This window comes from Eptesicus fuscus, chromosome 14, assembly GCF_027574615.1.
Source record: "Eptesicus fuscus isolate TK198812 chromosome 14, DD_ASM_mEF_20220401, whole genome shotgun sequence".
Lineage (NCBI taxonomy): Eukaryota > Metazoa > Chordata > Mammalia > Chiroptera > Vespertilionidae > Eptesicus > Eptesicus fuscus.
The window spans coordinates 8484836-8545783 of record NC_072486.1 but is presented as its reverse complement, the minus strand read 5'-3'; the positions used below and the strand labels follow the sequence as shown (position 1 = coordinate 8545783).

The following is a 60948-nucleotide window of genomic DNA, read 5'->3' as shown; positions in this document are numbered from 1 at the left end:
TTGTATCCTATTATCTTCTTTAACTCACTTATTCTAGGTCATTACTTTGTAATCTGTCTTTTATTTTCTGTTTCTTTTCCCTTTTCTTTATTTTTAGCTCCTGTCAACTTCTTCCTTCTTTATTTTCTTCCCCCTTCTCTTTTTCTCTCTTCTCCTCCCCTCTTCTCTCTCTCCCTTCCTTGGTTCCTCTTCCCTTCTCTCTCATTACATTGGCTAGATCTCCAGACTGATCTGAATGGAAGTGCTAAAAGTTGAGAACGTAAAGGGAACACATTCAGTCTTTCACTGTTACATTTATTTGACTGCAGGGTTTTTTTGTAGGTGTCCTCTATAAAATCGAGGGATTGTCTTCTATTCCCGTTTCCTTAGAGGACTTATGAATAAATGTTGAATTTTGTCAGATGCTTCTTTATTTACTGAAATGATCATATGGTTTTTCCTCTTTTATCTGCTAATATGATGAATTTCATATTGATTTTTTTTTTTAATGTTGAGCCAATTTTTTAAATACTTCTGGATTCAATTTGTTAATATTTAGTTAGGGTATCCCCCACTCCCCAGTTTATATCCACGAGGGCTGTTGGTTTGTAGTTTTCTTTTCTTGCAGTATCGTTGGTTTTTGGTGTCATGGTAATGGATGGCTCATTAAAAGGGTTGGGAAGTGTTCGTCTTTTCTGAAAGAGTTTGTACAGAATGCTATAGGTTTTCCTCGATGCCCTGCTTTAGCCATATCCCACAAATCATGATATTGGTTGAAAAGAAGAATGAAAGCAACATTGGTTGAAACAAGGATGGGGGTAGACTATATTAGGAGTGTAAATAACATTTATCACATTGGACATGAGCCAGCCATCTGTCCTTGGAGGCAAGCAGATTCTCCGAATGAAGGTAAAGGGTTCTTCCAAGTCGGGCTAGAGAGTCTCCAAAGAGGACAGCCTGGCCATTGCCACAGGGAAAGTCCCAGTATTTGTTCCCCTCCTAGTGAGCTTGTAATGTCTGTACTGTAATAATTTCAGCAGAAGTATTTCGTTGACTTGAGGTTAGATTCAGATTTTTAAAAGACTGCAGGTTGGGGTTTCATCAGTGTGAAGAAAATGCAAATATCAGAAGGGACCTGCCTTTTGAGGCATATAAAGTAACAGCTGTTAATTTTTTGTCAGGAGGTAAGATAGGATGAAATGATGCAGCAGTCAAATCTAGAGCAGTAGTGGTGGACTGGGAGAAACAGAAGAGAGCTTTGCCTTTGCTTATATCAGAGAAGATAGGAGAGTGAAATACCCCCGTGAGAATAGGTAAAAGCAGTCTGTAAGACCATTAGGTGACTGGTAGGGGGCGCCAAAGGGTAATGACGTGAGATTTGCAGTAAAGCAGAAAGGAGAATCCGAGTTATCAAAAGTTTAATCTTGCTGGTTTGTGCTGGGTAGAAGCTGTCTCCTTTGTCCTCCTCTCTCCCACCTTCACCTGGAGGGCATCTGCTCTGAGAGGACTTTCAAGACCTGAGAGCCAAAGAGCTCCTGGGAAGGTCTCGTTCATCAAGACTCAGGCAGTTTTTCTCTGATTTCCCATCATTTTTTAAAATGTCTATTATGATTTGTCAGGTTTTGTTCTTCTGGTCTACGTTTGGAAAGCTAAAGAGTTCTCATAATAGTTTTAAGTTAGTTGAAATTTGAAATACCTGCCCAGCTGGTGTGACTCAGTGATTGAGCGTCGGTTGACCCATGAACCAGGAGGTCACCATTCATTGGATTCCCAGTCAGGGCACATGTCCAGGTTGCGGGCTCAATCCCCAGTAGGGGACGTGCAGGAAGCAGTCGATCAATGATTCTCATCATTGATGTTCCTATCTCCCTCTCCCTTCCTCTCTGAAATAAATGAAAATATATTTTTTAAAATTTGAAGTACCAAGAAAATTTAGTTATTTTTATTCTTCTGTTTATAAGGTGAAGAGGCAAATCGCAGGTTACCCAAGAACGTTTAGCTGTAAAAGACACGGCAGTTCTATTCTCAAATTGGGAAAGGCAAAATAAAGAGTTACAGAAACAACATTTAAACAAATTTTTATGTTGATAATGTAAAAACAATGTTTAAAAGAAATTTTTTTTCCAAAAGAAGGAATTTTGTGTTAAAATAATTCTGGAGTATGCCAACAGTATATTTAACTGTTTAGATAAGCAGTAGATACACTTCTGTTGTATGTAAGCCATTATGTAATTAGGAGTCCATTTATTACAGCAGTTAGCCTTCCTTAATTTTTTTTGATACATTTCAATTATCCTTTGCTGGGTAACAAACCAACCCAAATTGAATGGCTTAGAACCACAGTATTAATTAACTCATAATTCTGTGTCAGAAATGTAGGCTCTTGCCTGTACTTGTTCCTGCAGCTACAACAGCAGGTGGGCCCGCTGGGGACCGATGGGTCTGGCGTTGCCTCACTCAGGCTGGAGAGAAGTGCTGGCTGCTGGCTGCTGGCTGCTGGCTGCTGGCTGCTGCTGAATCCTGTGTCCCCAGCATGTTTGCTTGGGATTAGTCACATGATAGTGGGGGGTTCTCGGCAGAAAGAGAGGGCACGTCCTCCTGCATTGCCAAGGCTTCTGCTTGCGTTCGTTTGGCATTGTACCATTATCCAGTGCAAGGCACACAGAGGGAAATGTGATTTATTGGGGAGCATTCGCCGCAGCCATCTGCCGAACCTGTTCTCATGCACAAATTAGGCTGGTCATCCACATATATAACATCTGCGTCACATTGGATGCATCCAGCTATGAGGCTGTTTTTACAACCCCTGAGTTAAGTTCTAATATCAGCATTGGTTACAATGAAAATCATTGGTTTTGTTTTTAAATTGTATCTCAGGTCTGTATATTGAAATATTTACCAATACATCCTAAATTTAGAGTAGTAGAATTGGCATTTAAAGAATGCAATCTTGCCCAGCTGGTATGGCTCAGTGGTTGAGCGTCGACCTATGAACCAGGAGGAGGTCACTGTTCGATTCCTGGTCAGGGCACATGCCCAGGTTGTGGGCTTGATCCCCAGTAGAGGGTGGGCAGGAGGCAGCCGATCAATGGTTATCTCTCATCATTGATGTTTCTATTTCTCCCTCTTCTTTCCTCTCTGAAATCAATAAAAATATATTTTAAAAAAATAAAGAATGGAATCTTATTTCTTGAAACCACTGTAGCCATGATGTTTTAGCTTAAGGCCCAAATGAAGATGCCTCTTTACCTGAAGTTTAACGGACCCAGTTTCTCAAAGCCCCATGGACTGACTGACTGTGGCCAAATCCATACTTCGGATAAAGCAGCCTTTGAAAGGCTAACCTTAGGTTTACCCGTACTTAAAGTGCCGTCAGTAGTGATGCAGTTACAGCTATAGGTCGCCCTGCATCACACTTACGCACAGGATGCTCTCTCCTCGCCAGCAGTGCCCTCGGCTTTCCCTGTGGCGGCGAAAGGCCCAAGGTCAAGCGTCAGGTGCCCGGCCTCACAGACTGTCACTTCTGCTCATCAGTTATGTGACCCTGGGTCTTCATTCTTCACCTCCACTTCTTCATCTGCACAATGGAGATAATTACAACCTTCCTCCTAGGGTAGTTGTGAGGATTAAATGAGATAAAATATCTAAAGCCTTTCATTCAGAGACGAGCCCAGTTTATAGGAAAAGTCATCCTGGCTTTCATTTTTTGTAAATTTCAGTTTTACTGAGGTATAATTGACTATTTTATTCTTCAATTGCTCTTCAGACCTATATAAATGCGAATGGAATGTTTACCAGTATCTCCTAATCAGGTTTTGTAGGCGATTACCTATTTTCTTAGGCGATACATGCTAAAATACTACTGAGATAAAGTTACGTGATAAATTGAAAATGTATAGTGAGAAAGGTAAATATGGCAAAATGCTAATACTCGTTAATATATATATATAGGATATGAACATTGTATTTTAAGTTTCCTGTGAATTTGAAATATTTCATCATAAAAATTTCAGGGAGGATGGAAATCTTTTCTTCATTTCTCTCAGTCCCCTGTTTCTTTTCATTTTCCCCAAACTGGCGCCCAAATCTCTCCCCCTGCAGGGCCTCGAGTGAGGTGATACCTCATTGTGGTTTTGACTTGCATTTCCCTGATTAGTGATGCTGAGCATCTTTTCATGTACCTATGGGCCTCTTTTCACACACCTGTCTGTCTCTGAGAAATGTTTATTCAGGTCCTCTATTTTTAATCAGATTGTTAGGGATTTGTTCTTTAGTTGTATGAGTCCTTTTTATAAGTTTTAGGTATTAATCTCTTACTGGATTTATCTGTTGCAAATATCTCCCGTTCAGTGGGCTGGTTAAGATAGTGCAGGGGTCAGACGCTTTCAGAAGACCCAACCACGTCCCAACCACGTCCTGGAATTGCTCTGGGATCGTGAGGGAGATGACAGGAGACAGAAGTTTCTCTGTTTATGTGTCTACCTGGAGAAGGTTTTGGTCAGCCAGCTCCTCTCCTGACATGTGAACTATCCATCAGGGGCCGCCTGTCAGGCAGCCGCATTCATTCTGAACCAGTTGATGGTCCTAATAGCTCGCCGAGCTCAGTAGTGGTTTGTGGTGAGGTGGGCAGAGGCCCGGGGTCTGTTTCAGAAGGGGCTTCTGGACATTCCCGGGCCTCCTGCAGGGGGTGTGAGGGCTGGGGAACGGGGAAGTGAGAAAGGGAAGTGGGGCAAGAGCAAAGGCGAATGTGGTCACCTCGAGTTCTGCCCGGAGCCCTGGTGCCAGTAGCCGGGGACACATCAGGGAAGTTGGTCTCTGAAGCCGCTGCCCCAGAGCTTCGGACAGCAGCAGTGCGGCACCCACTTCCCCTTTCGCCACCCGCATGAGCCATGTCCTCGCACATGGGGTCCATTGTTCTCAGGGCAGATGGAAGCGTGAAGAGGCCGCGTGAGGATGTTAACTGTGTGGCATTAACTAAGATGTGCTGAATTAGAAGCTGAGCAGTGGATGTGTAGAAAGGCGGACGGCCCTTAGGGTGACAGGAGCTGACAAGCGTGTGCCTAGACCGAGCACTCTCAACAGGGCGATGTCACCCCTAAGGGGGTGGAAGTTGGTTCTTGGGGGACAGAAAAGAACTTGGTGCTCAGTGGTTTGCGGCCTTCCGAAGAGCCCAAGTACATCAAGTCCATAAATACAGTTTGTGGTGTCGGAATTTCACGGTGGGAGCGGGAGGAGGGAAACGGTCTCGGAAAATCTCCTTCAAGGGGCGGTGGTGAGCACAGGTCCTGGGCCAGGCGATTCCAATGGCAGGGCCTCGTTCACCACCACTAAGGCCTCCCGGGGAAGGGGAGCGAAGTAGGCGCCGTCTCAGCAGGAGGAAGCCCTGGCACGCTGCCTAGTGGGCACCCCTGGGAAATCTGGGAGCGGTGGTGGCGGCCGGGCACCCGTCAGCCGCTCTGGGCGAGGAGCTGCCGGCTCCACTGGACTTCTGTGTCCAGGAGGCGGGCTGGTGGCCGGGGCCGGCTCCCGGACTCGGGGCGACAGCAGGGTGGATCGGGGTTTCGGGAGTTAGCCCATCCCCCTCCACCTTCCTGATTTGGTCTGTTTTGTTCTGTCCTCGCCTGCCCGCTCTCAGGACGCCCCTCTTTCCCTTCTGCTTCAGGCAGAGCCACGGTGATGAGGGTGATGAGGGAAAGAAAGACACTAGAACCCGGGAGCCACCTGCCGACACCAAAGAAAGCAATGCCCTTCAGCCACAGGGTTTCCGTGTGGAGAGCCAGCTGGTGAAGTCAGATCGGGATGGAAGGGGGCTCGGGCTTTCCTGATGCTGCTTCTGAACGGCCTGGGCGTGTGCCCGTGTCGGGGCTGCTTGGCTCTCAGCCGGCAGGTGTTCAGCCTTGGGCATGGCCTCTGGTCTCCGGGCTGCTGAGGAGTCTGGAGCTTGTGCTGTTTGAAAATAGCGGTGTTGTTTTGGGGGGATCTCAGGATGGGAAGGATGGCCCGGCCGGCCCCCTGCTCTCGCCTGTTCCCTGATCCTCATGGAGGCAGTGCTGGAGGGAAGAGGTGCGGGGAGGTGAACAGAGCTCCCATTACTGGAGCCCTCGCCCAGTCGGGTGTTAGTGCTTTACATACACTAATCTGCTTCGCCCAACAGCCCTGCGAGGGGAGCGCTGCTGTTATGGGCAGGAAACGCGGGCACAGAAAAGCTGAGTCACTTGTCCAAGGTCACACAGTTTCTGGGAGCACTGGGGTTTGAACCCAGATCCTCGGCACCCGAGAACGGTCAGTGGGCCGGCCCTCCTGCTTACCAGTGTCTCTGAACTCAGGTGAATGGGCTGAAGATGCAGTTGCTTTTTACACCATGTACTTTGGATGGAGTCTTACTGAAATAAAACCCCCAGTCACCAGGCCCCCGACTCCTCCGGGCCATGTGCATCATGGGGTCATTGCTGGGCGTGTGCTGCCCTCTTGTGATGAGAATCACCCAACTCTGACCTCCAGCTCTCCCTGTGCACCTACTTCCTTTGGTCAGTCTGGTGCTGGGGGCTGGAGGGCCTGTGGCCGGTGAGGAAGCCGCTGGCTCTGTAGTCAGACACTCGCCAGGAGCTCCTTCCTGTCCTTGCGACTCTAGGACAGCGAGGCCTGTAAATGGGACCCTGGATCCTGTCGCTTTTAGCACCACGGACCTAGGCTTAAAGACAGGCTTCCCAACGAACCCCAGGGCAGGGAGGTCATTGTTCCACCCGCCCCAACGGCTTGGGACCAGGTTCACTAGTAATGGGTGTGGCAGGAAGGTCATTTACAGAGTGAACAGAGGGAAAGTAAAACCACCAGAAGGCCCATGTCCTGGTTCTTGCTCCACCCGTAACGACGTGTGTGACCGTGGGCGTGCTTTTGCGTTCCAGCACGTGTCCTCACTGGCCACACTAAGGGAGCTCAAAATCTTAGACTTTGTCAACTTTCTACGTTGGCCAAAATCTCTTTCTTGAAGGGTTTTGCCTTTCTTTTGTTCCATTTAAAAAAAAAATGTTTTTAGAGAGAGAGAAATAGCGATGTGAGAGTCAAACATCAGTTGGCTGCCTTCTGCACGACTGCCCATCGGGGATCGAGCCAGAAGCCAGGGCATGTGCCCTGACCAGGAATTGAACCGATGGCCTGTTGGTGCATGGGACAATGCACAACCAACTGAGCCACACCGGCCAGAGCTTGTTCCATCTTTACATGCGTCCTGATTAGTATGACACGATGCCTATCCACACTCACGGTCTGTTTCCTTATTCATGAGATCAGTCCTACTTCACGGGGTTGCTGGGAGGAAGTTGCCATCAGACCCAGTGTGAACGGGTTCAGTTAGATTGGGTTTGTTTAGGCAAAGCAAGGGCACATCCATACATATGTATACTTTTATTTATTTAATGTATTTTTATTGATTTCAGAGAGGAAGGGAGAGGGAGAGAGAAACATCAATGATGAGAGAGAATCATTGATTGGCTGCCTCCTGCACCCCCCTACTGGGGATTGAGACTGCAATCCGGGCACGTGCCCTTGATTGGAATCGAACCCAGAACCCTTCAGTCCACAGGCCGATGTTCTATCCACTGATAGAGCCCATACATATGTATACTTTTTTATCAAGGAAACCTGATTTTGAAAATACAGCTGTCCTGTCAGTACACTAAGTGGTTCTAGCACAATAACAGCCTTCAAAGAGATGCAGCTTGTGGACTGTTCATCTTCCCTGCAGCCCAGCTGTAGTTACTGCCTGTGCCCGTCTGAGCAATGACCTGTGTGGGGAAGTGGGGGGTGAGGGTGGGGGGGAGCCTGAATACCATCCAGGGCAGCAGTCGCCAACCTTTCGGACCTCACGGACCACCAGTGGTCCATGGACCACTGGGTTGGTGACTGCTGATCTAAGGCAAGCATGTCCACAACGAATACGTTTGCGGCCCAGCCAATATAATGGTGTGAGCAGTATTTACAGTTATGAAAGGAAATAGGTCTCCTGTCCAGATCCAGAATTACTGACACTCACCTTGGGTCAGTTTTGAAAGTAATCACTGTGAACAAGATTTCCCCCGAAGTAGGAAAGATGGTGGCAGAGAAGAGATGCCAAGTGTCGGGAAGCACACATTAATCTTGTCATTGCTCTTGTTTTTTTTATACTGCACTTCCCGAAATAAACCTACGTTTCTATGAAAATTGAAGCTTTTGTTTTTTTGTGGCCCACATAAACTTAAACCTTGTTTATTTGGCCCGTGTTAGCCTTTGAGTTTGACATGCTTGCTTGATCTAGGGTGAGAGTCCAGGGCAGGAGTGTTGGTCCTATTCAAAGGAGACACTGCTGGCTTCCTACTCTTCTCTAACTCCACCTGCTACACCCCTAAACTGCATGGGCTCACATAGGTTGGAAAAGAAATAAGCCAGGCACAACAGATAAACACTGCATGATTCCCTGTATACAGGGTAATTAGAGGAGTCAAATCATAGAAAGAGAAAGTAGAGGGCTCATTGCCAGGGACATGGGTGTGGGGGCTTGGGAGAGAGGATGTGGCGTTAATGACAGAGTTTCGGTTTTGCAAGAACAAGAGAGTCCTAGAGCTGGGTGGTGGTGATGGTTGCACCACAGTGTGAATATATGTAATACCAATGAACTGCACTAAAAATGGGTAAGATGGCAAATTCTATGTTATATATTTTACCACTGTAAAAAAAAGGGGGGGGGGAAATGCCTCAAAGAAGGCAAAACCTGGGAAGATGACGTGCAAAAAGTAAAATGCCTGTGTTAGGATAATGTTATCACAAAAGTTTAAACTTTTATTTCCATATTGTGATAGTGCTTTTATAATTAAAAAGTAAAGCACTGAGACAGAAAAAAAAAATCAAGAAAGAAATTAGAGATATTTTGATATTTGTTATTCCCCAAGAAAGCACCCAAGTCGTCATGGGAAAAACCAGAAACTTGTTTAACATCCTGGCACTTACTTTATAATTTACTATTGTTTATTTTTTTTTAAGTTACAGATCATTAGGGGCCCATGACCTTTTCAGTGCTGAGTGCCACTGAAAGTCCTAAGCTGGTCTTGGGTGCAGCTGATGCAGTTTTAAGGCTGAGAGAATGGTGCTGGGATGGCCCCTGGGCCCCGAAGCTCTGCCTTGAGCCCATCTTCTAGGTAACTTGATCCAGGGCCTCCTCACGAGTTAATTCCACTTTTATTAAAATTCCTATCCATGGGCCCGGGATAATGGTCATGGCTTTGCCTTCCAGCTTCACAGCAAGGTTGGTTGGTTGGTTGGTTGGTGGTTGTTTGAGTAATTACTGAAGTAGATGAGTGCCACCCCTGGATAGCAATGAGCCAACTGCTCCTTCCCAGTTCAGGAGCTGAAAATGCGCCTGGCAAAGGCTCCTGGGCCGGCTTTGTGTGGTGGGGCTGGCTCCCTGCTGTGCCAGGAAGACATGGGCCCGCCTCCCGTTCAGTGAGTGACACTTACATGGTAGGGCTCTTTGGTAACAATGATGGAAACTAACGCCTGTGCTTTTCACTGACAAAGCGAGGCTATTGCAGGAAGCTCAATGTTGAATATTTTTGGACTTGTCTTTGAGACCTTCCAGCCCATGTTTGACCTTGTTGAGAAGTTCCCTAAACCTAAGAGATGAGGACAACCTGTGGGTTCTACTGTGAGCAGAAAAGAGAAACATGGGTTTGATAACAACCAGCGCATACTGAGCAGCGGCCCTGTGCCGGCTCTATGCTGACTGCTTTCCTTGCATCAGCTGTTCCATCTTCCACCCGCCCTGCGAGTCAGGGCTCTCACATTCCCATTTTCAAGGCGGAAATTGAGATTCCAGCAGCCTTACTTAGAACCAGCCCAAAGCCGCCCAGTAAGTTCACAGTCGGCAGGAACGTGCCAGAAATGCACGTCTGAAATAATGGGAGCTGTGGCTTCTTCCCCAAAACCAACCGGGACGTCCTGGGAAAAAGAAAGAATTATATCCGAGTTTGTGGAATTCTTCTTTTCCTTTTCCATTTTCCATTGTGTCTTTCTTGCCTAGGAAAATCCCCACGTCTCTGCCCAGCAAGTTAAGGTCCTGATTCTCCTTTTGTGAGAGAAAAACCTTTCATTCATCACCTGGAAGACCAAGGTATTTCCAAACAGAATTTAAGCCAACAGCACGTAGATTTTGAGTCTCTAAAAGCCGTCACTTGTGGTAGTTTCCAAACAAATTTTAGACTCAAAAGTTGAGAGTGAGTGGTGTAATCCAGTACCGGTGTGTCGGCTGAGAGTGTGGCTGTCCGGCTCTGTGCACCCCGCCTTTGTGCTTTCGGGCACATCTGTGCCCAGATCCTCTGGTAGAGAAAGAGCTGCTGCCTCGGCGGGTGACTGTAGGTGAACGTACAGAAAGCAGCGCCTTATGGGAATGGCCACCACGCGGCTGGATGACGGCACAGAACTTTCCCCGTAGCCCAGGGGACGTGCAGAACCGCACCCTCCCAACAGGGCTGCTGTACCCAGCAGGCTGCACCTCCGAGAACACAAAGGTACTGCTGGGGGCCTCGCCCTTCCCCTCTCGTGTTCGACCACTCAGCTCGGTGCCTCTGGGTCGTCCCCTCAGCCCAACGGCCGAGGAACATAGGGAACATCGGACCTGGCCTGCCAGGACCTCTCTTGGCACAGCGGGGAGCCGTGAAATTCGGCCCAAGCCGGCATACCCTAGCCCCAGCCCCCCTGCCTGTCATTTCCTCTGAGCAGCCACCTGTTTGGACTTGGTGGTGGATGGAGAGGCCTATGAAGGACCAGAGTGAAGATGGCTCTGATCTGCACCAGGCTCTCCCCACGCGTCACCCAGGGCCCCGCCCGGTGCACTGGAGGCGCCAGCGTGGGGATCAGGAAACGGCGTGCTCACCAGATTCAGTCCCTAGGGCATCCCGGACTCAGGCAATCAGAAATAGAGTGTTCAGGATTTATTAACAAACAGATTGGCAAAAGGGCAGGTCGTCTGGTCCTATCGCCACCCTCCCCCATTAGCACCCACCATGCGCCCGTCACCGTGGTCGGGGTCTGACATGCTAGCGGGTCCTCAGAGGCGCCTGACTCTTGGCTCCAACTCCGTCACCCTCACAACTACTCAGGGGCAGGAGACCTCCTGAGGCGGGCAGGGGAGAGGAGGCTCTGTGGGTGCCAGGACCACAAGGGTAAGCCACGCCCATTCCTCGGGGGGGGGGGGGGGCAAAGCAGCTCTGCCCACGGCGTTAGTCTCTGGAGGAGGTCAGCCTCGCCGTGGGAAAGCCCTGAGTGGGAACGCAGCGTCACGAAGGCATCGCCCTCCCTCTCAGCTAGAGCGCAGCCATGGTCTTGGTTGGCAGGGAGGCCCAGGAGAAAAAAGCCTGTGCTGAGTCTTCTCCTTGGCACCCACTGCCACCCCACACGGGGCACCGCTCAGTACCTACAGCTGTGAAGTGGGAGGGACCGCAGCACCTGGGGAGGTACCGAGGAGGAAGGCTGCAGGCAAAGCACTTGTTCATGGAGCATCTTCTCTGCACCACGTCCTCGACGGCTCGGTGAGGACAGCAGCGACAGCTCACTCCCCCAGCCGTCAGGGCCGGCGTTGTATGAGCTCCGTCATTCCTCTGGACGCAGGTTACCACGATCGTGGGCACTCAGGACCGTCTCTGCACGTATGTTTCCAGGAACAACATGGCTCACAAAGCCCACGCTTCCCCGTGAGACTGCACCAGCCGTGCAGGGAGCTGGCCCATCGGAGCATCTGTGAAGGCCCTGGGCCCCCGGCCGGCCCCAAGCAGGACGACACCCAAGACAGGTGACCGCAGAGTGGACGCCGCTGCCAGCGCCCTCCCAGGCCAGAGCCTCGGACAGGAAGGCGTCCTCTCAGGCAAGGACCAGCCGCTTCTCACCCTCAAAGCCGCTGGCCTCCTCGGGCTGCATCACGTTCCCATTCAGGCTGTTGGAGAAAAGGAAGAGGAGCAAAATGCAAATCTGATCACACCCTCCTGTGCTGCACACCCTTCGACGACTTCCCATTGCTTTTCGGATAAACACCCAGCTATGTCACCGGACACACACATCTCCTGTGGTCCAGTTTCCCGTCCTCCGCCCCTGTGGACCCTCTCCCACACTGTCTGAGCCCCGAGACACACAGCTCCTTGACATCACGCTCCTTCCGGCCTCCGAGCTTTTGCATATGCTTTTCCGCCTGCCTGGGACACCTTCCCTCCCACCTCTGCGGACTGACTCCTTAGTCATCTTATTTATTTATTTAATATATTTTATTGATTTTTTACAGAGAGGAAGGGAGAGGGTTAGAGAGTTAGAAACATCGATGAGAGAGAAACATCGATCAGCTGCCTTCTGCACACCTACTACTGGGGATGTGCCCACAACCAAGGTACATGCCCTTGACCGGAATCGAACCTGGGACCCTTGAGTCCGCAGGCCGACGCTCTATCCACTGAGCCAAACCGGTTTCGGCACCCAGTCATCTTTTATGGCTTACTTTCAGTGCCACTGCCTTAAGGAGACCGTCCCTGGAACCTCACCTGTGTTAGGTCCCCTTCCTAGCTTTCCCCTTTATAGCACTCACCACAATTTAATTAATAATTACTTGAATGATTTTTAAAAATAATTTTTAATGTTTTTATTGATTTCAGAGAGAGGAAGGAAGAAATAGAAACATCAATGATGAGAGAGAGTGTCATTGATTGGATGCCTCCTGCACGCTCCACACTGGAGATCAAGCCTTCAACCTGGGCATGTGCCCTGACTGGGAATCCAACCTTGACCTCCTGGTTCATGGGTCGCTGCTCAACCACTGAGCCACACGGGCTGGGTTTGAATGGTTTTTTTCACTGTGTCACCCTCACTCGATGACAAACCTACGAGGGCAGGTCCATTTCATTCGCCGCTGGATGGTCAGTGCCAACACAGCGCCCGGCACGCAAGCACTCGCTTATTCAACAAACGAACGAGGAGCAGCACTAGTTCCTGGGGACACGGCGGTGACCAGGACGCAGGCCCCACCTCACAGTCTGGAGGAGACGCCACGCAGGAAGCTGTGCCGTGCAGCGTGGGGACTGCTAGCAACAGCAGCTGCAGGAATGGACTGGTTCTAGGGACGGGGTCACGGTGTGAGGGTGGCTGGGAATAGATGGAATTGCCCTCCAGGGTACCTGGCTCACGGCCAGCGGTGCCGAGCACACACTGCCATCACCACAAGGGGTGGGCGGGGCTTACCAAATCTCCACGATGCCGGTGTTCTTCTGTAAGGCGTCCGCCAGCCGGGCGACCCCCTTGGCTGTGATCTGGTTCTGGATAAGCCTGGAAGAAGGACACAGGTCGTCTGTGTCAGGTACACAGTGCGGATCAACCCCGCCCCCTTCGCCGGGGTAACTGACAGGATGGTGGGGGGAGACGGGGTCGGGGAGAACTGAATCCTCATGACTTATAACCTGGCTAAGATCATCTACATCCAATCCAGCCTTTGAAATGCTTGTTTTCTCTGTTTTTTTATAGTGAGCATCATATATCCGTGTGTTCCCACAGAGACAGTTTAATGGGTGAACACACATATGTGTGTGTGCTTGGCCCAGGTCCCTGCAGAGGAGCCCAATCGGAAATGTCTGGAGACCACAACAGATACTCAGACGCACGCCAGGGAGTAGGCAGGCAGGTCTCCTTCCGGGGGGTGAGGGAAAGGCAAGGCAGTTTTTAAAGTTTAAGTAGCAACCAGCTGGCCATTCTCTCCTTTGGGGGGAACAAAGCCTTCAAGAGGGGGCCATGCCCTCCCCGCCGTGAGAGCGAGAGAGGAGAAACAGTCCCGATGCCACTCGGGGCCCCAGGGGGGAAGCAGTGATAATTACATTGGGCAGCAGCGATCCGAATGAAGCAACGGGTGCAGACCGCTGGGGAGCCCCGGCAGTCCCCGAGATGCTCCCCTGGGCAGCTCCCTCCGCACCCCACTGGGAAATGGGTGCAGCACGAGGCAGCGATGTGTCTGCCTTCATCACGGGCTCACCCCTCACTCCTGGCCATCTGCAGAGTGAGGCTACTACTGAACTTGACCCTGAGATGTCCTGGGCTTTGGCCCAAGGAGGCAGCCCTGCCTAAGTGTGAAGGGGCCAACCCCTTAAAGAGGCGGCAGATCACAGTGGTTAAAGGTTCCTCACACGCACTCCCCATTTCCCAGCTACGGGTCCTTGAAGAAATACACAGGCTATTTGCCTCAGTTGCCTAATCTGTAAAATGGGAATAACTAAGAGAATCTTCCTACCCGCAGCGTGTGAGGTTTGAATGGGACGACGTGTTTGAAGCCGTTCTCGCAATCCGTGCCACGGTGCCCAGGGGAGGGGAGCCCTTGTCGCCATCACTGCGAGCGCGCGCACACAGGACAGTGGCAGCAGCCTGCAGCTGGGACCCAGGGCTCCAGCCACCTCTTCCCAAGGCTGGGCCCCGGGCCCCGTGCAGAGGTGATGACCTTCTAACAAGCACGACTACATGTCACGACATTTCTGCCAAAAGCAAAACTAGCACCTGGCCGTGGGCGCAGAGTTCTGCATTCAGTCCAACTGCGTTCAGTTCAGCTCTGCCGCGTTCTAGTGACTTCCTTCACGGCAGCCCCCACTGACTGGCCTTGCGGGGGGCGGGTGAGCTGCTTCCAGCCCAGACTTGGCAAGAGGCCGGCTGTGCTCCGGCTGTGCTCAGGCACACCCCCCCCAGGCTGCCTCCACCAGGGCCCAGAGAGCTGAGCTGGCGCAAAGCAGCCCAGACTCCCTCCCCAGGCCTGGCCAGCTCGCTTCCCCCTGGGGGCTGGCCTGGCCTCGGGAAGGGCAGAAGAGAAAATCTACCGGCCAGGAAAAAGAAAGGAAACCAGCCAACCAAACAAAATTATGTAAACGAAGCACAGTCTGGCTGTTTCTACCGAAACTGACACGGCGATCTAAAGCTCATAAGGGAATGCAAGGGGCCCAGAACGGCCAAGACAACCCTGAGGACGAAGAACACGGCCAGAGGCCTCCCGTTCCCGAGTTCCAAACTCTCCAGGAAGTGACCCTGACCCATCAGCACAGTGCTGCTGGCACAGGGCGAACATGTGCATCCGGGGACTAGAAGAGAACGCCCAGGAATAACCCAAGAAACGCTACGTTTGTGGTCAACTGGTTTTCGGCCAAAGTGCCAGGGCCATTGGAAAGGGGACGATGGTTTTTTCAGCGAGTGGCGCTGGGACAACCACGGGCAAGAGAACGAAGCTGCACCCCGTCATCTCGTTCCACACGCAAAAATCAGCCCCACGTGGACCAAAGACCAAAACGAGAGAGCAAAGCCACAGCACTTCAAGGAAAAGCTGGGGGTCACCCTCTGGGACCTGCATCAGAAAACGGCTTCTCGGAAAGCGACCTAACGCACAAGCAGCCAAAGGGGGAAACAGACAGACGGGACTTCCCCAAATTCAAAGCTGCTGTGCTTCAGAGGGCACCGTCCAGGAAGTGAAAAGCCGGAGCCGCACTGGGTCTCTTCCCCTCTGCGGCCATCGCACAAGCGCCCGCGGTCAAAACCAAGTTCAATCTCTGTGGCCTCTGACCGGCGCCAGAACCGTCCAGGGCGTGTCCATGCTCCTTCCCGCATTCGCATCATCCTCTTCCAAGGAGCTGAGGCAGAGGTGCGGAGTTCGACCCACGCCGGCCCGAAAGGGTGATGAAGTTCAGGTGTGTGAGGACACTACGAAGGGCCACAAAGTGGCAGGAGGTCCAGGTTTCCAGGAAGAAATACGTGGTCTCCGTTGGAGGAGTGCGGCGGGAGGGAGCTAACGGTACGCCGGTTCACATGGGCATCCCCAGCACGGCCACTATCACTCCACTAAAGCTGGACAGAGACCACAGAGATCCTCAAACAAAAAGCCAAATCACACCACATAGGAAGGGATAAGGGCAAATACAAGGAAGAAACTATTTTGTTTTAAATATATTTTTACTGATTTCAGAGAGGAAGGGAGAGGGAGAGAGAGAGAGAGAAACATCAATGATGAGAGAGAATCATTGATCGGCTGCCTCCTTGCACACCCCACACTGGGGATTGAGCTCACAACCCGGGCATGTACCCTTGACCAGAATCGAACCCAGTGCCTTTCCGTCCATAGGCCAACGCTCTATCCATTGAGCCGAACCAGCTAGGGCACAAGGAAGAAACTATTGAGATGATACAGGAATAACCTTATGTACAACTTTCATTAAAAACACAAAAGTGAGAAACCCCACAGAGAGGAAATATTTGCAAATCATATCTATAATAATAAAAGCATAATATGCTAATTGGACCAGATGGCTGAACAGCAGAACCACCGTCCAGACGACCTTCCCGGATGGAGCCCGGGCTGCAAGGGCCGAGCCCCTTGCATGAATTTCGTGCATCAGGCCTCTAGTACCTAACAAAGGTCTGGTACCCAGACTATATCAAGAACTCTTACAACTCAGCGATAAAAAAGGCAAATAATCCAATTAAAAAACGGGTAGAGGATTTAGAGACATTTCTCCAAAGAAGATACACCAACAGCCAACAGCATCATGAAAAGACACCCACCATTGTCTGTCATCAAGGAAACGGCAGATCAAAACCACAACGAGACACCACACCCACTAGGAGGGCGAGATTCAGAAAGATGGACGAGGACAAGGGTTGGCGAGAATTTGGAGAAAGGGGAACCCTCCTGCATGGCTGATGGGAATGCAAAGTAGAGCAATGGCCTTGGAAAACAGTCTGGCAGTTCCTCAAACGTTAGTGGTGATCACGTGACCCAGCAATTCCACTCCTAAGTAGACACCCAAGAGAAATGAAAATGCGTGATCACACACAGGCATGTACATGAATGTGCACAGCAGCATTATTCATGACAGTAAAAAAGGAGAAGCAACCCAGATGTCCACCAGCTCACGAATGGACATATAAAACGTGGAATGTCACCCCTCCATAAAAAGCAGTGAAGTACTGATATGTGCTAGAATGTAGGTGAACCTTGAAAACGTACACTATGAAAGAACACAGAGACAAAAGGTCACGTGCCGTGATTCATGTCTATGAAATGCCCAGGTCAGGCAGAGTAGAGTAGTGGTTTCGGGACCAGCGGGGGAGGGGAAGGGCGGGGAACGAGTGTCTAATCATACAGGTATTGGGGGGTGGGGGCGGGTGGGTAGGTAAAACTGTCCTAGAATTAGATAGTAGTGATGATTGCACAACCTTGTGAATATACTAAATACTACAGAGGTGAATTAAAAGGGTGAATTGTATGACATATGCAGTTTAAATCAAACATTTTAAAAAGCAGCACAGTGTGGAATCCCACGGTTCTGAGTTACCATAAATGTTTCAGCGTCTGGTTGACTTTCAACATCTCTGCCATGCTCTCTGCCACTTCGTCGTCGAGTTCATTCTGGGTGAGCCTGGAGAGGAAAGGGGGCGTTGACTCGGGGAGCCCTCTCTGGCGCACCTTTCTAAAGGAGTTCTCAGCCTTTCGGAAGGACTCGGGCAATTACCAGAATATTCTCAGCGACGTGTTCCAGTGCAAGGCCTGCGCGAGGCTCTTTCCTCCTCCTGTCGAAATGCCGTTGGAAGCCAGACTGGGAAGGAAGACACGCGAGGGGGATTGTCACAGAGGCTTTGGCCTCCGCAGCCAGAACAGCCAGGAGACTCTGGCTGGTGGCCGGCACCCACCCAGGCGCTGCTGCTCCAGGGCACAGGCTCGGAGCCTGAGGTCAGGTGGGGAGACCGGGTCACGGTGCAGACCGGAGGCGGAGGCCTGGCCAGCTCTGCTTCAGGGGCTGACATCCTCGCGAGAGCTGGCAAAGTCTCCTGTCCTCCTAGAGCAGGGACTGCCACTGTCCCACGTCTCTGATTCATCCCAGGGGCCGGAAGAACGTGAGCAGCGGGGGGCACCGAGGCTCTGAGGTTTGGCCAGAAGGACAAGGGGTCCCCTCTGTCCCAGCACCCGCCTTGAGAATGAGGAAGGGCAGGAATCCGCTGCCCAGTGTCCCTCTCAGTGTATCTGGACTTAAGAATTCCTCCTACCCCGACGGGGCAAGGGGACACGGCCGAGGGGCTGGCAGTGTCCTATGCCTCGGCCTGGGGGGGTGGTTATATGGGTGGGCGCCTGTGTCACATCACCGAGCTGAACACAGAGCCGTGGACTTTACTCATTTAATGTAATGTCTCCTATATGTCCATAGAACGTTTAAAAAGAAACACACACACACACACACACACACACACACACCTCATTGGGAAAGCCAGCCGCCCTCTTCCCTTCGGCTCCTCCCCTGCGACCCCAGGGACACACGAGTGACCGGCTGGCCCCTGGAGTCCACAGGTGTCAGACAGAGCAGTTACCTGAGGTTGGTCAAGCTGGGGTGGTTCCTCAGAGCCTCTGCGAAGGCCTTTGCTCCTTCATCGCCGATCTGATTGCCCCACATCCTGAGGGCAGAGGCAAGACAGTGAAAGGGAGCGCCGGCTCCCCCTGGCCTGCTGGTGGGGCCACAGCGGGCTGTCCACTTGCAGGCGGGCGTTGCTGCTCCATCCCGGGAGCTGTGGCCTGGAGCCAATTCCTACGCCAGCCCCTAGTGAGCTGTCAGCCCCATAGTGAGCTGTCAGCCCCATAGTGAGCTGTCAGCCCCGTAGTGAGCTGTCAGCCCCGTAGTGAGCTGTCAACCCCATAGTGACCTATCAGCCCCATAGTGACCTATCAGCCCCATAGTGACCTATCAGCCCCATAGTGACCTATCAGCCCCATAGTGACCTATCAGCCGCTAGTGACCTATCAGCCCTGTAGTGAGCTGCTTGGGGTTTCAGAGTCAAAGGGACACGTCAGGATAAAGAGCATTTCCCGGGCAGAAGCCAGTGGGGCCCCGAGCGCCCCGTGAAAGCTCCTGTGCCTCCCCACGGCTTGCCCAGCGGCCCTGTTGGTGTATTAGGAACAAGAAGCCCAGCAGGTGCTCACGGACAGACCAGGCGGTGCTACGCACACACGCACGCAGTTGTCTCTACTCACCCAATTTCCAAGATGGATTTGCTGTTCTTCACAGCCAGGGCGAGACACTTTCCTCCCTCGCTGGTTATCTGGTTTTTCCCCAGTCTGCAGAGAGAGAGTTGAGCCCGCGTCAGCCTCCTGCTGGGAGGGGACTCAGTCACCCTCATCCCAGCACAGAGCCCCTCTGGTCCCTCTTGGGGGTGTGGCCTTTCTCTGGGACCCACAGCCGCTATGCCCTACACTCCCACTCGGAAGGACCCAAAGGCCAGAGGAGACCAGTCAGGATTCCTCTCCAGGTGATGGTAACAGTCTGCAGAAGCTCAGCGACCGGAGCGGTCCCTGGGGTTCTTTAAGCGACCTCTGAGCGTCACTCATTTCCATCAGCAGAGTGAGGAGGTGCTGGCTGCAGCCGCAAATGGCCAAGGTGCGTGTCCCATCTCCAGGCCTGCTGCTCTGTCACCGGGTAAGGCAAGCTCCCCCTTGCAGCTAGATGCGTGCTATGGTCTGAATGTGTGTGTCCTCCCAAAAGTCGTGTTCCACAATCCCAACCCCCAGGGTGATGGCATGAGGAGGGGGGGCCTGTGGGAGGTGCTTAGGTCATGAGGAGGGGGGGCCTGTGGGAGGTGCTTAGGTCATGAGGTGCTTAGGGCCTGTGGGAGGTGTTTAGGTCATGAGGTCATGAGGTCAAGCAGGACTGGGGTCAGTGGCTTATAGAAGAGGCCCCTCTCCCCCTTTCCCACCAGGTGAGGACTCAGCGAGGCCCCGTCCATGGACCAGGATCGGGCCCTCACCAGACACGTAATCTGCCACCACTTTGGTCTTGGACTCCCCAGCCTCCAGAACTGTAAGAAATGAATGTCAGGTGTTTATAAGCAGCCTAGCTTATGGTCTTTTGTAACAGAAGCCTGAAGGCTAGGCTGGTGTGGTTCAGTGGTTGAGCATCAACCAGGAGGTCACGGTTCGATTCCCGGTCAGGGCACATGTCCGGGTTGTGGGCTCGATCCCCCGTGTGGGGCGTGCAGGAGGCAGCCAATCAATGATTCTCTCTCATCACTGATGTTTCCATCTTTCTCCCTCTCCCTTCCTCTCTGGAATCAATTAAAATATAGATGTAAATATAGATAGATACAGATAGATATAGATATATATAGAGAGATGTAAACATATAGATATAGATATTTTAAAAAAAAGCCCAAAGAGGGAAAAGGACCTCCAAAAAGGGTGAGAGCTGTGGCCTTTCTTCCTGTCATTAATTCATGTCATTAATTAAAATGCCAAGCTTTCCAGCCACCAATGGCAGGAGGTCCCTCCAAACTCCAAGCCTCACCCACAGTTAATAAATCCTGCACGTGGCCAGTTCACCTTCCACACACAGGTCTCCCAACTCACCAGTAAGGCCCAGGGCAAGCAGGAGAAGGCTTTAGGGTGAGTCTTCACGGTGACATTTATTTGTCTGAATGAAGAGCCTGCCACGCCCGCCCCACTTACTTAAGGTGTGTGAGGCCTGTGCACTCATCCAGGATCCTGGCGACGTACCCGGCTCCGACATCAGTGATCTGGTTGTTGTACAAGCTTCGAGAGAAAGCACAGTCAGAGAACGTGATGGGTCCCGATGTCACCTTAATGAGCCCAGTTTTAAAAACTGAGTATGTGCCGTCTGGGTTGAAAGAAGAAAGAAAGGGCACGTGGGGACCCGAGTTTGGGGCTCCGGGGCCTCACAGGCTGGGTTCAGAGCCGCTCTGCCGCGTCCCAGCTTTATGACCTGCGGCAAGTTCCGTAACGCCCCTGTGCCTCGGTTTCTCCGTCGGTAATACTGGGGTGAGAATGATAGCTCCCCGACAGGGCGGTCATGAGGACTGTGTGAGATCACTCCAAGCCCTCGCACGTCACAGAAGAGCTCAATGAATGACAGGGGACGGGCATTTTGGGATGAAGATGCTGATGAGCATCTTGACGGGGGAAGTTTCTGAGTAGCGGACCTCCTCAGGGTCTGCCTTGCAGTCATTTTGCCACTTGACACCAATTCAACAAATCGCCCCAAGAAGTGGGAAGTGGGGGCTGTACGGGATGCACAGAGCTCCGAGCTGAAAGGAGCCTCGAGTCTGTGCTCCCATGTCTTCGCTGCTCAGGGAACTGAGGCCCAAAGAAGCTGATTAAAATCAATTAAAAACACAGCGGCCGTGGGGCTGGCTGTGCGGGCCCACAGTCTCTTATCTCAAGCTCCAAAATTCCAGACTCTGAAAACCCAGTTTTTCGTCACTACTTTGGCAACTGATATGGAGCGGCTCATGGTCCCCATCCCAACTGGCTTGAATAGTCATACGTTTGGCTGCAGAAATATGAAAGTATTTAAAAAGGGGGTCCCGCCCTAGACCCCACTGGCCATGTCACCACTGCTCAGCACGTGCACTGGATTCTGACCTGTGTCTTGCCCCCGGGTTCTGGCCGAGGGGTCACGCGCCCAGAGCAGTGAAGTCTGATGAATCAACAGTATTCTACTGTTTAGAAAACGAGCCCTAGATACCTTCTCATTGCACGCCCCCGGCCACCACGCGTAAAGCCACTCGCCTACATTACCAGGATCCCAATGATACAAGCGAGGAGGCTGCGGCCCAGCGTGATTTCCCGACTTGCTCCAAGAGCGGGCTGCTGGCTGGACCCAAAGCAGAACCAGGACTCCTGGTTCCCCGTCCAGTGCTCTTCCTGTGCCCTTGGCCATCAGTCCCAACCATCTGATGACTCACGGGAATGGCCATCTCCTGCTGCTCTGTATTTTTACTGCATAGCCAGCCCAGGGTTCTTGGGAAATACGTACCCTAAAAACGTCAGAATTTTGTACTTGGTCAGCTCTTCATAGAGCACCTTGACCCCACTGTCAGTGACCTGGTTCACGCTGAGTCTGAAGGAAAAGAGCAGAGAAAGTTACACATCTGAGCAGCTGCTCACTAGGAGGGGGCATTCACTCCACCGGGATGCAGAGGCCTCCAGGTCCTGGCCTTTCCCAGCGGTAAATGCCCCGAGAGGACGGCCGGAACAGTGGGCCACGCAGCTCCCAAAGCGCCTGGTCACCGTGGGGCCGACAGACCCACCCAGAGCCAGCCCCTGGGCGAGGCTGCAGCTCAGCCCTGATTCAACTCAAGGACAACGGGGGACGCAGGAAGGCCACGTGCGGACAGCCACCTCTGATGCCCTGCGTTCGGGGGCAGCCTCCGTGAGGAGGAGCCAACATGTAAACAAATGGTTTTGGCTGTGTTCCAATAACACTTCTCCTACAAACACAGGCCCAACTGGGCCACACGCTGACCTTTTTAGTAAGTAAAAGGCTGAGGAGATAAAAGCTTGATTTCTAGGCCTCATCCAAATGACCAGGTCAGACACTCTGGGCCTCTCCCCCAAGGGTACCCGCCTTGGTGCTGGGACACAGTGTGTACCCACATGCACTGCCATCCCCATATCTGTGCTTTCTTAGAAACATTACCCCCCCCCCCATTTTTTTTCAGCTGGGCACATGTGACCAAGTTATGCCCAATGAAATCTAAGCAGAAGACTCATTAGCAATAGCTGAGGAGACTTCTTCAAACAATGAGGTGTATCCTTCTTTGCCCTTCCTTCTTCCTGGTGGCTAGGATGTTGACGGAATGGCTGGAGCTTGTACAGCCATCTTGGGCCAGGAGGTGGAAGTCAGGTAGTGAAGGGGCAGGTAGTGAGGGGGCAGGGTAGCAGGCAGAAGAGCCTGGGCTCAAATCCCCTAGGCTCTCCAGAAATGCACGAGCCAAGTAAAGGAGAACTACCCCGCCCCCCAGGAAAGATCTACAAGGTGTATACAGGAAATGTATAGAATCTATTAGAAGAAAGCAGGCTGGCCTCTCCTTTCTATATATATAAAAGCCTAAGCGACTGAATGATCAAACGACCGGTTGCTATGACACGCACTCACCACCAGGGGAAGATGCTCAACGCAGGAGCTGGACCCTGATGGTCAGTGCGCTCCACAGACAACCTCCCCCTGGCCGGCCTGCCCCGATTAGCCCGATAGCCCGCCAGGCCGAGGGACACCACCTGTGCATGAATTTGTACACAGGCCTCTAGTCTTTAAATAATCAAACAGGAAGCTAATCAAGAGTCAACAATAAGAGTCATTGTTTTTTACTGAGATCCCTGGAAGCTCTGGCTTTGATCATGGGAAGCAGCTAATGCTAACTAGCAAAAACTCTGCCTTTTATTTGTTTATTGGTTTTGAATTTATTGGGGTGTGTTAAGAGGATTAAATTCGGTAACATTTGTAATGACTTCACCCACTCTCAATAAATGCTGATTGATCTTACAGTTGACCTTTGAACAACATGGGTTTGAACTGTGCAGGTCCACTTATATGTGGATTGTTTTCAATAAATATATTGAAAAAAGTGGGGGCATTTATGAAAAATTTAAAAACTCACAAATGTTATAGCCTAGAAATATTGAAAAAAATTAAAAGAAAGATATATCATGAATGCATAAAACATATGTATTTTCTCTTCCTTATGACTTTAATAACATTTTCTTTTCTCTAGCTTACTTTAAGAATACGGTGTATATAATACATGTAACATACACAACATGTACAGGGGTGGGCAAAAGTAGGTTTACCGTTCATATGGAAAATAATACAATAATTAATAACAATACAATTATAAACTGTGTTTTGGATATTCACTGCTGTAAACCTACTTCTGCCCCATGCTGTATTGATCAATTGTTTATATTCTCAGTGAGTCTGCCAGGCAATAGTAGGCTATTAGTAGGTAAGTGTTTGGGGAGTCAACAGTTATATGTGGCCCTAGCTGGTTTGGCTCAGTGGATAGAGCACCGACCTGCGGACTGAAGGGTCCCAGGTTCGATTCCAGCCAAGGGCACATGCCCGGGTTGCGGGCTCGATCCCCAGTGGGGGGGTGTGTAGGAGGCAGCCAATCAATGATTCTCTCTCATTATTGATGTTTCTGTTTCTCTCCCTTCCTCTACAAAATCAATAAAAAATGTACATATAAAAAAAAAGTTATATGTGGATTTTTGGCTGCAGGGGGTCAGCATCCCTAACCCCTGCGTTGTACAAGGGTCAACTGTACTGCAGTTGCTAGGATACGAGCATCTCCTCAGGACACTGAGGCTCAGAGAGATCAAGCAACTTGTTCAAGGACACCCACCGTTGTGGGTCTGCCTGACTTCAAAGCTTTGTTCCTTGACCAATGTCACCCCAATCAATTTAATAAATAATAATAATAATAATAATTAAAAAAGCTTTGTTCCTTGCTCTCAGCCACCCTGAGATTCAGAAGGTCTGGAAGTTCCCAGACCAGTGGTGGTGACTCGCAGGGTAATCCAGGAGACCCCACTCCGTGGCTCTAGTCCTGGTGTCGCCCGGCCCGGCCCACCCCGGCCCGGCCCGCCAGTGCTCCCGGTGCCCGGCGGCCTCACCTGATGACCGTGAGGCAGCTGAAGCAGGGCTGCAGTTCCCGCACGCCGTAGTCGTTGAGGTTGTTGTTGTCCAGATCGAGGGCCAGCCGCTTGCGGAAGTGGTGCAGGACGAAGGCGAGGGCGCTGCAGTCGGCCGAGCAGGCGTTGCAGTAGGTCAGCTTGAGGTAGTTGGCGCAGATGCCCTTGGCCGCCAGCTGCCCCACCTTCTCGCTCTGCGTCTCGTAGATGCAGCGCAGCATCCAGATGAAGGTGGGCATGGCCTGCACCTGGTTGAAGCCCCCAGACCGCGTGCGGGGCAGGTTCTTCAGGTGGGTCCGCAGGCTGGCGAACAGGTGCGCCCACAGGGCCCGGCGCTTCCTCCTCAGGGCCGCGGCCGGCACCAGGTGGCGCAGGAGTTTGTGCTTGGCCTTGGACAACAGCCCGCACAGGAAGAGGTTGGTGAACTGGAAGTGGTCCTTGTTCCTGAAGGGGTCGTCCCCCGCCGGGCCGCGGGCCCCCAGGCACTGGAAGGGGAGGAAGCGGGGCGAGCAGGCCGCCGCCGCCTCCTCAGGGGGCACCCACTCCTGGAAGAACCTGAGCAGCGCCCGCGTGCCCACCGTGGCGTCCACCACGAGGGAGAAGGCGGTGAAGAAGGCCTGGAGGGTGGTGTGGAAGAACTCATAGGACTGCTGGTCCTCGCCGAGGCCCGGCTCGGGCACGGCCCGCAGGAAGCCCAGCTGCAGGTCAGCCTCCCGCAGGGCGCAGGCCCGCACCTCCTCCTGGCTGAAGGCAAACAGGTCCCGCTCCATGCCCCCGCGGGCCAGCCGCCCCAGCGCGCACAGGGTGGCCCGGCCGGCGCGCAGGGCCTCCGCCTGGCTCTGCGTGTTCCTCCGCACCAGGCTGGTGGGCCGCGTCCTGTTCAGGTGGACCTCGGTGGCCAGCAGGAAGACATCGGTCAGGGTCACCGCGCAGTCGGGCAGCTCGGGGGCGCCGTCGCAGGCGCCGTGGAAGTGCTGGAAGCAGCGGAAGATGATCCAGCAGAAGAGGGGCACGGCGCACAGGCTGCAGAGGTTGGGGTTGGCCTCCAGCTGGTCCAGCAGGCGGTCCTGCGTGGCCCGGTCGGGGAACATCCTCCCGGCGTAGGCCCGCAGGTGGCCGCGGGAGAAGCCCCGCAGCAGCACCTTCTTCCGGAGGAGCTGGCGCGGGATCTCGACGCCCGTGCGGGCCGTGAGCAGCTTGGTGGCCCCCTTGAGCAGCACCCCGCTGAGCAGGTTGGCCAGCAGGACCAGGGGGTGGGCCGGCTCCCAGGGCGACGAGGTGTCGGGCACGCGGCTCAGGTCGAAGTCCGAGTGGAGCTCGTCCAGGCCGTCGAAGGTGAAGAGGGCGGCGTGGGGGAAGCGCAGCAGGAAGGCGAACACCTCCTCGGGGTCCTGCTCGGGGTAGCAGCAGTGCTTGAAGAGCAGGTCCTGCAGGCTCAGCGCGGCGCCCTCGCTGAAGCAGCTGAACATGCGGCAGCGGAAGTGGAAGGAGAACTTGAGCCGCGCGTCCAGCTGGCCGGCGGCCCAGAGGCTCTGCAGCCGCTGCAGCAGCACGGACTTGCCCACGCCCGCGTCGCCCGAGACGAAGATGGTCTCGCCCTGCTCGTTGAGGACGCCCGTGGACGGGTCCAGGAGGCGGGCCAGGCTGCCCAGGCTGCCCAGGCTCTCATTGCTGAAGCTGACCAGTTCCATGAGGGTGTCCGTGTACATCTCCTCCAGCATCACCTCCTCCTTCTGCGAGTAGCACAGGATGAACTTGGAGTCGCGGCCCAGCTGGTGTCGCAGCTTCTGGATGTACCTGCTCACTGGAGGGGGGTGGGGGGGATGGGGTACCCGCAACCGGGGGTGGGGGTGGGGGTGGTGAGAGGGCCCAGGAGAGATGGAGGCAGAGAGAGAGAGAGAGAGAGAGAGAGAGAGAGAGAGAGAGAGAGAGAGAGAGAAGCAGAGACCAAGCCATCAAACGGAGGCTGCAGGAGAAACAAGCACACCGATAACCCCACAGCCTGGACCCTGAGGCCAAGGGCAAGGATGCCACAAACGCAGGCCCTGAAGAGCCTCGAGGAGCCAGAGCTCCAGGATCTGCAGGTCGTGGGCCCTGACCGCCCTGCCTGACCTCAGACTTGGCCAGCCAGAGGGTGACGGCTTCAATGGGCCCAGAGTCCTGGACAGGCTCCCCGGTCCTCTGCACAAGTGGTCATGACAACTCCAGCTGAAAACTGAAGCCCCCTCACATTCCAGGGCCAGGCCCCGGGCCCGCCGCCCCACCCACCCCATCCCCGGGGCCCTGTTCGACTAGCTGGAGCCAGACCCCATCGAAACCCGTCCGTTGAGAAATTGCCCTGACCTTCCTATGGCTAATTGTGCTGCTCTGGAAGCCACACGCAGTCTCCCAGAACCACATGCCGAGGCTGTCGGTGACGAAATGAGCATCGGATGTTGCTCTGGATGACAAAGGAGCTGCGTCTCCTCTGAATCACCCCCAGTGAGTACGCGAAGATGAAACCAGCCTTCTTACCCGAGGAAGGGCACACCGGCCCTGTTCCCAGAGGAGACCTGGGCAGCACTGATGTTTAGCATGTGCCCCACGGTGACCCCTCTGCCTGCCCCAGGGGCGTAGACGCAGTGACATGCTTACATGGGCGCCACGCTCTCCGCAAACCAGAGCTCGGAAAGGGGGCTCACACCAGAAGGGAGTGGGCCTTCCCCACACTCCAAGGTGTCCCAGGCCCTGGCATCCAGCACACTGCCCTGGCCCATGGACACCTGTTGCCTAAGGGGGTGGAGCTTTGCAAATAAGGACTGGCCGTCAGGGTGGCAAGAGAATACGCTGCCTAGAATCACACCTGGAAAGATTTCTTAAAAGGAAGAAAAATGCAACCTTGAACTTGTGCAGCTGAGACTAGGAAGAGGTCCGAAGAGAGGCATTCCCACACTTCCATGGGCCCCTGCACAGAGCAGGCCCGCTGCGTGTGGCCACTTCCATGACAGCCCCCGGGGCTGCACGTGGGCGACAGGGACAGCTCTCCTTTGCTATAAGGAGCACAGCACCCGGGCAGGAAGGCAGGGCTGGCCGTGGTGGACCAGCTTCCTGTCCTCTTGAGCCTTCTCCCTACAGCCTTTCCAAACCTCCACACACACACAGTCCACCCTCCCCCCCACCCCCCCACCCCCCACACACACACCCTGCCCCGCTGACTCATACCTGGATCAGTGTTGACAACAGTTTTGCTCTGGATGCGCTGGGAAGGGGAGAAGCCGATCTCCAACAGCCAGGGCCTGAGGTCCACGTAGGCATCTGCGAGCTGCTGGAGCACGTAGAGGAGGAACTCGGACACCTCCTCGCCCTTGCTCTGCACCAGGTCCAGAATTTTGCGGACCTGGTGGCGGCACAAGCATGAGGGCGTGAGCGTGGCGCTAGGGGTGCGCTCCCATGGGAAAGGCCCACACCACAGGGCCCACGGCTCTTACTGCAGCCTGGGGCTTGACCAGCCAGCCAGCCAGCCAGCGGAGATGCTATGCCTCGAAGGCCTAGAAGCTGTGGACTGGGCCACCTCAACTGGAAAGAAAGCCACGCAGCTCTACAAAACCACGAGGCTCCCGTGGGCCTAAAGGTGAGGTTAGACTCACAGCTGGAGCTGCGCCCACCTCTGGAACGTGCTCGGTGTCCCCTTTCCTCTCTCAAACTAGCACTACTGCTCTCTAGGAATGAGTCTCAGGGGAGAGCGTCACCCCTTCGGCGTATGTGGGCACCGGGCCACCCAGCAAGGGGACAGTGGACCCCCACGTAAGTCATCCCGTGAGAAAGGCTTTTTATGTTATTAAAAGCGAAGGGGGGAAGTTACAAGAGTGAGCTACTGTGCTTCCCCAGAAACCCTCCAGGTCTCTTGTGAGTGCAGCCCAGATGACCTGGGATCCCGTGGCACACAGGTCTGTCCCTCTCCAAGCAGGGAGGAGTGCGGGGTCTTGCCGATTTCATTTTTCAGATGACACAAGGCTGGGGTGGAACGAAGGGCTGCTCAGACCTCCCACCGTGGCGTGGGGAGAATTCTTTATTGTGGGCCCGGCTTCGAACGCAGCCATTCCCGGACCCGAGGGCCACGCTCAGAGTCTAAGCAGTGAGCAGCTCCCCGGCGCTGAAAGGCCCTGATCAGGGGTGGGGACCGTCCCGCCCACCGGCCGTGTGAGGCCCACGAAATCATTTGGTCTGGCCCTGCCAAGGCAGAAAGGGCGAGTTAATGAAGTGTTTGACCGCAGAGAGCAGGCTGATTTTTCCGTTGATAATTCTGCGTTACCAGCCAGCGAAGGATGCTGTAACTACCCAAGGGGCCCTTGGCAGAAAAGCGGTTCCCCACCCCTGCAACGCCCCAGCGGGTGCTTTATGCTTGTCTTCTCCTCTCCCGCCTCCTCATTTAAAGTGAAGTTAGGAATGGGCTGGGGTGGGGGTGGGGGGGGCAGTGCGCACGGCCAGGAGAGGGATGAGCGGCTGCACGCCACAGGAACACAGAGGAACAACACGTAATTGTGTAATAAGCCCATCACGCAAGGCTTTATGTTCTAGAAATGGCTGCGGTGGCAAATTGTGCCCAACGTACTTGGCGTCCGGCCAAGGCCCCCCCCCCCCCCCCGCCCATCCCCCCCCCCCCCCAGCACCTTGTCGGGCTGCGTGGGGCAGGCGCCCACGATCTCCGCGTCTTCGGCCGAGAAGTAGTCACTCTCCAGCAGGTTGTCCACCAGACACTGCGTGTTGCGGATGTGCGTGACCAGCAGCTCACGGTTGGTTTTCAACAGCTGAATGTGGGAGTGAAGAGGCTGCGGCGGGGCGGCGTCCATCTCCCCGCGGCCCCGCTTCTCCATGGCTAAAGCAGCAAGGGGCTCCGGGTCCCAGGTCCATCCTGGCTGCCCGTGTCTTCCCGGCGGAGGACCATCGGGACCCAGGGCCCCTGCCTCTCCGTGCGGCCCCTGAAGAGACGATAGCAATCACCAAGAAGGCCTGGGCCAAAGGGTCCCCCTCACCCCCCACTCTGGTCCCGGACCATGTCTACCCAGAGCGGGCGGGAGTCACGCTTCACACAGCGACTGAGGCCACTGAAGGAAACATCCTCGTGGACATGCGTGTGCTGGTGGGTGCCATTGCTAAGGCGGGTGATCGGAGGTAAGCAGACCTTTTTGTTTGCTTGTCTTAGCAAAACTTGTAAATAATTGTTTCTATTTTAAAGTGTTCCTCAATACTAAATGAGAATAGAGATGAAAAAGTATATGATTTTCCATAAAAAGGCGAACTGGGACTGGGAGCCTCTCCAATACCATAAACAGTCGGTTCCCACATGTTTTGTATGTTACATGTATTACGTACTGTGTTCTTGCAAAGTGAGTGAGAGAAAGGAAAATACTGTTAAGAAAATCATAAGGAAGAGAAGATACACTGACAGCATTTACTGAAGAAGAATCTGCCTATACGTGGACCGGCGCAGTTCCAGCCCATGTTGTCCAAGGGCCGATGGTACCTGTGTTTTCTGTACCTTCCCCATCATCGCGTGTTTCTTGGAAGCACCGAGACCCTCTTCGGAGCTGCAGAAGCTGGTTTCCGACAGAGGCTCTGCTCACCTGGCTTTCAGTTTGTCAGGAAGAGTGAGACCCACCGACCAGCCTTTGCTCTGTGAAAGCCTCGCGCCTGAGAATCCCACGCGCCAAACCGAGGATCAAAGATGATGCTCAATGGTAGCGCCTGCCTTGGCGAGGCCCTGCCTGCCTGAGCCATCAAGGCCAACCTGAGAGCCTTCAACAGCTTCCAGTCACACGACAAGATGCTGTCACCCAGGGGACCGAGGCAGGCTGTGTCTCCTGAGGGCTGTGTTGAGAATGGATGGGCACAGAATGGTCAGCGCTCACACCGAGTAGGCGCGCTGCTGGGCCCAGCACGGGTCCAGTGCTCTCCTCTCACCGGGAGAAGCAGGATAACACGGGTTAGATGTGGTCTCTAAGTCGGCCGGGCTCATCAGCAAGTTAACCATCCTCCCCGTGCCTCAGTGTCCTCACAATGAGAATCCCTACCTCCAAGTGGTACTGTACGGACTAAGTTAATATTCACCAGGTGCCTAGATCAGGGCTGGCCTACAGCACATACTCGGTAACGATCGCCTCATTTAATCTTCAACCACTCCGTCCTTAGGTCACTGGTCCTGTTGGTTTACAAACCAGGAAACGGAGGCGCACAGAGGTTAAGGAGCTCCCTCCCTGCCCTCACAGGGTTTACAGTCCGGCGGGGCAGACAGTGTGGTGAGCACCGGGGATGGGTGAGAAATGGACGGAGAGGGCCGGGGCATCCACAGCGCTCCTGCAGGCTGCTTGGCCCCTGGAGCCCTCTGCAGCGGAGGGAGACGTGGGTAGAGCCCCTGTCTTTTAGGGAATTTGAACTTGAGACATCCAGAGGGTCCCAATAGCCCCTAACACACGAGTGTTGGGTCAAGGCCGGCCACTGCTGAGGGACATAGCCTCCAGGTCACCCAGGCCTGCCAACCCTTCTCCCAGGTGTCAAGGGTGGTTTCCGACTCTCCCCGGGGAGACCGCCTCTCTCTTGAATAAGGTGGGTTCTGGCGGACAGGACCCGCGGCCTCCTCAGACTGTCTGCCAGAAAGAAGAGAGGGACACCAGGTGTGTTGCCATGAACCCCTTGGAGATTCAAGGACAAAGTGGTGATGGGAACAGCTCGCCAGCTGCCCCACGGCAATCGAACAGGAAGCTGGCCTCGGGCACACGCCTCGCAGCACGGACAGAGCTGCACGGAGGATGCGTCGCACAGCGGGTCACCTCGAGTGGCTCCTGCTTTCCCGGCTGCACAACCCACCCCAACGGCAGCTCCCTCACACTCCCAGGCTCCAGGAACCCAACAAACTCGAGCCACCATTCTTCAGGGAACCCTGACTCTCCTGGTTGGCTTTTGTCTTTTGTGGGATTTTCTTTTTTTAATCTACTCATGTTCCTTGTTTTGTTTTCCATCTCTTCACCTGGAACACAAGTCCAGTCCCGTCTGCCTCTGCCATACCAGAAAACGAAGAGCCCCCTCGGCGAAGATTTAGCAGATGGATGAGGCTACAATTATTATTTGAAGCTTTTAAGCTCCATTAACACTCATTTTTCTTGAAGTATCTGAAAGCACTTCATTCCTCAGAATTTCCAAGCAGATTCGAAGTCTCTCTCAATCTCTCCTCTCCTTTTTGCTCTGCCTCCCTGCTCTCTCCCTCCATCTCTCTGTCTCCTTTTCTCTCTCTCTCTTTTCTGACAGCCTGCACTCCGGACACAGACGCTGCCACCCTGACTACAGAGAAAGGCACGCAGAGAGAGCCGACGGGAGTCCTGGGCCAGACAGGAACACAGCCAGCCTTTCACAGCCGCCAGGACTTCCGGGAAGCCACGTGCCTGGCTCCTCATTTCTCGGAGCCAAGCATGTCTTTCTGGTCAATAAACCCTGCTGGTTGCACGCAGAGCCAGCCCCGCCCTGATCTGCTGAAACCACGGACTTCTGGAATAGAGCAGAGTGCTGTCCAACACCCCCATTTTAGAGACGAGGAAACTGAGGCCTGGGAAGGGCAGAGGCCTGTCTGGATCAACTAGTTCTGGAGCCCAGGTCTCAAGTGCTTCTTCTGCTTCCCTCTGGTTAGAGGAGCTCCCTCAGCAGCTGAGGGTGTCATATCCCCCGCCCTCCGCCCCCAGCAGAGACGCCGATCGGAATGGGGCAAGGACAGGGACTCTACCTCACTCTGGGCCTCCCCTCAGCCTCTCTCCCACTGGAAACTCCCAGGGCGCTTTATCCCCACCCTTCTCAGAGGACGTGGTACTTTCTTTCCTAAATTCCCCCTTCGCATGGATGGGCGGTGGCAGTGAGGACAAAGACTCTAGGACCAGGAGACCCGGTTCCAATCACCCGCTGTGTGATTTGCACAAATGATAGCACCCTCCTGGGCTCCCGTGCTCTTACCCGCAAAATGCAGAGATAGCAGCACCTACTCGTGGGACCCCCGTGAGGATTCATGAGTGCACACACACACACACACACACACGACCCTCAGAACAGCGCGGTCACATTGCAGGCACTTAGCATGACCGAGGAGCAGGGGGTCTAGGCCAGGACGTCCGTCTGCTTCCTCGTTGAGGCCCAGCATTTGATTATGAGAGACAGTGTCCAGCTGGCCAGCCACTATCTCCCGCAGAGACACAGAGGAAGCCAGGTAAAAAAGGGCCAACTGAATGAACCTGGCACGGGGCACTGCCACAGCAGGTGCCTCCTCGGTGCCCACCGAAGGAACCTGTCGATTTCCAGAGCTCACAGGCTCTCGGGGCGTGTCACGCGCTGAGTGAGCTACCGGGGAAGTTCCGATTTGCAGGCCCCAGTCGTTTTTACTGCTCTACGTTTAACGAGTTTGCCCAGAGCCCAGTCTGAGCTCCCAGAGCACCGTCCTGGCACGGAACCCCCTCCTGCTGTGCGACAGTGGCTCCCGCAGTGCCTTCCGGGGCTGCTAGGTCCTCGTTGACTGCCATTCTCCTGGGGGTCCCAGGTTTTGAAAACCAGAGCTCCAAAAGCACCCTGCTTGGTACTCATCTCTGAGGGGCCAGTGAATACAGACACCTCAATGAAGACAGACGGCCGCGCCTGGAACCCGCCCCGGCCTGGAGCTCTGTGAGTGGATGTAAGTGCTTCGGTGGAGGAAAGGGCGGCTCAGCCACAGGTCCGGAAGCCAGGGGACATCTGGAGACGGCAGTGAGGACCGACACAGAGGGTGTCTGGGTTTCTCAAGTGAAAGGCACGCCGCAAGAACAAGATGTATCCGTCACTTCAGAGGCCGGCGGTGAACGTGGCCTTGGGTACAAAAACACTCTGCTGATCGCTGGCCAAGACACTCAGCCCGAGACTGATTCTCCCCACCGGAATGTGTGTCCACACGCAGCCACTGTCTGGGACACAGTGCGCCCCGCCGCTGGGCCGGAGGGCACCTGCGACGTGTCGGGGCGACTCCCAGGGGCACTGAGAGGCTGGGAAGAGGGCAGGTGCTCCCGAGGCGGCACACCCTGGGCCTGGACCGCCCAGCCAGCCGAGACACACCTGACCTGCTACTGCCTCTCACTCGGTGACCTCACGACAACGTCCCAGGAGCGAGGGGGGAGGGGGCCGTGTGGGCCCCTCCTCACCAGCGGGCACGCACTGTGAGCTCTCGGCCCCTCACCACTGGAGGCTTTTTCTGTGACCTGAAAGCTTCCAAATACAGAATTTCCCCCCCTAAACCCTGTGCCTTTTAAGTGTATGCAAATTCCCCGGTGAGCTACTGGGGTGTAAGGAAGAGGGTGAGGAGTAGGGAACTTTTTAAGAGGTGGTGAGTACACGTGGAAAAGTCCACTGCACCTTTTTTTTTTTTTTTTTAGTTTTGTTTTAGCTTTTTATTTTTATTTTTTTTAAATTACTTTATCCACTGCACCTTTGATGGGATGGTGTTTAAGTGCTGTCATGCCCACCTGAGCCCCGTCCTGGGGACTGCCAACCCCCGTTTCTGTCTTCCCAAATGCCCCACACACCTGTCTGGGGGAAGGCTATTTCAGATGAGTTATCTGAAAATAAACATCACGATCCACTCGAATAACATTAGTTGATAGCAGGATCAGGGTTCCCCCAGCCTACCCCTGTCAGGAGCCAAGAGTTGGTCAAAGGATTAACTCTGACCTTACTTCAGTAAGTTACTGAAACTAGGCACACTTCCTCTTGCCTGAGGACAAAGCATTCCTTCTGTAGCAGCCCCCACCCCTCCTAGGCACCTCCCCTTCTAGAAACCACATATAAGGAACACTGTAAAAAATAAAATTTCGAGGCTTGATCAGAAACCCCTTTGTCTTGCCTCCATTCTTTGCGTCCCTTGTCTGTCTCTCATTCTCTTAGGTGCGCCGCCTCGGTACCCCCGTTAGAAGACCCCGCTGGCCGGGGCATTTCTGGCGCCCAACGTGGGGCCCGAGGGTCGGCTCTCCGGGGAACATCTGCACATTGGTCCGGCCGGACACCCTCTTGAGTCGCCGCGGAACTCGCCGTGAGTGAAGACTCGTCCCTTGAGTCGCCACGGAACGCCCGTGAGTGCTCATTCTCTTAGGTGCGCTGCCTCGGTACCCCCGTTAGAAGACCCCGCTGTCTGGGGCATACCCCACCCAGTGGCTATTAGCTCACCCAGTGTAAGCAATGGCTGAGGTTAAAAGTTGCAAATCTGGGGTGGATTCACAAGCAGGAAGTTCTTCGGAAGTGGGGCCCTGGGTCCAGAGACACAGCTCTACAAAGAGCATCAACAAGCACTCCTGTCCTGTCCCGTCAGTGTGACAGGAGCTGAGCATGGAGGCTGGGGGACTCCCCGAGCGCTGGTTCCGTGCTTAGCAAATGGGAGCCTGCTCCACACCCTGGGGGCAGCACTTGCTGCCTGGTGACTTGGGGCCAGTTAGTTAACCTCATTGTGCCTCTGTTATCTCATCTGTAAAATGGGGGAAATGATCTACTGCATAGGATTGTTGGAAAGATTAAATGAGCTAAAAAAAAAAAAAAAAATGAAGAAGAAGAAAAAACAAAGTCCCAAATCTAAAGCCTTTGGAGCAATGCTGTACACAGCAAGTCGTGTAAGTGTTGGCCATTATTATCCAGGGTCTATCAACCAGGTCAGCTGCATCATCATTTAATTCCTTTCAAGCCTCCCACCAACCTTCCAGATAGGTAGAGTTAGCCCCATTTTACAGATGTAAACCGGGGCTTGTGAGGATTAAGTACCTTATTTAAAGCAACACAACTAGGAGATGACAAGACAAGCCCCTGAACCCAAGTAGTCATCATAACCATTATTAACATAACTAGTGGCCCGGTGCACGAAATTCGTGCACATTAAAAGGGAATTGGAGGAAATATTTTAATATTGCTATTTGCCCTTTCTCTATAATAGAAGTGTCAGAGATGAAAGAAAATTTGTAAAATGTATATGTCGCTGTTTGTATTTCTAATGACTTGACAGTGCTGCTGTTACTACCCAAGTGACCATCGATGACATATGGAGTGGATACCAGGGTGAAATATTCAGCTGGAATGCAGGTCATTGACAATTGTAGGATGTGGGTCCCCTCCTCCCCAAATTCCTGTTTTTGGTCTTCCAAGAATTCATTGTTCCTGGGCCCAGAGCCAGGAGCAAAACACCAGCAGCCTAGGTGCGGCCTAAGGATGCTGCCAGCGATTCTGGGACCCTGCAGAAATTCTGGGACCCTGCAGGCGACTCCGCTTTCCTGGGAGCCCATTTTATTGGTATGTGTGGTAATGGGGTGGAGGAAGCCTCCAGGGGAAGGGCCAGTCTCTTTCATCAAGAAATTCATTCCTAACACATGGAGTAAAACTGTATTCCAGAGCCATTCATAAGTCCTCTTGGTGGGAAGCAGCCTGAGAGCCCAGACCTCAAAGCACCCAGGTTCCTCCTCTGGGCAGGGAGGAGGAGGGCAGGGGAACAGTGTTTGGAGGGAGATGATTTTTTTGGACAAATACTTTCCCTCCTCCGGCTGGACTAAATAACTGCCAAACACGAGTCCCCACGGCTGTGCCTGAGACAGCGCCTGCCACGTGCCACCTGCCCAGGCATTTAAGACACATTTTCTCATTTAACTACAGAAGCGCCAGGACAGCTACAGTGTTAACCCCCACTGTTCCGGTAAGGAAACAGGGGCTCCAGAGAGTCACATAACTTGCCCGTGGTCACATGCCACATGTGACAGATTCTGAATTGGGGCTCACCTTTGATGGGCTCCAAAGCTTGAACTTACTTCTCTCCTTTCCACAAAAATAAAACCTACTCCTCAGACCCTTTGGACGTCCACGCTTCTCCTAGGTCTCAGGTGTCGTTTGTTTTCAATCCGCCTTTCTTATCTGCCCTGCAAATTCGGCAGAAGCCTGTCTCTTGTCCAGAGGCCCTGCTTGGGGGGGATCACCGCCCCCAGCATCTACCCCAGGGTGAGGCGGGTCCCTCCTGTGCGCTCCTAAAATCCATGGTAGATTATGGTTCCCTGGACATGGTAAGTCTTAGGTGTACTTTTAGCCTGACGGGCCTGTGGCAAGCTTCATCCTTACAGCAGGAAACCTAGAAGTTCACTGGTTTCCCCCAGCTAAATGTGGAATGCCAGCAACTGAGGCATTTCCCAGAATGCAGAGCCAAGTGGGCAAGGTACCCGCATTCCTCCTGTTTTTCACAGTGCGCCCAAAGGGTGGAGAGCTGGGGCTCTTTTGGACACACCCCTTCTTTTCCGCGCAGGAGGCCGGAGGGAAGCCAGCCGCCTGGCTGCACGTCGGGATCGCCCGGAGAGTTTCCACGGGGCAGAGGCTGGGTCTCACGCCCAGGGGCTCCGATGGAACCGGTCAGGGGTGCGGCCCGGGCATCTGGGTGTTCAAAGCCCAGGAGATTCTAAGGTGCAGGCCGGGCTGAGCAGACCCGGCCCGACCCCCGCGGGACAAACCGCTCCGCGGAGGCTCAAGTTCATGCCTCCGAACTTTCCCCGCGCTCCTCACTCCGGGTTTCTCCGCCCCGCGCCCCGGGAGCTCTCCCGGAGCCGCTCTGCGTTCCGCCCGCACGCGGGACCCCGCCGCCCCGCGCTCAGGACCCCGGAGCCGTCGGCCCGCGAACACCCGCCCCGGCGCTGGGACTTACGTGGCCGCCAGGTTTGCAGAGCGGGGCGCGCGGGCCGGGCGCGGAGGACCGGGCGAGGCCTGCAGCGGAGGGGAGCGGGCGGGAGCCGCCGCCCGGCCGCCCCGACCGACCGGGAAGTGGGGGAGGCAGCGGGGCCGCGCCCCCGGGCTGCTGCGCAAGGGGCCGAGCCGGGCGGGGGTGGGGCCGGGGGCGGGGGCGGGGGCGGGCCTGGTGGGGCTGCGGGGCGGGGGCGCGGGAAGGCGGGAGGCGCGGCGCGCGGCGCAGACGGTGGCCTCGGGCAGCCCCCGGGGCGCTCCCCGCGGAGCCCGGGCGGTCAGGCCGCGCAGGGGCGAGGGGCCGGCCCGAGGGTCCGCCCAGGGGTGACAGGGGAACTGTCGCTCCGGCGGGGCCAAGGCCGCCGCGAGCCCAGGCCCGTCACCCTAAAAGTGCCAACCCAGCAGCTGCAACTAGAGGCAACGCCAGGCACGACAGTGAAACTTTTTTTTCCAATTGAATTTAGTGGGGTGACATTGGTGAATAAAACCGTACAGGTTTCAGTGCGCACCTCTACAGCCCCATCCGCACACTGCATCGTGCGCTCACCGCCCACAGTCAAGTCCGTTCCTCCACATTGATCCCCGCGCCCTCGTCCACCTCCTGCTAAATGGGACACGGGCTCTCCGATGAATCCGAGCTCAGAGTCATCCAACCTGTTAAAGACAGCACACGCTGCGAGGTACGCTTTTTAAAATCTAAGCTTTTCTCCCTGCCCGTAAATCGGCTCGTGGTGGTGTACATTTTATATTCTGTACGTTATGCTGTAATGACTTGTAAAGGAATCCTTAACATAATAAATGTCCCCATAAAACTATTGCAGATCTTTGAAATGGGGAAAGTCTACATTAGGCATAGGGACGCTGTAAAAAATGGTCACTTATTCACACAAAAATGCATTCAGTCCTGGGCCCACACATGCTCATGAATACTGACATTCCCATCAGAGGCTGCCTTCTGGGAAAGAATGTTCATAACTCAGAAGTGAAACTTGGCAAAAGCAAAATTGATGGGATACATTGTGCAAACTTCTAAGCACTAAAAAGATGCTAAAGATACTAATTCCTCCAGTTTACCCCTGTATGGACCTCTGGGACTCTGCATTTTATTTTCCATGTCTTTTCATTCTCATTTTTTTCCCCCATATCCTGTTTTATTGCATTCTGAGTAAAGTCTTCCGTTCTGTTTTTCCATTCATTAACTATTTTGTAACTATTTGCACCTGTTGTTTAACCTGTCTGGGATAGGCAGACTAGTCCCTGCACCTCCTCCATGAGGTCCACCCACCTCCTATACCTGGAACCTGTGGATGTGGCAACGGAGAAGTAAGGTAGCAGGTGAGATGAGGAAGGGCACTAATCGGCTGACTTTGAGATGGAAGATGATCATGGATTATGTGTACGTGGGCCAGATGTAATCACAAAGCTCTTATGTGCTGTGCCAGCACAGCCAAGGGTTCGGCGAGCCTGAGGGGGGGGCGGTGAAGGATGTGGAAAAGACAGACGAAGAGAATAAGCTGGGGCTAGGTGGATCTCCTGTGCCTGGATGAGGCCACAGAGAAAAGATCCAGAAGGCAAGCTGGTGCTTTATTTTATAGTTGGAGAAAAACAAGGTAGTAGCCACCATAGTTACAGAACTCACATAGTTCTTGTGAGTTTCACTTGTTTTGGCAGAACTTGCTGCACCTCCCACAGCCCATTAGCTACCCAGGAAGGATCTAGGGAGTGTCATAAGGTCAAGCTTAAATTATGCGAAGAGGGCTGTGCCCTCTAAGCTGGGACTTGTTTGTGGCTTTGTCAACAGGTCAGTCCGAGGCTAAGGCTTAACCCTATAGCTGCTCCCTACACTCTTATAAAAGGAAGAGGGAGACAGAAAAACCAGAGATGGCAGCCTGAGCAGGACGTGGCCTGATTGATGTTGCTGGCTTTGATGAAGGAGGGATGGGGCTATGAGCCAAGGAATGAGTGTGGCTTCTGGAAGCTAGGAAAGGAGAGGAAACAGATTCTCCCACAGAGCCTCCAGAAGGAGCGCTGTCCTGCGGGCACTTTGATTTTAGCCCTAGGGAGACCCTTTTAGACTTGTGACCTCCAGAAGATAATAAATTTGTTTTGTCTTAAGTCACTACATTTGTGGAACTTGTTACAGCAGCAATAGGAAATCAATATACCATTCATTTGAGTATTTAATTTCAACAGTCATATATTTGCTTTCTAAGAGTCTTTTGGTTCTATTTCTCTAGTTTTCTTGGTCATTTTAAAAAAATATATTTTATTGATTTTTGACAGAGAGATAGTTAGAAACATCGATGAGAGAGAAACACCAATCAGCTGCCTCCTGCACACCTCCCACTGGGGATGTGCCCGCAACCAAGGTACATGCCCTTGACCGGAATCGAACCCGGGACCCTTCAGTCCGCAGGCCGATGCTCTATCAACTGAGCCAAACCGGTTAGGGCCTCTTGGTCATTTTTAAGTCTCCTGTTCTTTGCCGATTCCTTCATTTTTTAAAAATGCATATGTAGTTAATTTTTGTTTTTCATTAAACTTTGAGATAATTATAAATCCGCATGCAGCTTTCAGAAATAATGCAGAGATCCATGTACCCTTACTGGTAACATCTTGCAATATCACATCCAGGATATTAGGCATTGACACAGTTAGGATACAGAATATTCCATCACTACAAAGATCCCTCATGTTGTCCTTTTATACCACACCACCCCCTCTTTAACCACTGGCAACCACTAATCTGTTCTCCATTTCTATAACTTGTCATTTCAAGAATGTTATGTAAATGGAAGCATACAGTAAGTAACATTTGGGGATTGTTTTTTATTCACTCAGCGTAATTCTCTGGTGATTCATACAGGTCATTGCATGGATCAATAGTCCTTCCCTTTTTATTGATGAGTAAGTAGTATTTCACAATATTACCACACAGATCGCTTAACTGTTCACATGTTGACATCTGGGTTATTTCCAGTTTTTGGCTATTATGAATAAAGCTGCTGTAGACATTCATGTACAGGTTTATATGTGAACGTAAGTTTTCATTTCCCTAGGAATGAAAATACCCAGGAGTCCAACTGGGTAGTTGCATGTTTAGTTTCTTAAACTGACAAACTATTTTCCAGAGTAGCTGTACCATTTTATATTCCCACCTACAAATGTATGAGGGATCAATAGTTGAATGGATAAATTGTGGTATACTCATACAATAGAATATAATACAACCATAAAAAAAGAATGAAGTGTTGCCCGGCCAGCGTGGCTCAGTGGAGGATGCGGTTCGATTCCTGGTCAGGGCACGTGCCTGGGTTGCAGACTTGATCCCCAGTGTGGGGCATACAGGAGGCAGCCGATCAATGATTCTCCCTCATCATTGATGTTTCTCTCTCTCCCTTTCCCTTCCTCTCTGAAATCAATAAAAAAAAATATTTTTTAAAGTGCTGATTTATGTTAAATGTTGGTGGACCTCAAGGACATTATGTTAAGTGAAAAAAGCAAGACACCAAAATGTCACATATTGAATGATTCCTTTCATCTGAAATAGCCATTGATGTTTGTATGTTTATCTTGTATGCTGTGTGTGACCTTGCTGAACTCATTGGTTGTAAGAGATACTTTTGGTAGATTCTTAGGGATTTCCTACATAGACAATCATGTCATCTATAAATAGGGACTGTTTCATTTATTGCTTTCCAACCTGTATGCCTTTCATTTTTTCTTGCCTTATTGCACTGGTTAGAACTTCCAGCACTATGTTAAAGAAGTCATTATGGCGAGGAGGGATGGGAGGTAGGGTTTCTTACTGCTGATGGCTCTCTACTCTGCCTTTTCTGACACCACCCTGTTAGTGGTAGCCAGGGACTGGTTAGGGTACCTTGTTATAGCCTGGTGAGGGTGGAAATCTAGATTCCCTCTTGACCTTTGCTGGCTAGAGGTCAGGGGGTCCACAATTTTTCTGTGGTTTGGTTGGAGTAAAGCATTTATTCTCTAAAAGTTTTGTCTTGCTAGATTGTTTTCAACTCATTTTGCTAGACACAGCAGGCTTTATTATTACTGTTGTCATGTTTTGTTTGTGCCCATTGGAGCTTTTGGGTTACTGGCTTCTTCAGTTACAAGTCCCAGTGAGATGTGTGAAGCAAAAGGAAACCCAGGGAATTCAGTATCATGTCATGCCTTGGGTCCTGAGGTCCCTGGCTAGTCTGCCTTCTCTCCAGCTTTCAGTCTTCTGTTTGTTTTACATAGAATGTTCAGGGCTTTTAGTGGTAGGTAACTAAAGGATTAGGGAAGCGTATGTCTGCTCTATCTTCCCAGAAGTCAAAGTCACCATATATATTGCTAGTGTTTTAAATTCTTATTTCCAAAGTTATAATTTTAGGTGAGCTAGATCATTGGAATATTAGATTTTTAGTATCTAAGTAAAACTGAGCTTTGCTCACTGTTATTACCATAATTGTATTAGCAGGTGAGTGACAAACGTGGTCTTCTTTGGAGGAGTTGAGAACTGGAGGAAACGAGAATATTGGAGGGTACACTTGAAACTGGTGAGGTGTAACAGCTACGAAACATGGTCTAACCTGCAGGCTATGGCTCATGTCACTGTAGAATCACAGCTGTAGCTGAAAAGACCTTTTGTCATTTTTCCCAGGAGAACACACCGAATCTTTGTGTTCTGCTCCTGCAGCTAGTTCACTCACTTCCTAGGAACCTGTTTGGAGGTCCAGCTCCCGACATTTCTGAGACAGAGGATAGCTTTTTATAACCAGGATTGCTTTATTCATGACTCTTCTTTTCTCCATTTATTCAGCTAATAAATGTTAAGAGGGGGACCATTTCTTTCTAAGCCAAGAATTAGATTGTAACTTCCAGAAAACATTTTTTCCTTCTGATCTTGCTGCTTCTACTTTAAAATCCCATTCCAAGGGTGGCCCTGAACAAGCTTAATTCTTCAATAAGAACAAGAATGATGCTAATACTTACTATCTGCCAGGTTCTATTCTAAGCACATTACATAAATTTACTCCTCAAAACAATCCTAAGACGTAAGTGTTTCGGCTGTCCTCACTCTACAGGCGAGGAAACCGAGGCAGAGAATCAGATATCCCAAAGTCTCCCAGCTACAGAGTGGTGTCTGTTTCCAGAGTCTGGGCAATAACCCTCTAACCGCGTAGACTGCATATGGCCCAGGGCAGACCCTTATGTGTGATGACTGAAATCTAACAAAATGAAGTGTAGTACTTTAGTGGGGAATGTAGGATAAACCACAAATACATGTATTCCTCGAGGAAGAATATGCCAGCTTTTAAATTTAAAAATTTTTTATTATCAACTGTCTCTGCATCTTGCTTGCTCTTATTAAGCTGATGAAACATTTCCAGAGCAGAGCAATTCACCAGCACCGTCATTAAGCTGCAGATCTATCCTCTGTCACAGAGCAAGAATACACTTCAGATCAACTCAAGAAAATAACTTCACAGAAAAGTGTTCACAGAAAGACCCACATCCATTTACCATGCATTCCAGTGCCTCACAGTCCTCTTTGCAACCGCCTAACTCCTAACCCAGCTTCTTTTCATAGTCCAAAAACAAGGAACCACTCAACGGAGATATCCCTTCAGAGCACTGCTGAAAATATATTAAACGTAGAGATATCCCAGATCCCTGTTCCAAAGGTTAAAAATATATTAAATGAGCACAGAGAGAAAATATCCTTAGGAATAGTCTATTATGTTCTAATGAGTTTTTGTTTCCTTGCTTTTGATAATGTCTTCAATTTCTTCCGAGACCCTTCCTCTGTAGTCATTTGGCTCTATCGCATTTAACTTCTTTTGATACTCCAGGGGCAAACCATTCTCTTTGGCGCCCATGCAAATGACCTAGAAATAGTAAAAGAAACAAAGACATCTCTTTTAGTGTTTAACTTGGTATACCACAGCTTTATTTCCAGTGTCAAAGCATGAAATATTCGTTTTCAGATAATTTTAGAATAACTCTAGAATAAACAATTCTAGAACCAAATGGAGATATGGTCACTTCTTTCACAATAAGGATCAATGTGCAGGGAATTTCCAAAGTCACCTGCTAGGTCCTCATGGAATATCAACTCTAAAAATAGTATGATAAAGTATTTTTATATTAAGACAAAAAACTTATTTATAGACTATGCATAATCTTTTAAGGAAAAACATTATTCTTAAAAAAAATTAAAAGTTTATAGGGAGCAGTTTTCGTTGAATCCCAGAGTCTAGTCCACTGATGAATTAGACATGAGGGAGTAAAGGGCAACCGTATTCAGTGGTACTTTTCAGATCCACACCAGGCTAATCCGCTAGGTTACTTATTGGAAAATTCCAGAGCTGGCAGGGAACTGGGCCACCCCTCTGAGTGCCATGTCCTGATTGGGCCTGCTAACAATTCCTAACTTGGGGTTTCTGATAAGGGATGTGGAGGTCTCTACCCACATTTTTTTTCCTGTGCTTGTGGGGAGTGGTTTCCTGAAAGGCAGTGTGACTTTTTTTTTCCTATCTAGGGATGGAAAACATTTCAGCAGTAGGAAATATATATTTTTCCCAATGCATATTGGTGTTCATGTTTTGTGGATAGAAAATCGATTACAAAAGCCCGCATGTAGGAAGAAAATACATGTCTAGATTTCTAACAGCGTTTTAAAATAAAGTTTTAGGAATATAGTTCTATCATTACAAATAAATCTGAACATTGTATTTCAGATAAATAACTATCATTTTTGTATTTAAAATTTTTTTATTAACATGAATTGTTCATGTAGAATTTAAAACACACAAAGCTTTTAAAAAACAAGATACTCTTTAGATTAGTTCAGTGAAAATTAAGAGGAATCCCCCAAAATCTTAATAAGTAGCTTACCTTTTTATACTGGGGCGAAGGGGGAGCACTCTCATAATTTCTCATCTGGTAACTTCGACAGGTTATTTTTTTTCCTTCTTGAGTATAAACATTAATTTCCATTGGGGCATATGTTCCACTATTAACCCCTTCTTGCCTGAAACCAGAACAGCCGAGTTTTAATCATACTTGACTTAGCCAAATTAGTTTACTGGATTAAGAATTTAACTACCTATGGATGTATTTGCTCCCTCTATATTTTGGGATATAGTAGAACATATTATAATACTACCACATCCAAAGTTAACTTAGCATTTCAATTAGAAAACCCTAGGTTTACTATTACTTGTTATACTTCTAACAGATCTCTATATTTGTTTTATGTAAAAACATGCTTCCGTGTAGCTATTTCATCTGTGTATCCCCGAGACCTGGGTCTCTGGGCTACAAAAAGCGGACTGTGTTCTGACAGCGGGAGGGCATCCAGCCGGAGCAGAGCAGGAGATCTCTTCCTCGCTCACAGGTGAGTGAAGTACCACGCGTGTCAGATAATCTGCTCTTTGCAGATCCTACTCATTTCTGCCAGCTTCCTCTGTACTAAATGCTCTGCCTCACAACTCATTTTGGAATTCTAGTTAGAAAAAGTATCAAAGCACTCCTAGTATATTAAAGGTTTTTACAAACTATTATTTCTTTTTACTGATTCAACTGCCACCATACAGAATTAGTTTTTAAAAACTGGCTCTAAAACGACTACTTCCGAAATCAATAAATATATGTAACAATTTAAAAAATCTTCATGCTTTTTTACCATCTGACACTAAGAAGATTTATGTAAGACAAACAGGATGCAAATAGGACTTCCATCTTTTACAGAAGTGATTACACGTCACTCCCCCCCCCCCCCCCCCCGCAATCTCAATCAGAAAGTGTGACCCTCAAGGCTTTTCTGTGTAGGAAATGCACGTTATACCTTTAATGTTAACTCTAAAGTGTAAGGAATATGTCTGTCTGTAGTATGTATATGGTTTTGAAAAACACATATAGATACACATCCTTGCATATGATCCACTTTCGGAATTTGTAATTATTTAACTTATAATTAGAAGCCACCTACTTATCCAGAGAACTTAAATTGCTTTTGTTCATTTTCCATACTACTCCCCACACTTCATCGCCAGGACTTTGAAAAATGGTGGCTATACCTCCATGCCAAGTTTCACTTGTTTTGCCTTGGGAATTGCCAAAGTCAAGCTTAAAATCCTACAAAGAAAACGAAAGTGACATGATCAATATTCTCTTGAACCAAAATTTCCTCAAAAAAGAAAAAAAAGATTTACGTTGAACTTTATGTAATTAAAATATAAACTTTGAGTTCCTTCTATGTGTAAGAAGCTATGGAAAATAGAAAGATAAACAAAAACCCAGATCTCAAGGACTGTATATATTTTTCATATTCTTCTTTAAAAATGAAATGTATACTGAATAGGTACAGTATATTACCATAAACGAAAGGTTTAAGTGGGAAGGAAAATCCCATAATCCCAATGCCTTAACAAGTATTTTCACTTTTGAAAATTACTTCCCAGCCTACTTACAGATAGGTTTTTGACTTAGAAGCAATCACAGTGTACATAATTATTGAAACTGGGTGAAAGCTACATAGGGGTTATAATATTCTTTCTACTTTTATGGATGTAAGGAGTATTGACTAGTATGTATCACGATGTTTGCCCTAAGGGAGCTGGCATTTGAGGGTAATTTGTATACATATGAACACTAATCTAATATTCATAAACTGTACTAATATATCTATAATTATCATAAAAACAACTAACACACTGTAAAATTACTGGGTTCTATATACGTACTGTGCTATGAGCTTTATATGGACTCTCATTTGTATCTTGCCTAATAAACTTATTATACCCATTTCACAGCAAGAAAAACTGTGGCTTACAAAGATTAAGCAACTTGCCTAAGGTCTCATGACTAATAAGTAATGGAGCCAGGTTTCCAGTTTAGCTTCTTTTTTCACAGAGAGGGCACAGTCCTGGGGAAGATGAAAAATCCTTACTTGGCTGTTTGATCTAGGAAGATTGCTTTCCATCTTTCCAGAAATTAGTTCCCGTAATGATAAAGTGAAAAAGGATGAGCTCAATAATAAGTCTAAGGTTTATATTTTATCCTTGTCAACTTTATTAAAAACCTTCTCAGACATTTTAGGAAAAAAATTTTTTTTCAGTGACCAGTACCTTCAACTGGTATCCTGGATATTCTAGGACCAAGTGTCCCATCAGAGGATCTGATAAGAGTTACCGCCACACTAGGAACTGGTTGTCTATTGCTAAATGCAAGAGACAATTTTCATCCTTCATCTTGTCCCGGTTCTCAGCTGCTTCTGACACAGTTAACCACCCTGTCTTGATCTGCTTCCTTCCTGACTTTCAGGTTGTCCCTTGATCTCAATTACCTTTGCCAACTCCTCCTCGACTACCTGGACTTTAAATGTTGGGGTTCCTAAGGGTTCAGTTTAGGCTCTTTTCTCTGTTCATTCAGTAGTTTGCTCAAGACAATCTCAACCCTCCAATAACTTCAAATATCATCTAATATTCCAATCACCTTTTAATCCAACCCAAATCTCTCTCTGGGCTTCAAAAGTGCTTAAAGCAAGCCTAGCACATTCCGAGTACTTAATAAATGTTCATTAATATTGTTCTGCTCACTTGGATGTAAAACTAGCATCTCAAATTTAGTCTGTGCAAATTTAGCTTGATTTCCCCTCCCAAACCTGATTCTCCTCTTTACAAACATCACCATCACCCACCCTGTTATTGCACCAACAACCTTAGTCATCCCTATTATCTCTTCCTGCCTTCAGAGGCAATCACTGTTGACACTGTTACCTCCTAAATATCCCCCCAACGTGGCGTTTCTACTGTCCTTGGGCAGATGATGACTGTTACTTCCGAAATATCCCCCAAACCCACCTCCCTCCACTGCTACCACTCACAGTGCCATGATCGATAGCATGGAGCTTTTTAACTGGGCTCCTGCATCCTCTATTGCCACCCCTACCCCTTCCAAGCCATTTTCCACAGCAACCAGAAGAGGTAAATTAAAGATGTAAATCTGATCTTTCCTTTGCTTCAATTCCACAGTGGGTCTTCTCACGCTCTCAAGATAAAACCAGTCTTCTCTGACCTGTGGTCCTGCAACAGGTGGCCCTTCCCTACCTCTGCAGCCCTCATGCTACATCTCCTTCACACACTCAGCTCCAGCCTCACCAGCTGGGGACCCAGCTTCGCTCCTGCGTGAGGTCTTCTGTACACACCATTCCTTCTCTTTGTTTCTTCCCTCCCCCGATCATTCAGGTCTTGGCTTAAGCAATCACATTTTCAAGAAGAGCTTTACTGAGCATTCTGGTTAGGTCAGGTCTCCATGTCATACACCCTTATAGCACCTTGTATGTCTCCTTAAAAAAATAAAAAAGGCCACTTTTTTAGAGCAGTTTTAGGTTCACAGCAAAATTGAGATGAGGGTAAAACTCGGTTTTAAGACTAACCATACCTGTAACTGGATAATCATTTTCTTGATAGCTTTTCTCATCATCTCAACTATCAAGTATCTGAACTTCTTTCCCACATTTCGGGGACTCCCTACCTTATGCACCTGGGGAGTAGAGTGCCAGAGCCCAACTCCCAGTTTTGAAGCTTTGAACACCGGAAGTTGGTTCTCCCAGCTTTGCTTGGGCATGTGGCCAAGATGTAGCCAACCTGGACTCCCCCCCGAGTCTTTGAATTATGCCCAAGGACAGCAGAAACTCCACCCTGGTGGTGGCGGCCACATCTGGGTTTCAGGATCTGCAGGGGTGTAGTGACAGCAGCAGGCAGGGTCCAGCACAGATGGCGCTGGTGATTCGTGAGGCAGTGCCCACGTTTACCCAGTTCAGCAGGGGGGCAGCCCTGGCCTCCTGGGCTGCTCCTGTCTGTGACGCTGGCTGCATTACCATTGCTATCCCTCCCTTTATGCCTGCCTGTTTTGTCAGCTTTGTGGTCCTGACTTCCTGGTCATTCTGTAAGCTCTCCAACAGCCTTACAATGCATTCCTTTTCTGCTTAAATCAGCCACTTTCTGTTGCTTGCAACCAAGAACCCTGATGATGACAGCAGAGGCCGTGTTTGTTGAGTTCAACAAGCAAAATGGTTTTGAAACGTAATTTGTCTGCGTGCTTCTCCTCGATAGCCTGGAAGATCCTCAAAGCAGCCAGCTCTACTCAATCACCTCTGTGTCTCCAGGTAAGTGCTGGAAAAACATGCAACTAAGAACCCGACGATGACAGCAGAGGCCGTGTCTGGCCGAGTTCAACAAGCAAAATGGTTTTGTAACGTAATTTGTCTGCGTGCTTCTCCTATAGCCTGGAAGGTCAAAGCAGCCAGCTCTACTCAATCATCTCTGTGTCTGCAGGTAAGTGCTGGAAAAACATGCAGCTAAGAACCCCGACGATGACAGCAGAGGCCGTGTTTGTCGAGCTCAACATGCCAAAAGGTTTTGTAACATCATTTGTCTGCGTGTTTCTCCTAATAGCCTGGAAGGTCCTCAAAGCAGCCAGTTCTGCTCAGTCATCTCTGTGTCTCCAGGCAAGTGCTGGGGAAAAAGGAATGAATGGACTGAACGGAAGAGCATGATGTTTACCCAGATTGGCTCCGTTTCATCCAGCCACTTAACTGAGCACAGCCCTCACTGGGAATAAGACATGGTTCCAGCTTTCAGGGCCTCTCAGGTTCGGGGGACGGTGGAGGGATGACAAGAGACAGGAAAACGGACTTTTACAAACGAGGTGACAAGTCCGGTAGCAAAGATAACCTACAGAACAGAAGGCAACTGATTCCCTGACGTGGGTCGGAGAAAGCTGCTCCGAGGTGTCCACGGAATGGATTCAGAGAGGCTGTCCCTTAAGTCAGTGGACGAGAGGCAGCCAGAACTGGGCAGAACGAGCAGCTGGTGGAAATGATAAGACAGGGCAGGGGAGCCATGGCGGCCTGGGGGCGCCGTTGCTGGGGTGGCAGCGCTCAGGAGGGGGCAGGCACAGGGCCGCGAGGGCGCGGTGGGCTGGCCCAGGAGGGCCCATCGGGAAGATAAGCCGCACTCTCATGGGTGAGAGCTGCGTCCCCGGCCCCCTCGTCAGTGGGGTGGGCACCACGTCGCAGGGGCCGGGCGGGGGGCACTGACCTGCAGGCGGGCCACGCAGCAGTACGCGGCCGAGGGGTTTCGGAGGTGGATCCGCTCGGTCAGCAGGTTGCTGCCATAGGCGAAGTACAGAAAACTCTCCTCCTCCTGGCCCCCCAGGTCCTCGCAGCCCGAGCTCGCCATGACCCGCCGGACGCCCCGCGCCAGCAGCAGGGGTAGGAGGAGAGGACGACGGCGCTGGCAGCGCGGCCCCGGGCGACCCCAGCTCAGCGGCCGCCGCCCCCGGAGTGAGGGGAAAAGTTGGGAAGTGTGGGCCGGGCGAGTCGGGAGCGAGCGCTCTTCTGATTGGCTGTCGGCCCCAACGATGCCAGTCGCCCCTGCTGATTGGCCAAACCCACCGCCCTCGATCCACTTTCCTCTTGGACTCGGAAATGCTCAGTCTGGAGGCGACCGGGGTCTGGCTCCTCATTGGGCACGCCTTCTCTGGTCCCGCCTCCGTGGTCAAGGCCGCCTCTGATTGGCGAGTGGTCGGGCGCTACGCGGAGTCAGGTCAGGTCGCGTGGGCTCGGTTCGGCGGCCGCGGCGCGGGTCCCCACCAGGTTTCTCCCTCTCGGGCGTGGGCCGGGGGCGGGGGGCGCGCGTGTGGGTGGTGGCCGTGGGTGCGCTTTGGGGGGTTCTGGGCAGATCTGAGGCGAAACAGCGGCCCTGGCTACGACAGCTTCCTCCCCCGGCCGCTCGCCTCTGGCCCGGTTCGGATGAGTCGGCCGGGACGGGGCTGTTCACCCCACACGCCGTTCCCCGCATCCCCAGCCCTGATGGCCTCCCTGATACCTTTCCTAGGGACCCTTTGCCTCCTGGAGAAGCCCCTCTGAACGTCTCGGGCTCCCTGCCCTGCGGAAGTGCTGTGCCGGGTTCCAGTTCCGACGCTGCCGGTTGGTGTAAGTATTGTCACGAAGTGCACAAACCCCCGTGTAAAATAAGATGTAAAAGTATTAAAACAATGGAATAAAACCCTATCTTGCTAACTTTGAAGCGAAGGTATTAATATGAACTCAGGGCCTAGAAGCAAATCTTCGGCACCCAGATTTTGATCCCTAAATACCATTCTCCACTAAAAGGTACATGGAGAAGGGGCTGAGGCCCGGACAAGAGCTGGGAAATGTGTGAGTTCTTGGGATATCTCCTGACAGGAAGTCGGGAAGTATCCAAGAAAAAAGAGCATCTTTTATTTAAAAAAAAAAATTTTTTTTTAAATATATCTTTATTGATTTCAGAGAGGAAGGGAGAGGGAAAGAGAGAGAGAAACATCAGTGATGAGAGAATCATTGATCGGCTGCCTCCTGCTCGTCCCCTACTGGGGATCAAGCCTGCAACCTAGTCATGTGCTCTTGACCATAATCGAACCTGGGACCCTTCAGTCCGCAGGCTGATGCTCTATCCACTGAGCCAAACCAGCCAGGGCGAAAGAGAGGTTCTTTTTAAAGGACCTGGGAGCCAGCTTGACGGAATGCCCACTGGCCAAAGTTACAACAATTTGAGGCTCAAAAATAATGACTGCAGTTGATCGAAAATGTCGAACATGTAAAAGTCATTTCCTGGAAAGAGTGAGCCAAATCTTAAAAAAACAATTTCTAGAAACCCCCATTTGCCATATTACTGGTAGTGACTATTACACCAGCTCTTTACTCCGAAAAGCGGTAAGTGAAGAAAATAAACATTTGTCCTGCCTCTCTAGTTGCAGGTGTATTTCAGAGTAATCAAATAGCCCCAGTTGATGTGGAAACAGCTGTTCATGAAACCATTTGGTGGAAGGGTGATAGGGAACAGAATATTAACATGTGCACAATTATTCCCCAGGAATTACTTGCTGGTCATCAGGGGGAAATCATAATGACTGTGGAAAGATGTGGCCTCTCCCATCTTAGCCTAGATGAATCTTACCACCACTGAACGTGGGCCGTGACATTTTTGTGTCTCCAGCATCACCTGTGAGTTTTGTTTCCAAAAATCTTTAACTTCAACATCATAAAGCAGGAACTACAGGATTGAAGGGGGAAAAAAATGACACCAAGAGGAAAAATCTAAAGCAAACGATAGGACGGACTGCAGAGCAAATAGCTTAGCCTCTTAAATTAAGCCAGTGTCATTTAATGAAATAAAGTCCTTCGCTGCTTTTGCTGGGCTGCTGCTCGTCTGGAACCATGGTGCCCTCGCTGTGGAAGGGGCTGGTGGGCGTCGGCCTTTTTGCTCTAGCCCACGCAGCCTTCTCCGCTGCGCAGCATCGTTCCTACATGCGATTAACAGAAAAGGAGGATGAATCCCTGCCAATAGATATAGTTCTTCAGATACTTCTGGCTTTCGCAGTTACCTGCTACGGCATAGTTCATATTGCAGGGGAATTTAAAGACATGGATGCTACGTCAGAACTAAAAAATAAGACATTCGACACATTAAGGAATCACCCATCGTTTTACGTCTTCAATCATCGTGGTAGAGTACTATTCCAGCCTTCGGATACAACAAATTCTTCAAACCAAGATGCATTGTCTTCTAACACATCCTTGAAGTTACGAAAACTTGAATCACTGCATCGTTGAGATTTTTACAAATCATAACAACAGGACAGGACACAGAGCTGGGATATTGGCGTTGGGGGTCTATAAAACACCTCCCCCCATCGATACTTACCTTGATCTTTCAGACCTAATTTTTAAAAAGTTTATGCCCCTGGTTTTTATACTGTTAAATCATTGATGCAGTATAAAATAGCTATGAAATGAATCTTGGATCTTTTTTTCCCATTTAAAACAAAGAGTTCTTTTTCCCCATTTAAAACAAATAGGCATCTTTTGTAAAAGTCACTGTTTTGAACACATTTCCTTGAAAAAAAATGTTGATGTGTTTGTACTTGTTTTCTCAGATTTCGTTTCCTTTGCACTACAGTTTTTAGGACCCTTTTGGAAACTGACTGCTGCATTTTGCTGCATGAATGATAATAAAATGGTCTTCAGCTCTTAACAAGTGGACTTCCCTGCAGAGATTTAAAAAGGTGACATCAGTTTTTGTAGGCCCTCTAAAAAGGGGCTCTGCTTCAGGAGTTACTTGCCAGATTTTAATTTATCCCTCACTTCTCACCCCACCCGACTCCCATATACCTTCTAACGTCAGCTATCTCGTGGCATCACTGGAGTTCCGTGTGCAGTGAGCAATTTTTGTGTCAGAAATTCTTTGTCATAACAAATGTACTTAACAAACTCAACTCGCTGTAAAGCTACTTGTATTCTCTTTGTTTATCTGTAAAAAATGTCCCTAATTGGTTATGTAGTGTAAGAATGTTGAAGATACACCAAAAAGACCCTTTGGGATTTAATTATCCTGTTTATGTAGAAGAAGAAGAATCACTGAGGAAAACTGATTACTTGTCATTAGCCAGTTTAATTTATTCAAATTCTGTTATTTTATTGCATACTATACTAGTGAATTAGTAAAAATAAACTTCTCATTAAAGGAATTGGGCCCAAAATGGTCTAAACATTTGGAAATACTATCTTTAATTTTTTTTTTCATTAATATCATTTAAGAATTTTTTTGTGGCTTCTGACTTGTAGCAGGCTTACAGTTTTCCATCTTCACTGTATGTTGCTGAAGATGATACAGAGTAGTACTTTTTTAGGAACAGTAATTTTAGTTTTAGGGAAATTTGGCTAGCCTTTTGATCTGCAGAAAGCTTAACATTTCTTGGTAGAGAAATTTTATTGAATTCTCAGGTATGAAAACATTGCTTATGTGGAATTGTATAGATGTAAAGGGAATAACTATGCAGATTTGAAAAGGAAATGAGCTTTAGGCAAGAATCATATGATGCCCTTAGGCTTGATGGCATTTTTTCCACTAGAAACGAACCTTAGCGCTTCTGTTCTGCCTGGAGACACAGCCCCAAAGCGGGAGATTATTTTGTCATTGGGCTTCTATTGTTTTATTTAGTTTTGTTTTGCCAACCTCGTCTGCCTGTGGAATACTAGCTCTGCTCTCTAAGGAGAACAAAGTTGGAAATCTTCTGATAACCTAGAATAACTTAGAAGTGCGTTAAAGAGGTGAAGTCGGGGGTTAAAAGTGGTGATAAAATCAAAACAGTGTGTTCGAAACAGCTCCTTATATTCCTTGGGGATGACTAGATTCCCAAGGGCCTCTTGTTGTCTTTTCTTGGGGCTGTGTTCCTTTCCTAATAAGCTTTCAGAACAACTTTATTAAGATATAACTCACATTCCTTATAAGTCACCCACTTAAAAGGTACAGTTCAGTGGTTTTGTAATATAGTCACTAGTTGCGCAGCTATGACCACAGTCAATTTGAGAACAGTGTTATCTGTCACCCCCAAAAGAAACTGTAACTCTTTAGCAGTCATCTCTCATTTTCCCCAATGCCTCCCAGCCCCAAGCAACCACTAATCTACTTTCTGTCTGATTTGCCTCTTCTGGTCTTTTAAATGGATTCGTTCAATATTTGGTCTTTCATAACTGGCTTCTTAAATACAGCTTTGTTCTATGGAGAGTGAGAACTTATCTTGAGAACTGTGACTGCTGTGAAAGGAAGTGTGGTTGGTGAAATCAGTAGATGTAAGACGAAGGGTCAAATTTTATTTATAATGCTATAAAACAGTCCATGACTACCTAGGGTAGTCCCAAAAATGTGATGCAAGCTAGTTCAGTCTGCAGTGGACTATTGAAGGCTCTCTAGAATATGGGAAGACTCACTTCTTAATAACCAGGGAACCAGCTACATGCGATGGGCTAATAACCCATCTGCACAAGTGCAGATGTATGAATCAGGCCATAATGCCCTGTAACTCCCTTTTTCACACGTCCTCCATCCAAAAATGGCTTCTGTGGTCAAAGCTGGAAAAGACTGTGTTGTTCACTTCCTCTTGGAGAGTCCAGAGTCCATGACCACAGGGAGGAATCTGAGAATACCGGTAATGAAGAAACCTGCTGCGCTCTGTTCAGTCCTGACTTTCCCAAACCTTTGGTGTCGGGAAGCATGTTACCGAGCATGTGGGAAATGCCTGGATTTTTGAAGGATGATTGCTCGGTTCTTGAAGAATCATATTAACTAAACCCTTAAATTATCCAGAAAATTGAAGACAAGCAATGATGTTAGCTAGATGTTATTTATTGGTTTAATATGATTTCAAAGCCATTTGTTTATGACTTAAACGAAGTTGTTTTAACCTATCTGTTTATGGCCTAGCAACTTAAGATGACAGCTTATCTCCTCTGTTGATAAGCTGTTAGCAGCTCATCTGCTAGGGACCCCGCTGGGGCTTATCAATAACATGTGGAGAAGCGACTATAGCTATATTAGTATTATCTATAGTCTTAGTTTTATAGAGTATTTAGATGATACATACAGTATGTGAGGACTATTCAAGAGTCAGTCTGGGCAAGGCGCACTTTGCTGAGCTAGCGCCCTGAAGACCTTGGGGCATTCCTGTCTTTGTGAGGCGTTGCCTCACAGACAGTGGTGATAAAGCTTGCAGTGACCCCTTTGAGGAATCATCCTGCCCACTACCACGTTCCTTAGCAACGTGCTCTGGCAACAGTGGACTTCTCATTTTGTGCTGGCAGCTGGAAGTCAGCTCCAGGTTGGTTAAGGGTGGCCCTCCCCAGTGCCTACTTGTAGAAACAGGTCCACTTCAGCTAAATTTGGGCATTATTTCTCTCACTTCCCCTTGCCTGGATAAGAGTATAATTAACCTAGCATTGCTTTGGCTTAAGTTACTACCTTTTTAAGAGACGTTATCCTGGATGCTATGCGCTTGTGACATTCCCTCAATGAACCGGTGTTAAATAAATGGCTGGCAAAGACAAAATTAGTCTCTGAGCATAATTTTACCGCCAAAACAAAACACTAGAGAGGGGAGAATTCCAGATCTTTGTGCTGTTCTGGTTTGCTGCTGCCTGGCTTGGTGGGTGATACAACCTTTTATCACAAATCCAGTCCTTGAAATGTTACCAGACAGGGAAGCAGGCCCTGAGCAGGTCTGCCTCGGGCCAGCGGGTAGTGTGTGGGTTCTTGGCTTCATGTAGAAAAGAATTCACAATACAAGCCCAGGTGACTGAGGGTGTGTGTACTAAAGCTGGGGACGGTGAAACAAGGGAAGGCCTTCGGGAGAGCCTAGGCCGGGCTGCTTTAGCTCACTGGGAAGTCGGAGAAAAGAGGCCTTGGAGACACATTCAGGGGGTTAGCGTGGGATGAGCTGCCACTGCCTGTTGCTCCCCTGGTTGCAAGTCTTCACGGGGTCCCTTAGAGTTTAGGAGGTGCATGCCTGTGGGGGGAAGCAGAGGGGGCAGGGGAAGGCACAGAGGGAGAGCACACACTGGGTCCTTGGTCGTGAGGGTTTTTTTCTCTTGCAGGTGGGAATCTTAGGGGAGGGTTTCAGCAGAAGATTCATCCATTTTCCAGGTGTGCTCCTTCAGGCTTGAGGTCTCTACTGATTGGTTAGTGCCAGGGCAGGGGACTGTTAGTCATTGCAGCTGCTCCTACTGTTGCGTACGTGGTCTGGGCCTGGAGCTAAAATACAACTGGGGCCTAGATGTTATCTCTAGGGAGGTGACCTGTGTCTGCTTAAGTTGCTGGGCCAGTTGGTTCAGCTATCTGTCTCAGTTTTCCCATTCCACTTGTCCTGGCTTACTGGCCTGTTGGAGAAATGTTGCTTGCCTTTGCTGATTCAATTCCTGATAATCAGGTTGAAACTGCAGTTATATATAGAAATACCCGTCAACCTCTATTAAATGCAATAATGGTTACAAACTGGTGAAAATAAGAATTTGATTGCATGGCTGAGTTGAGAAACAAGTGTGATGGAGTCTAAAATTCTCAAACTGGAAAAGGTTTGGCTCCTTGGTCCTTAGTATTTCCCATCCTTCCTTTGCTCCTTCTTGTTTCCTTTAAGGTTGTCAGAGCAGTGTGCAGGGGTTGTAGAGCGGGTTAGACAGCTTCATGGACATGTACCTAATGAGCAGCATTGGTAGCAGCAGCTGGTCTTGTTAGGCTAGTACAGTGGTCGGCAAACTCATTAGTCAGCAGAGCCAAATATCAACAGTACAACGATTGAAATTTCTTTTGAGAGCCACATTTTTTGAACTATATAGGTAGGTACATTGTTATTAACTTAATTAGGGTACTCCTAAACTGGCCTTTGCTAAAAACTCAAGGCGCCAAAGAGCCGCATGTGGCTCGCGAGCCGCAGTTTGCCGACCACTGGGCTAGTAGTTTCTTAAAACAAAATGTTTCAACTTGCTCATTAAAACATTTTAGTGTCGGTATTGATTCATGTTTCCCACTGCAAATGAGAAATCTTTCCAAATTCCAATTTGGAGGAAATGGTTGGCTTAGCAAGTTCTACTTTCATGTAATATGATTTTCCATGCTGTCATGAAATTAAAAATCGCCTCAATATATATCATTACATGAATTGATAATGACAAAGTAGATGACTGCATTTGGCGGTAGGAAGTCCTTCTGCCAGTCTGGTTTAGAGTGTACCATATCTGATGGTCTCTCGAACTAATTCCAGTGAGGTGAGCAAATAGTAGGCCATATCTGTCATGGAAACAGGGGTGTTTTCTGGCTTCTCGGCCAGAGAGGAAGGTTTGGAGGTAACAGGGAGATCATTTGGAGAATATGTTTGTTTATTAAATTGATTGGGATGACAGTGGTCAACATGGACATATTGGCTTCAGGTGTGGGTTTCTACATTACAAGATCTGTATATTGCACCGTGTGCCCACCCTCCTAGTCAAATCTTCTGTCACCTTACGTTAGGACTCCCTCCTAGGGAGATCATTTTTAGGAAGAATATCTTCCATCTGGCTTAGAAATTATGAGGAATTAAAACATTTCTTAGGATGAAACTGAGAACACATCCTCTTTTTTTTCTTGAAATAATTTCATCCACTCTGTCAAAAATAATCTGTTCTGTAGAGTTGTTTTGCATATAACTTTGCTGATCTCCCATTGCTTAGGGAACAAAAGTAAAAATAAACTCAAAAGACTGAAACCCAGCAAAATAGTTGTTAATATTTACATTAGCAAATTAGGACTAGACCAGAATGGAAGGAATCCTGCTAAAAATAGGGACTGTGAGTAGTTCTGGTCTGCCTGTAAAGACTTTTCCTTCTTAACTTTCCTGGAAAATTCTTATTTATTCTTCAAAATTAAATAAATGTTACCTCCTCTATCAAACCATCCCTAACTTCCAGGTAAATACAGTCTTCTATATTTATAATACTTGATTGATTCCTTTACTATTTCATTAAAACAATTTAATTTCAATTATTTGTTGACATGCTTCCTTCCCCTACTAGACCAGGATGATCACAGAGGGCAGGAATTATCATTCGTTCAACAAGTATTTATTGGGTGTTTACCATGAGTCAGCAGGCCATTTTGCTACGGCTCAATGCTGAGGAGTAGTCATCTTTTTCTTCCCAGCACGTAGTACATACCTGTCCCATTACTGAGTAGGCTTTCAGTAATGAGTCGCTAAATAATTCCATAACTGAGTGAAAGGATGAATAGATGAATGGCCTCTATTGTGTAAGGGAGAAAAGGTACCCATTTTGCAGTGAAGTTTCAGTTTTCACAATGTGCAAACAGAATCAGTGCAGAGAGAAGGTAAGCTCCCAAGGAGAGTAGGATCTCTCCTTCTGCAAGGAGACACAGTGACTCAATGCCTGGTGGGCCTTTGGAGAGCCCAGGGCAGTGCGAGCCTGTGGGCTTCCCATTTTTGCAATATGCTTGTTGCGGAATACATATAAGGCTTGTTGATTTTTCTCTTAACATGCTTTCCTCTGATAGTGTGCCCCTCTTCCTCAGTAACGTGCTGGACTCTATATAGTTGTTGCAAATCATTTTGACAGCAGGGAGTCCTTTTCCAAGGTGAGCCTGAGCCATCCTCAGCTCTGCACTCTCGTCAGCCGTTTGCCCACACGGGCGGTGTCAGGCTGGCCCAGATTTCATACTTGAGATGAAGGCTCATTACATGGAGTCTGATCTAGTTGTAATAGCAAGTGTGATTTTTTGTGGTTGGGTCTGACATAAAGGAAGATAGGCACAAAAGAAAACCACCGATTTTCCTTGTTTATTCACGGTGACTAGTGAATGCACACATTTACTAGACTTATTCAGTATAAACTTAAAATTACAGTAATGCATATAAAAAACTCTCCTGTGAAGTTAAACTTTTCTACAGACTTAATCTTAATTACACAAGCCTGTCTTCATTAGTAAAAACAGGCAAACTAATTTGCCAATTTTTAACATACGCACGTGGGAAACCTATTTTATTATATAACTAGTAGCCGTTTGCACGAAGATTCGTGCAATAGACCTTCATTCACCTGGCTGCCTGCACCAGTTTTCTGCCGGCACCGGGGACCCAGGCCTTGGCTGTGGCCACCGCCTTCTACCTTCTTTCAGGGTCGGGGCTTGGCCCCGGGCGGTGGCCTTGGGCTCGGCTGCACCCAACATCCCTGCTAAGGATCGCAGGAGCCGGCCCCCAGTGGTTTCCTGTGATCCGTGCAGGCTCCCCGCTGGTGCCCAAGGCCGGGAAAGCCGAGCCCAAGGCCGGGAAAGCCTCCGCTCGAGGCTTTCCCGGCCTTGTGCTCTGCCACACCCCAACGTCCCTGCAACAGTTTCCTGGTGGGCGTGGTTGGTGGGCGTAGCTTGGGCGTAGAGAAGGTGCGGTCAATTTGCATATTTGTCTATTATAAGGTAAGATGGACTTTTAGCTTTAACGAACACCCCCTCACCTGAATTAGTCCATGAGATCAAGGTTTTACCTATAATACAGTATAAAAGAAAACATTCTTATAAGTATAGGAAAATATACATAACCGAGTTTTTTCAGCCTTTATCAGGATGTGGGGAGCATTAGGGAGTCTTGTAGCAGTTTTAACTCTTGTCCCTACCTTAGAATGCAAGACTTGTAAATCCTTGCAAATTTCTTTCCAAGTAATCTTTCCCTCTTCCATCCCAGGGAATGTCTGTCTTGGAGCTACTCTTGATGGACACAGTGTCCTAAATCATTATTTCCACCAGGTGGCAGCAGTACACCAGCAGGCACAGCCTTCAGGTCACTGAGCCCTCAGAGTGTGACCAAGAATTCTTTCCTCCCCTTTACATTACTATTAGAGTTCTCAAAGAGGCAAAGTTGTTTTGTTCCTCTTAGACCAGCGGTTGCCAACCGGTGGTCTGCACACCACTGGTGGTCCGTGAGGTCCGGAGGGTTGGCGGCTGCTGCCTTAGACGAGTTGGTTTTAGGCAGGTCTCCAGAAAACATTTCACCTGAACTCCACATCGCTCATGGCAGGAGGGTATATGGACAGGGTCCTTAAGTCAAGATAAAGTCTTTTTAATAGCCACACCAAGACCCACGGGCCAAAAGAACCTAGAGTATGTGAATCCTACCTAATAAAATAGTAATATGCAAATTGACCGCACCTTTGCTATGCCCAAGCCACGCCCACCAGCCAATCAGGGTGAGTATGCAAATTACCCAACAAAGATGACGGTTAATTTGCATAAACTGAGGGAGGGAGGAGTGAAGACTGAAGACAACTTAGAAGGAAGAGGGAGGAAAAGCGGAAAGCAAGGTGGCTGCCAGAGGGAAAGCCCAGGCGGGGCGGAGCGGGGCAGGCGGCAGTGGCACACAAGTGCTGGTGCGGCGGCCGCAACGGCAGCGGCAGTGCACGCGGCCGCTTGCAGGATTCTTCCTGCAAATGGGCTACTAGTAGATTATAAAAAAGAAACAGACATTCCCAGAGATGGGTCATATTTTAATTTGAAAAGGCGAAAGATTTATGCGATCTGAAGAGAAACCAGAGTATCATATTTTAATTTGAAATCCCTGGTGGACAGGGTGGCTGGGTTTTCCCATGGTAAAGAGTGTAGGGTTAGCAGTGATCACACTTGGCTGTGCTATCATTTGGCTCCTTTGATCTTCACGTTGAGTGAATGAAGTGGTCAGACATTCATTCTCTTGGAAGGATAAACTCAAGCATGATGCCTCTTCAACATTTCTTCTATAAAAAGCAAAATCAAAATAGTTGACATTAGCCTTTGGCAGCTAAAACATTCTAGTTCTTTCCTCATGATTGGTAAACACAGACTCTCTTTCCAGGAAACTTGAGGCCCCCGAGAGACACGGAAAGTCCAAAGCAGCCCCCTCTATAGCGAGTCTGGTGTCCTATTACTCCTTTGACTCCAGGATCCATACTAGATTATCCTTGAATTAAGATGTCCAAACATTCAGACTCCTAACTGGGTCTGCAAAGGTTCTAGGTCAAGCTGGGATCCAGGGCCGGGTGGAGGTGAGATGTGATGGTGGCCCTGCCCTCGATGGCTACATCAGGAACACGTGGAAGGTGGATGGAGAAAGGAAAGCTGGGTGTCGATACACTGGCCGGGCTGGTGTCTGTCCCCTGTCCCCTAAGATTGTCAGTTGCCACGATGCTGAAGCTGCTGTGGTCCCCTCGGCCCCTGTGGTGCGGCCCCGTCCCTGGCAGGAGAGGGAGAAGCTCTTGTCCTCCCTGCCGTGCCGGGGCATCTCACCTGGGCATCTGGACCCGCGGCAGAAGGCTGTGTCTTCCGCCGATGCAGCTCCTCTCCACGCTGCTAAAAAGTGGG

At 50.0% G+C, this 60948-nt stretch overlaps 3 protein-coding genes and 1 long non-coding RNA gene across 9 annotated transcripts in view; 1 reads left to right on the top strand and 3 right to left on the bottom strand.

The window, feature by feature from the left end:
- Positions 1-11206: 11206 nt before the first annotated feature.
- On the bottom strand, positions 11207-37309 carry NOD1 (nucleotide binding oligomerization domain containing 1). Of its 5 annotated transcripts, none has more exons than XM_008147610.3 (12): positions 37170-37308; positions 29125-29433; positions 27677-27851; positions 24458-26279; positions 21819-21902; positions 20492-20575; positions 19025-19108; positions 18367-18450; positions 17517-17600; positions 17340-17423; positions 13228-13311; positions 11207-11938 (listed from the first exon to the last, which is right to left on the bottom strand). In XM_008147610.3, the coding sequence occupies exons 2-12, from the start codon at positions 29326-29328 to the stop codon at positions 11866-11868; spliced, it is 2862 nt and encodes a 953-aa protein (XP_008145832.2). In that variant the 5' UTR covers positions 29329-29433; positions 37170-37308; the 3' UTR covers positions 11207-11865. The 5 variants fall into 5 exon arrangements, with proteins under 5 accessions (XP_008145832.2, XP_054581879.1, XP_054581881.1 ...); XM_054725904.1 differs by lacking the exon at positions 11207-11938 and adding an exon at positions 12627-13102 and having other exon boundaries at positions 37170-37309; XM_054725906.1 differs by lacking the exons at positions 11207-11938; positions 13228-13311; positions 17340-17423; positions 17517-17600; positions 18367-18450 and adding an exon at positions 19795-19845 and having other exon boundaries at positions 19045-19108; positions 37170-37309.
- A 5198-nt stretch (positions 37310-42507) lies between these two features.
- On the bottom strand, positions 42508-49443 carry GGCT (gamma-glutamylcyclotransferase). Of its 2 annotated transcripts, XM_028154925.2 has the most exons (4): positions 49303-49443; positions 45189-45334; positions 44093-44228; positions 42508-43083 (listed from the first exon to the last, which is right to left on the bottom strand). In XM_028154925.2, exons 1-4 carry the CDS (start codon positions 49441-49443, stop codon positions 42940-42942), a joined length of 567 nt encoding a protein of 188 aa, XP_028010726.1. In that variant the 3' UTR covers positions 42508-42939. The 2 variants fall into 2 exon arrangements, with proteins under 2 accessions (XP_028010726.1, XP_008145821.1); XM_008147599.3 differs by lacking the exon at positions 44093-44228 and having other exon boundaries at positions 43026-43083.
- A 231-nt stretch (positions 49444-49674) lies between these two features.
- On the top strand, positions 49675-55129 carry LOC114233824 (ER membrane protein complex subunit 5-like). Its single transcript, XM_054725910.1, has 3 exons — positions 49675-49859; positions 50101-50198; positions 51118-55129. Exon 3 carries the CDS (start codon positions 51462-51464, stop codon positions 51855-51857), a length of 396 nt encoding a protein of 131 aa, XP_054581885.1. The 5' UTR covers positions 49675-49859; positions 50101-50198; positions 51118-51461; the 3' UTR covers positions 51858-55129.
- Positions 55130-60094: 4965 nt separating this feature from the next.
- Positions 60095-60948, bottom strand: part of LOC129151372 (uncharacterized) — a 2425-nt gene continuing 1571 nt past the window's right edge. The window contains exon 3 of the long non-coding RNA XR_008558060.1: positions 60095-60344. This is a non-coding gene — a long non-coding RNA (uncharacterized LOC129151372). The remainder of the gene's footprint in view (positions 60345-60948) is intronic.

Bases quoted from the DNA above. Each gene is read 5' to 3' on its own strand.
- NOD1 (XM_008147610.3), bottom strand. From the start codon at position 29,328: ATGGAGAAGCGGGGCCGCGGGGAGATGGACGCCGCCCCGCCGCAGCCT. The intron at 21,903-24,457 runs GTGAGGCCGCCG...CTTTTCCTTCAG, and splicing joins AGCTGCCTCACGGTCATCAG to ACTCAGCGTGAACCAGGTCA. The intron at 17,601-18,366 runs GTAACTGCTCTG...CTTCCTTCCCAG, and splicing joins CCCAGCTTGACCAACCTCAG to TCTGGCTTCCAACGGCATTT.
- GGCT (XM_028154925.2), bottom strand. From the start codon at position 49,443: ATGGCGAGCTCGGGCTGCGAGGACCTGGGGGGCCAGGAGGAGGAGAGT. The intron at 45,335-49,302 runs GTCAGTGCCCCC...TTTTCTTTGTAG, and splicing joins GCTGCGTGGCCCGCCTGCAG to GATTTTAAGCTTGACTTTGG. The intron at 44,229-45,188 runs GTAGGTGGCTTC...TTCTGGTTTCAG, and splicing joins AATTTAAGTTCTCTGGATAA to GCAAGAAGGGGTTAATAGTG.
- LOC114233824 (XM_054725910.1), top strand. From the start codon at position 51,462: ATGGTGCCCTCGCTGTGGAAGGGGCTGGTGGGCGTCGGCCTTTTTGCT.